Raw genomic sequence first — 72,089 nt, 5'->3', positions numbered from 1 at the left:
TTGGGTCCGAATAGGCTGTACAAGAAAATAAAAAAATGTCCCGTTGTTTCTTTGATGGAACCACAAGCAGGGCAACTATCGCTCGACCCACCTTCCCATTTAGCTGTCAAAAATCTGAGGGGGAGTGAACCTGCTCTCAGTTGGAAAAGAAGTTTTCTATCACCAGATCTAGTTATGATATCCCAGTAGGGTTCCAAAGAAGGATACAACTTAGCCTCTAAGAATCCTTCAGTCATAGATCCTGTACTAGAGCTACTCCAACCCCGGGCGGCTACCTTTTCCCAATAAATTTCTTTTAGAGCACTTTTAGTAGGGAATGTTGCTCCAGCTGGGTCTGTCCAAAGCGAACTCATTCCAAGCTCAATCAAAATTGCTTTCAGCGATTTGAGCCACCCGATTTTATGGAATATATCCGCTTTGATGATATCTAAAAACCCCTCAGCATAATGGGAAAGCTCAGGCGTGGTCCAGAGCCTTCTCCAGTACAGAATCGGTCGAAGCCTGGCCAAATCTGTAACCGCTTTTCTGCCCAGATCGTACCTAAGGGGCAGCAATGGAGAACTTTTAGGGACACCAGTTATTGCCCGGAAGAACTTATTTTCCGAAATTTGTAGGGCAGCCACCTTCTCGAATCCCCATAGCTCAGCACCGTATAGTGCGGAGCCAAGAGCCTTTGCTTCATATACCTGCAGGGCAGGCTTTACAGGTTTCGTCAGGGACTTTCTGTGCTCGGAACTAATAGCACCTGCTAGTTGCCTGTGCCTCAATGTAGCAACATCTATATGTTGGCACCATCTGCTCTTATTTGAGATGTGGATACCCAGATACGTAAAAGTGTTCACCACCTCTAGAGGACGACCATTCATGATAATTTTAGATTTAAAACTTCGGTGGGGATTAAAAATCATAAGTTTTGATTTGGTCACATTGACCTCAAGGCCGTGCTCCCCGCAGAATAAATCAAAGATAGACAGTGCACGCTGTAAGCCACTTGGAGTCTTTGATAGGATAAGCGTGTCGTCTGCGAACATTAAAATAGGTATTTTTATACCAGCTAGTGAAGGAGCATCCAACTTCGCAGATAACATGCGGGATACGACACCGTTAATGAACAGAGTGAAGAGTGTGGGAGCCATTGTACAGCCTTGCCAGACGCCCCGCTCAACTGGGAAATCCGCTGTCACCATGCCCTGCCCCCCCACTGGATTCTAGCAAAGGTTACTTCATGGAGCCGCATTATCAGTGTCAATAAATCATCTGGTATTCCCAGGTTCTTGAGAACAGACCACAGCTTCGACCGTGGTACTAGATCGAAGGCAGCCCATAAGTCGACAAAACCCGCATATAGGCTACCCCCGCCCAGCACCACGGTCCTCCAATGCAGCAAGTTAAAGCGGAAAACCTGGTCCACGGTACTTGTGGACCTACGGAATCCCGCTTGAAATGGTGAGAGAGCGTCATTATCCTCAGCCCAGTCAAGAAGCCTGTTCATAATCACACGCCCTACTATTTTTTTAATGGTATCGATAAGGCTTATCGGCCTGTAGTTGCCGGGCTGGGATCGGTCATCTTTCTTGAACACTGGTATAATTACTGCTCCCTGCCAGGATGTCGGTACCTCAGCACCCTTAGCAATATTGTTAATAAGAAGGTAAATGTACTTACAACAACGTTCTTTGTCGTTAATAAAGACGTCGGCAGGAACACCGTCTATGCCAGGGGCGCGCCCGCTAATCACGGAGCTCAAAGCCACCAGAATTTCTTGGAGACTGAAGGAATTATCTTTGTAGCGGGTTTGACGTATATCCTCTGGAGATGTAACCAGTTTTGCCTCGGCATACTGTGTTCTAAAGAATTTTACCCACTCTTCTTCCGGAACATTGTTATTTGGGGGTTCAGGTGTCCCCTCACCACCCCACTTAACAATGCTCCAAAACAGTCTAGAATCTTTCTTGTCACTCGCTCTTTTTAATTCGGACCAGTGATGCTCATCCCAGGCTTTCTTTGCGTTCGCTATACTAGCTTTATAATCCTTTCTAGCAGATTGGATAGCCATGGACTCCCTACCCTTTAAAGCGGTACCTAGGGCAATTCATGCATCCCTGCAATGGGCATTGTACCATTTTGCATTCTTAGGGGCTCTCTCACCCTTGCCCTTCACAGGCTTCAGGAAGTGTTTTTTAATTGCGCAAAAGAGAGTATCATGAATTTCAACCAGGCTACTCAACCCAGAACTAGTAGAATTAATATGTTCAATGGCTAATATCGCTTTATCGGCTTCAATGTTGATATTAGCAATGGCCTGTTGGTTGGTCGCTACGTTTACCCATCTCAACCTACGCATATCGTTTGCGGGGACAATTAAGGGTGGAACAAGGGCAGTAGGACTTCTGGGCCCGTTGGAAGGTGACCACCATTTATGCTCTGTACACAGAGGGTTGTGGTCACTCTCGGTCCTCCACACAACCTCCATGTCACAAACCAACGGCCATAGTTTCAAGCTACAGAGTACATAATCTATTCTGCTCTTATGCCGCCCATTGTCAAATGTCATAGACCCATTTTTGTCACATAATGTCCTTCCATTTAGTGCTCTTAAACCTTTTTCAAAACATAAGGCATTCATACTGATCACATCCTCGGTCCAGCGTGCAACTGGTTTCAACTCTAGTTTTGGGACTCTCCAATGCCAATCCTCTTCATCCCCAAGGAAATCGTCATCTGTGGCTAAGAGTTCAAATGTTTGATTAAAGTCACCTGCAATGACAATATTATTATCTTGAGAGTAAGTATCAAGGAGGGAACCTAAGGCCGCTAAAACCTCTGACCTCCCGTCCTTGCTACTCCTCACATAGACATTGTAGATGTCCAGTGATCCCAAACTGTCGGAATTCATTCTGATTAGTTGAATGTCTCTGTGGTTGGTCTCTATTACCTTAACATCTAATTTTAGGGACTGACGAACCCAAATGGTGAGACCACCCATTGGTCTCCCCTTTGGTCCTTTTAATGCAGGCACAGAGTAGTTTAAGTATCCCTGCGCAAAGGATGGTTCACATAACCAGGTCTCCCGAAATATACATAGATCAAAAGAGTTAACAAATCGAAGCCACTCTCCAGAGTCCAGTTTAGAGCACAGCCCTGCAATGTTCCATGAAAACAATTTCCCCACATTGTCCACGATACCATCCAGGTCCATAGCTGCCAAGGTTTCAGATTGCTATGTGTGACATTGTCATAATTTCAGTGTAATTATGAGTGACATTTCAATAACTATGAGTGACACTATCTCCGTCACCACTGACCAGTGTCACCCTACCATCACCGGCGCGGCCCACACATAGCTGCCAAGTTTTCATTACTGAGTAACATTTCTATGTTTTCAAGTCACCTATAAGTGATTTTCAAATCTCCTATGCAACACCTTCAATGATGATTTATAAGGAGCAGTGGTTTAAGAAAATGTATGGTACAAACGAAAATCTTTTTATTAGTAAGTGCAGTGTAGTACCTGAATTAAATACACTACTCACACCTGACTTGTGATTTGTGAAGTTGCCCTGCACTCTTTCCTACCATACCATACCTTCCTGGCTACCTCATATTATGCAAGCTGAGTGACTGACTGCTGCAACTTTTTTGCAACACGTTTCTGAACCTTGCACTGTGGCACGTGACAACTTGCAATAGCAAAATTTGTAATAAATCATGATTATCTATATTGATTTGGTCATCTTGTTTACTATGTACTAGTCTGGTACCATACAGTCCTTTTCTTAAGTGCGTCATTAAACCTGTGCCAGATAATTTATGTCTGTCGTGCTTCAAGTTTCATAACTCACACGCACGCACCTTTTTCTGATTGAATGCCGATCCTTCGCTCCTGGTTGCTGTCAATTGTCATTTCGAATATCAGATGGAGGACATTTGTGATTCACAAATCTGGGAACAAGAGTAGTTGTTCTAGGCTGTATGCTTTACGTCGTGAAAACCTCTTCTCTAGTCGTGAAAACCTCTTGTCAAGTCAAACACTTTCCAGGAAGGCTGATTAGTGCCGTCTCACTTACATTCGTCAACAAATCAGTGTCAGGAGCGCAGTCCAAGTGACACTAAAATTCACTGAACCAAATCCCTAACTCCGGTTATGAAACTCCCTGAATCAATCGCCACTATATAGTAAGTGAGAAAATCCTGTGTGTCCCACACTTTTTAGAGAAGGGCAATTAATTGCGACACATTTCCATAATGTATCACGTTTCAATTAAAAAAAGAACACGGAAAACTTACCGAGCCGATTTGTTAAATGCAGAAAAGCCAGAATGTAACACCAGTACGAATCGGCCAGGTACGTGACTGTGGCAACTCTCCTGAAACAGCTTCCAGGTTAAGGCTGCAAACCACCCCTGTGTCAATCAAAGTTAATTTGAGTAGTTTGCAATGCCGCCTGCTGTCCAGGATGCCTGTTGCTGTGAGTCCTGTCCGCTGCAACCGGAGTGCACAGTCAGTGTCAGTGAGTGTGACGCCGGTCGGTCAGCCATGACACAGGCGACACACACTGGACACTGCACGTAATGATCCCAGCCCGGGCTCGGCAATAATTAATTGGACGCTGCATGGGCCATAAAATCGCAATAGCAGCGCTGTTTGAGACGCCACGCCGGCCTTACTCACAAATTCCCCGCGGCGCCCGCCCATGGCTAAATTGTATATACCAATCTGGGCCCAGGCTGTCTCGGTAGTTGCTATTGGGCACTACCCGGCGAAAGAGCGGAGCCGCTGTGCCACAAAATTTAAGATACATTGCTGCCCGAGTCACGATGTGCAGCACTGCCACCGACTCCAGTACCTATATCATCCAGGCAGCTAGCTGCTGCTGTTCACTCGAGTCGGACACTCCTGGGCTGGGCCACCCCCACCCCCGCAGTTCTCCTGGTGGTGACGGCTGGCCAGAGATGACTTTCGTCGGCTCAGGTGGCTCCAGGAGGTCAAGGTGCTGCAGCCTGCAGTGTTTAGCGGGGCGCAGGCGGCCACCCGCCGCAATCATTCATGCGGCCCCCTGCTGCTGCCGCTGCAGTAATCGAGTGAGAGGGCAGCCCGGCCCTCCTACAGTGTACTGAGTGAGTCTGAGAGCTGAGAGCCGCGCGCCACGCTGGCGCCCGGCACCATTTGCCGCATCTTGTTTCCCGGGCACAGCCTGGCGCCACTGGTGGCACCCCTGGCAGCAGGTAGCAATTATGCGTGACAATACATTTCAGTGCGGTGATGCGGATCACGGCACTGAAATGCGCGAGCGTCACACCTGTTGCGTGACGCTTGGCAGGACTGCAGGTCCTTCAATAGAGGGTTGGTATAGTTATCCTCTGACAATTCTTGTTCAGTTACATTTAGCAAACCTTCGTGACAGTTAACATCAATGACATCTACCCTCTCAGGGGCATTCTCAAAGTTAGGGCTTGCTATAGATGCAATAACACACACTTCAGACTCAGTCTTCAAGGTGGAATCGGACGGTAGCTCGGTGTATTTATACGCCTTACTGTTTACTAGAGAAATTGTCACACCTGCTAATCTTCCTTGGGTCATGGAAGTGACATTTGTGAAGCCAATTCCCTCGCCTATAGGAATGTATGTTCTGTTTAGCTCAACCGGATCATTAAGCATAACACTGCCAGCCCTCTCAAGTCAATCACATTCATTCAAGTCTGACAGTGCCGCAAATCTATTTTCAAGGCTAATTCCCCATTCACTGGGTTGTACACCCCTACCCCACTTAGTTGTCACCGAGTTCCACTTTGTCCTTAATATACTTGGGTTCACTGTACCACCCCTACGGTAGAAAAAATCCAGAGTTAGCGGAATAATCTCAGTGCTCCTACGTTGTGGGGGAAATATGTTTCTTAAGACATCAGGGAGTACTTCTGGACTTAGAAAATGCAGAACTACGCAATCTCCTTTGAGTTTTTTCACACTATTCCCTATCCAGTCCACCCTTCTTGCCATAGTAATTTCCCCAGCTAACTGCTGTTTACACCTCGGAGATATCATCATGTTATTACTTAGCCAGTGGAATGCTTTGCTGATCAAGGAAGAAGTAGATTCCACTTGACCTGGTTTTAGGGGAGGTACATTGGCCAGGACCAGAACAAGAGCAGAGGCCTCTACAATGAGTTGAACCGGGCCTTTCTCTATACCCATCCCTGCTGATTTTGATGGAAAGTCTTCATTGACCGTTACCTGAGCATCATTGGCTACTGGGTGCTGAATAGGGGGTGGGTCTGATATCACTTTATCCCTACCCCCTGCCCCATCCCCAAGAATATTCGCAGTTGATTCAACTCTATTTAAGACTAGAGTTGGTATGTTACCCACCTCCTCTACTGACTTGTTTATCAGTCCCCCTAGCCTATTTACCTCAGCTGTTAGCTGGTCAATTTTGGCTACCAATGGTTTAATTATAAATTTAATCTTGGAATCGATCATACTCACTAGCTTTTTAATCAGTTCTTCCTCTAATATCTCCTTCCCACCTTGCTCCCCATTAGCCTCTAATGTAGCCATATTTTTAGGTGGAGAGGCTGTTCTTTTCCTGCTAGAGCGTAACCCACCTCGTTTACTCTGGCCCTTTCTACATGCTCTGACAGCTCTAGTTGCAGGCACAGACACAGGGGAGGGGGGATTATCTTCTATCGTGTTTGACTGGTCAGCTGGATCATTGACCAGATTAACAACAGTAGATATATTTAGATCAAGATTGACATCGGGGGGAAACTCAATATCTGGAGCATCACTGGAATGCACCTGTATCGGGACTTCTACCATAGTGGGTTCTATCAGAGAGCTCTGAGTGGGGACAATAGGTGGTGAACTCAAGCCCAGCGATATCCTTCTTGTGCTATTAATTTTACTAACAACCTGCCCCAGGTAATTGTCCATAGTATTAGATACAGAAAAAGACCTTTGTTTGGACATGTTGCACACAGTGAGATGGTAGTGAGCTAACACTGGTAACCCAGAGGCAGACAATAAATAGAGCTTGCCAGTGATATAGAAACACAAGAGTTCCAATATAATGTTGAGAAAGATAGGTCTTACTAGAGGGATACCAGAGATGGACCACGGCAACAACAAACAAGGGTCCTGGCCCAGCACAGTCGCGGACAGTAATAAACTATACTAATATACTACCCAAATAACTGAATAACATATCCACTACTCAAATTACTTCATATTTTTTACTATACTAATTTTCAACAGTAATCCTTTATGGGTTCCGGAGTGGCATGCTACTCGCCAGAAAAGCGCTTCAACTCTCATCAGGGGTAACAAGTGTTATATGAATGCAAATCTTTCTTCCCCTTTTATCCCTCCGCTATCCTTCTCACTCCAAGTAACTGACTAATATCCAACACTGAAATTACTTCATATTTCACCATATTAATTCACCACTAATCCTTTGTAGGCTTCCTGAACATCGTGCGTCAACAAGCGCTATATAAATACAAACATTTGTCCTCCTCTATCCTTCTGCTACCATTCCAAATCCAAATAACTGACTAACCTATCCACCACTAAAAATGTACTTGCATGTTTCACTATACTAATTCAACTCTAATCCTCTATGGGTCCCGGAGTAGCGTATTACTCGCCGAAAAAGCGCTTCAACGCCTCGTCAGGGGTAGTTAGCGCTATATAAATGCAATTACAATACAATACAATACATTATGCTTGTTATCTGAAATTCCTGAAACTTCATGATTACACAGCATGCCTCAGGATTATGGGAAAACCATGAACAATCAAAATGCCAGTGGCTTTTCGCAGCACTTCCGTTTTTGCATTATTTTTTTAGTACAAAATGCATCCACATATCGATTTTGTGCTAAAATATAGCACTGAATGCTGTTTCGCTGCATTTTCATTGCATTTCACAGACTCTTCACAGCATTTCCTGTAATTACGCAAACGCTAATTATGAAAATTTCACACATCCTCCTTGAACGACATCTTCCAGTTCTGTGAAGGACAAACCTGTTGAAAATGTATTCGGACTACTCTCCATTATTTACCCAAGCTTCCCTCTCTTTTTCATGTGTTACCTCTCTCCTTCACTTCCCCTAATTCCTGATGAGCTCACTGAACTGTTCCCCACCTTGATTTAAACTACAGATTACTAGTAACCACTTCCGTTGTTCATTTGATCTCCTTTGATCTCCTCATTTTCTTCCACCCTCTTCTACATCTCTTCAAGATTTTCTGCCAGGGGTGACTGGTAATCTTTGAAAGTGGTGGGGCAAGCGAAGTGCCCAACTGTTTTAAAAAAACCAAAATAAAACGCCCCATCCCACCAAAAGCCCATAATAATACACCCCTCCCTCCAAACGCCCATAATAAAACAACTCCTCCCTCCAAAAGTCCAAAATAAAACTACACTAACATTTAAAATAAATACAATTAAAAAAATATACTTACCCACTGCTGCATGTCTTCCTCGGTGTTTGGAAACTGCCAATCTAGACGCTGCCCTCATGCTATAATCAGCATGAGAGAAGTGCCAGGATTGGATAGAGGTAGTTGGCAGAATCCTCCTTCAGGCCTGTGCTTGCTCTCCACCCAGCTGTCTAAGACAGCTGTAGATGGAGAGCTTCAATGTGCCCATATAAGGCTGGCAGTTGCAAGACAGCCGGCCAAACTGTCATGCGCACTTTGGAGCATTCGGCAGAGGACACGCCCCGCTTGTCTCTTGGCCTGGGGGCACTGCAGCACGCACATAGGTAAAAAATAATATTGAAATTAAATCATGACATTGCCATTTCACTTTTGCACACAGAGCTTACAGCAGGCGGGGGTGGCATGGGGCGATGCTCCACTGCCCTCGAGGAGAAACTGCCGCTGTTTGTTTTCTGCTTCTTTTCTTCCTAATCTTTTCAATGTCATCTCCTTCTCTCCCTCAACCCTTGGCTCACTTTTCTTGTACCGTTTCTACTCTTAGTATACACCATCCCCCTGTGGCGTGATGCAAAATGATGCCCCATGATGCCCCCCCTGCAGAATAATGAGGGGCCTGAGTCTTACACATCTTACAGATATTCATTTGCCTTCGGCTACAAGGCGCACCCCTGAAGAGTTGGAATCCCCTTGAAGAGTTAAGTGCCACCTCTGCGCCAATGGGGCTGGGCTGTTCTTTGCCCTTTGACCTTAATGTATGTGCATACAGTTCCCCATGTTCTCCTGTTTCTTGTTACCTCATGTTTGACAAGCCTTCCACTTGCTATTTGCTAGTCCCCAGTGTTTTTCATTTTTCACTTTTCCTTATCTTTGTCTTGTCTTCCTTCTTCCCCCTCTCCTAGGAATCCTGGAGCTTTGCCTTCTAGTTCCTTTACGTGCCAGCAAATTTCCCAGAACTCTTCCTCATCTTTTTCTCGTTGCTCTGTTCAGAGCAGACTTTTAACATATTATTCTCAGAATGTTATCATGCCAGAGATTGTAAAGAAATTGTGTATAACAATGTTTTATGTTAAACTGAGTAAAATGGTTTCAAGATGGTTCTTTGTAAGTGCCTGCCAAGCGACCACGTTTTTATTAATGTACAGTATATCGACACCTCACCCGTCGAGTTCTGCTTTGTAAAAATGTGAAATATGCAAATAATAAATAATGAAGTCAAATGCTGCCTTTTCCATCAGAATTTAACAGTACTGACTGCCTTGCTGCTTGACGAAAAACACTTTATTTCCCCGCACTTATTTATGTAACAGACTCAATGTTAAAATGAATTATTGTGTGTTAGAGCTGATACCAATTGCAGAAGCAGTGCAGTGAGCAAACACATTTTGCTTCCTCCAAATATATGTGTCATATACATTTAAATCAATAAATTTTCCTTGGTACCAACTGTTTGTGAATTTAATGAAGGTTATTTTGTATTATGATATCAATGCAACATTGTCCATTGCATTTTAACAACACAACGTGTATGCCTGGGATCAGGTTGTGATTTTCAGAAATAGATTAGTATTGTCTGTTTTATTTAGCATACTTTCCTTGTGCTAGTCTGATAACTTGCAAAAAAGGAAAATGATAGCAAATCAGTTGAAATCTGGGACTCAAACACATACTGAATTATTAAGTGTTTATGCGTGGAGCTCAGCTTGTATTCAAGAATGTATAGTGAGTACAGCACATCATGTGTTCTACCCAGACCACCCAAAATGCTTTTATAAACTATCCAACCTTGAATTTAATTATATGCCATGCATATACAACCATATTTCGCACAAGACAAATATATCTTTTACATTTTAAATGTTGATTTTCATATTTTACTATTGAAAATGGAGCCCCCCCTAAAGTCTCCACTGCAAACAAACTTTGCCTCTCAACCTCTCAGTCTCCATAACCTACCACTTTCCCATCCACCACCTTCCCATTGTCACCTCCCCTACTCAAAGGGAAGTATACACAAAGAGAACAGGCAACACAACATTTGTGGCCTTCAGATAAGTTTGAGCTTCTTGAGCTGATTCAGACAAATACGCCTCCATGGTTCAACTTGGCTCCAACTGATTCTCATCATATTCAGGCACACTTTTAGCTTGTTTTGAAAACCCACCTACAGGCAAGGTATGAGAGATTTGACGTATTCGAAATATCCAAGAAATTATTGTAGATTCAAACTAGGAATCGAGTTGCAAGATCAAGACTCGTTAGTTCAAATCATTCTTTCAAGCATACCTATTGCACCTTTGCAGTGGCTCTTGTTGCTTTTCTCGTACCCGGAGTGTAAAACCTCCTGGTCCGCGTGCAGATGGACACTGGCATTAGGACCTGTCCAGGAAAGAGTGCCTAGTCCCACAGCAAACCTACCACTCCAGAATCAATGGAGTGGGCCATGCTGATTTCAGATGTCCTGTTGTACACATGGTGATTTAGGCGGTCTCTTTAACTCTGTCCCCAGATTACATGATTATATGCATTTACCAGTCTGCTAGTCATCTCCAATATGTAATTTCTGTAATAATGCTGTACAGGATCGTAACCACGTCTTGTTCATTTGTCCTGCATTGCGCCCATTGCGCCATAAATGGTTAAAACCAATTTGTTTACAATTAGGAATTGTAAATGTAAAAATGTTCTTCCATGCACTTTACTGCCCTCCAAATGAAATGTTTTGTTCCAGAATTTTTAAATTTTTTAAAGGGTTTTTAGATATTTATTAATGATGTACAGGGAGATGTTGATGATTGCTTTACTTGCAGATAAGTAGTGTTTTCTTCTCGTTTTGTGTTGTCATCTACTTATTATTCATATTGTATAATTGTGTGTGTATTTTTATGTGGCCCTCATTGAGAGCCAAAAACATAATAAACTTTGACTATGACTTTGACTTTGCTAGTCATTCAAGATTGGGCAGATCAGCTGTGCCTGCTTCTTTTTTTCCCATACATTCTTTCCAAAATTCCATAGGCACAATGTGGGAAGTATGGCAATGTCCTAAGACCTTTGTTGGATGCCAGAGGCCTGATTTGGGTTTCAGAGGAAATGATGATGCTTCTCGCCCAAATACAATCATTGTGCCTTTCTGGAAGGTCACATTGAAACTGAAGACACTGGATTGGGGCTAGAGCTTTACCAATGGATGGGCGGCATGTTCTGTCCAGTTAGTCGGTTCTGCAAATGTGATCCGAAACAGGATCCGTAAGAATATTAAAAGGGCAACTATTTTCAAAAGACTTTTTGGAGGTTTCTCCTCTTCTTCAGTTGGACTATCTTCATGGTCCAAGAATTCATGTTAGGACAGGACACTTATGAACTTTTCTCATAAAAAACAGTTTTATGCTCTTTCCTGAGAGGTTCTTAGGCAGGAAGTGGTGTTTTCTTGCATTCTGCTTTGACTGCACCATATAGTTGGATGGTCCGGTGACATCTGTTTGCCAAGAGTAGGCATGATGACGATGGTCCAACTCAATCAATCTTGCTGCTCATTCCAGTTTCAAATATGTGCATTGTTTTATTGTCTTTTTTAATCTGACAAGGGTGTCATACTGTATGCTGTAATACAACCTGCAAGGTCTTTCACTATTAATGCTCCCATAGGAAGAGTCAAAGTCCTATGAGTTAAATCACCAAATGCTCATAATTGTTTTATGATATTTTGAATATGACCAGACTTTGGGTGATCTTTGGCTCAGTAGAGTTGACAAGAAAAGTCGACATGGTCAACTTATCTCTGTTTTAAAGAGCACTTAAGCAGATCAGTCTATGGGCCTGAAGGCCATAGGTCATGCTTGCTGTTGCAATCCTTTTTTAGGTAAATTCAATATTATTTTTCTATAGACCAAATTCAATGTGATTGGATTCGAAAGATACATTTGATTTTCATGAGCCTTCCACTCTGAGGCTAGTAAAGTGTGATGATATATTATGATAGCTGCTCTTTGTGTTAGGGCCTTGTGAAGCATCCAGAATCTTACTGGCTAAATGCACATTTCACCAGAGGCAGATAGTTTACAGCAGCTGTTCAGAGTGCACATTCCGTCCATGAGAGCTGTATTGAGACATCGTGTTCATCGCACTCCGTTGCTAAGCACTACAGTCTAGACCCAGATGGTTGGACCTATGCCAAATTTGGCTGTCACTGTGCTCTAGAATTTTTTATGTCAGAGATATTTTTATTTAAGTAAAGCTCCCCCATTTTCTTTTTTTAAATAAGTCAGAAAGCACACTTTTGGACATCATTCAAAATGTTGTCAGTATGTGTGGAAGATTGATTGTAGGGAGAGGAGATGTGTAATTACAGTGTGCATGGAACTGCCAAACTAAACAAACTAGCCTTACTGTTGGGGCAAATATTGAACACCATGTACATCCCTTTACACTTTACCCACACGATAGCTAGGCAGAATGGTCAAAGGCAGACGCGGTCAGTAGGGGAGTACCTGCCGGGGCGGTGACGTGGGGAGAGGGTGGGGCAGGGTGGGGGTTAGTAATGTATGGATAATGGAGGTTTGCAGGTAAGTAAACATTTAAATAAATCAAACAAATTTTGTTGCATGCACTGCATCCCCAAATGCAATGCAGTGCGCGCAACGAAATTCGTTTGATTTATTTAAATGTTTTCTTATCTCCAAACCACCACTATCCATACATTACTAACCCCCACCCTGCCCCTCCCCCTCCCCACGTCACTGCCCCGGCAGGTACTCCCCTATCGACCGCGGCAGGTCAAAGGCCTACTTGGGGAGGAGGTGTGCAGTAGAAACGTAGTGCTCGATTAACCGTGTAGCATCAGAGTTTTCTAGCCCGTGCTTTAACTTAAAGAAGGAAAATAGCTTTATTTATTGGACATGGCTAAGTACTACACTTGAAATGCAGTGGGCAAACATAATTCAACAGTTATGACTGGGGAGTTAGAACTACTTTGAAACTACTCATAGGTTCTTTACGCCTGCATAACAAAGTCAAATATCAAAATCCATGGGTGTAGCAACTACAGACTGATTGGAATCTGTAAATGCAGGAAACAGAGGATGAAATTCTGAACATTCTTCTGCTATCCACTTAGGATTTGGAATGTCATCCAAAACCTTATTGGACATGAGCCATTCATCCCACACTTACACAATGAGCTGAAAACCCTACTTTTAAATGGAGAATGGACGGCTTATACTGGAAGTGGCTGGCTATATGATCGAACCAGCTGAGGATAATAAGTTGGTCCTCTATTACTAACTTTTCATAAATAATATTCAGGTCAAGCATAATACCTTTATAGTGAGTAGCTACAGACTGCAAGTGTGCTTTGGAATGGCTGTCACAGGATCAGTGTTGTAGTTCCTGTGACTATTGAAGTTATCGATGTAGAAATATTCAAAGTAGGTAGTAAGCATAGTGGCCAGTAAGTTAGCAAATGAATCACTGAAGGGGGCTTGACTACCTATCTGAGTGTAAGTGAGTTACAAAGGAAGTCATTTACAGTTAAAAAGTTAATCCTGGCCTCAAGACGTTCACATTTTGAGTGAGATTGGCTGTCGAGCAAATATCCAAGACAGTATTAGAATGTAAGTGCAGTTCTTTTCCAGACTTATTTAGTCTGTCAATATGCAGTATGTCATTCAATCTCTGGAATCTGACCTCAAAAAAACTAACCGGAGTGTTACCAGTTTAAACTCACTGATCAGTGAGATTTCTCACTCTACTGTCTGGAGGGTTTGGTGGCTCCAATCAAATTTCACTGTGTCCAAAACTTAATCTGCAGCAGCCACAACCTGAACCTTAAGCATGCATGCCACTTAATAGACATTGCTGGTAACCAGCTGCTAAGAAAGTTGTGAACGATTTAAATCCTCCAGGTTTTAAAGAAATCAACTGAAATAAAGAAATCAAAAGGGATTTGTGAGGCTTTAGTGTATGCATAAAATCTGTTGTGCACCAAAATACATGACCCATTATATTCCTTTTTTGAATACATTGTTTTTGGAAGTACATTTACCACAGATAGATCTTCAATTATCCCTACAATCTACATACCACTTGGACAGAACACCTCTGTGCTTAATAAAAGCCTTAACGTGCCTCTTCACCTGAAAAGATTAGCTGGGAAAGTCTTCCTTGTAGGAAATGTCAACTTGTGGGTTAAACACTCCAATTTTAAAATAGCCAGTCAATTACTGGAAATATTGCACGTTTGGGGTTCAACTAATAAGTGCATGGTCCGGCACTTATACCCAGACGCACTCTCCAGCCTTTCCTCTAGCCCAACAAACATATACAAAAATCAAAAACACTGTCAGGTCATGCCTTAATCGCCTTCCAGACATCTAATGTAAGTATTCAACCTCAACCTTGAGCTCAACCAACTCAAATCCTCCACAATTATTCAACTGATCAATGTTTACTTGAACAATTTTGACAAAAAGTACAAATCAATTGCATTACACCCCTTCAACTTGAGTGGCTCAGATGCTTTACTGCAAAACCACCACTCAAGCATTACGTCTGTATACTATTAGGGCCCTATCACATTGAAAAAGAAAACAAACATTATATTATGCTCATTAACAAGTGGAATGGCACTGAACTAGCAGGACTTAAAAAGACACATTGGTGCAGTAGTAGTCACGACCTCAATTCAAAGTTGGCAAAGGACAATGACAAATCTACAGAATGTACTACTATAGGGACACAAAGAGAGCTAAAAAGTCTTCCTCATGAAGGGGCATATTATCAAGAAACAGCATTAACACTATCGCCGCTTTAGCGGCAGAAAACTGACGCAAAAGCGGCGATAATGGGCTTGATAAGATGCCCTTGTAAATTCCCATAGAGCCCATGTTCTGGTGTGAACATGGGCTTGTATGGGAATTCTCTACGGCGTATTATCAAGCCCATTATCGCCACTTTAGCGGTGATAATGTTAACGCCATGCTTGATAATATGCCCTGAAATGCTTTGTGGAGGCACAAAACTAAACTGAGGACATTTTTTTAAATGTACAGAGAACTTACGGATCCGGTTTGGTTCATAAACTTTATTCGATTAGTTAAAAACAGCCATAAAAGTACATTTACATAAATAGTCCCAATAAAAGTTACATCTCAATAAAATGGATACATTTTATGTCCATTTGATTAAAACCATACAAAAGACAGTTTAAGATCAAGGGCTAGCTAATACAAAAGTAGCTTTTCCTTATATGAACAGCTTTCAGAAAAAAGGACCACACTGTAACACACAAAGGGTTCACATAGTGAAATCAAATATTTCATAGCAGCTTTATATGATCTGATATTACATCTAACAAATATAGGTTTTAGATAAAATCTCCTAAAATACTTGTAAAATTTACAAAACAATAGAAAGTGCATCATGCCTTGCTTACTTCGTCCATCACATGGGGTCTGATCAGAAGGACAAGACTTCGTAGTTGGGAAAGCCACTATGTGGTACACAATGCCACATCTCAGTCTTACCAAGACAAAACGTTGTTGCATACTTGTTAGGCCAGATAGATAGTTGTATCTAGCCTCCTCTGTCTCATATGACATGTATAAAATGACTGAGGATTTTGTATTATTAACAGCCAATCCTGTCCAGATCTATACTGAAAAAAATGATCCTTGATCATCCTCTTAGTTAATGAGAACACCTGTACAGGGTCTGACTATCTGGGCAAATTAAACAGCATTCTAAAGTAGAAGTTAATATGCGATAGCTATGGAATACTCTAGGCCTTATCCAAGGCTAAACAATCTAAAATAATAGATCTGATAAAAAATAATATCTTCTTTTGCCCATAGTGATAGCTATAGTAGCAGAGGACCAACCTCCTGATGAACAATCATTGCTGAAACAGAAGTAGGGAAGCAAAGTAACCGTTTTAAAAAAGTGTTTTCCTCAACTTGTAAGGAGGTATAATTGGCATAGCCCCAGGGACCGACCCCATTTCTGGCAATGGACACCCCCCTAGCCTTGTACATTTCCTGAAACAATTGGGATAGTATCAATACAAAAAGTTCTATGTTGTTTAGGCTTGGTCCCACAAACCGTGGTAAATGTTTTTTTTATTTATTAATCACCATTTTCTTAGATAACATATACTCCCCAAAAGCATTCATTAGTCTTATAAGTCAACTGGGGTCCTAGTTAACAAAACAGCTTCAACAGCATATAACAATACTGGAATAGGATACCCAGCAGCCCTGGGGGCATCAGCTTGCAAGTCCAACATATGGATATCCACCCCATTAATAAATATAGAGAATAGTAGGGGGGCTGACACACAACCTCGACGAATTCCTCGCCCCAATTTAAACGTAGGTGAGCACTCGTCCTGAGGCCCAAAGTGAACTTTACTATATACATTCTCATACAAACAAGAGAGAAACCTTATAATTGGCCTCTATGTACCTACAGTAATCAGAGTTGGCCATAGAAGATTATGGTCAACCAAATCAAAAGTGCTGTATAAATCAGCAAAAACAAAGATATAACGATCCCAACTTAGCTCTAGTATATTTCCTGATTAGCAGCTCCAAATTTCTACATTGTTCGAAAGTCCCCATTGCTTTCTAAAACCATATTGCGCTGGGGATAAGATATTTTTTTCTTGAGCCCATTCCTCCAACCTGAATAATAAAACTCTACTCAATACTTTCACTGACGAGTCCAGGAGAGAAATAGGATGATAACTTTTAGGATTTGCTTTGTCACCAATTTTATAAATGGGTACCATTACTGAAACTCCCCAGGAGGGTGGAATGTTGTTGACAGCAGCTGCATTAAACACTCTCATGAAGATAGACCCCCAGAGTAAAGTAGCAGATTTAAAAACATCTACCGGTACCCCATCAGGTCCAGGTGCCTGTCCCCTGACACTAGCCTGTAGAGATAAAGTAACCTCTTCATTAGTAATTTCCAATGGGTGAATCATTTCGCTAACTTCATTTTTGGCATCATTAACACTGTCTAAAAATTTCAGAGAAGTGTGCCACCCGAGCATCACAGGAAACAATGGAATAAAGCTCTGGAATATTTTCATTTTGTTTTTTTAAATTGTGTGTCCCAAAATAACTTGGTGTCCTTAGTTGCTGCCCCGTGAGCCAGTTTGTTCCACACACAACCTGGAGTATTTTCTTTCTAGCAGCTAGGGACTGTTTATATTGTTGAAGAAGAGATTTAGCAACCACAATTTCCTGTGGGGAGTGACTTAAAGCCTGCTTTAAGAGCTGTGAGGCCTTGGTACAGGTATGGTCAAACCATCCTCTGTAGTATTCCCGTATATTATTCAGGGGACACGTCAAATACGTTTTGATGGAACTAATAATATAATTACAATTATCCATCACCAAAGTTGAAGAAACCTCCGCCTGTAGGCAATAGTTTATTTTGGTAGAATGTTCCATTTCTATTTTTAATGTAACATACTAATGGGATCAATGCCAGCCCACTTAAATCGTACCCATTGAACCCAAAAGCATAAAAAGAAGCCCACTGTAACTCAGTGGTATTGTGATAACCTGCTATTTTCAGTGAATTGAAAATCATTAAAATCTAGGAAAGCATCCTGGCCACTCCAGAACCTTCCCTGTCATCCAGCCCTGGTGCCTCCCAAGCCACATAGTTATAGCCTCACCTCATGTAAAACTATGGAATCTGCAAATTTGACAACTTGGCATAGAATACCAAAACACATACGATAATAGCAGAACATTGCACTGCATCCAATATGGAGCACTTTCTTCCAACCCTTGCAAGTTTGTTCAAGGCCTTCCTCACAAAGGGTAAGGTTCAGATCAGTCTAAAATGTGGCATTGTACATTTCTCTTCAAGAAACCAAACAGGGATCAGTCAGATCTTATAGACCAATCTCAAATCTTTCATATTTAACCATAATTATCAGAAGAACATGAAAAGTCAACTAGAAAAACATTTGGAACAAAATGTAATCTCCATGATTACCATAGTTAGATCTAAAGGGAGACTGAAACCACTTTGGCAGAGGGTAGAGATGAACTGTCGACTACACTAGAAGATATGGAGAGGCAAGATGGTGTCCGCAACTGCGGACGTGTAGCTCACCACTCCTGCTGGACCTTGCAGGTTTTGCAGTTGAGTCGGAGAGAAGACTGTCCATGGCGTTTGTTATGGTCCGATATGGTGAAGCAGTAGCTGTTCTGTTGTGCTGGGGGAAAGAATCTTGTTTGATACATTGTGTCTGAGGCTCCGTGGTCTCGGGGATCAAAGCTCTGACGCCAGACGCCGTTCGGAGCAACTGCGCCTGCTCGGGTGTTGAAGTCGGCGAAAATACAAAAGAGGGAGGCTGTGTACCGGCGCAAAGCACTGCAGGGGAATAGCTGGCTCCATGTCTGTGTTTGTGTTGCGCGCACGTGGAACTTGACAATTAAAAGTAAAGCTCATACCTGAAAATGCCCCCGAAAGGCACGCGGGGGAAGCTGAAGGATATGGAGCAGCCGGAGAAGACTGCGGTGCGGACGGGACTCAGACCAGAGAGGACAGCCCGGGTGGATTCACTGACTCAGGCAAGAATGGCGGTGCTCCTACTACTAAACTTAAGGGTGTACAGACTGGGAAGAAGATTCCAGCGCTTTTCGCTTCTGCCAAGGATAAGCGAAAAGGGAAAAAGGGGGAGCTTGTATCTGAAAATGGGGCAGAGCTTGGTGTTTTGAATGGCGCAGAGCCGTCGAGTGTGAAGAATGTGAATTCAAGTGTTCCCTCAGATTTGACTCCCACGCCTAAAGAGGGTGCTCCCCCCGAAGTATAGAGCCGTCTTTTAACTCCACTAATAATGTAATATCTCCTTTGGAATCAATGGATGGTGCAGCAATCAATGCGGGTGGCATGGGAGAGATGGAAGATATGGATATGGACTCTGGTGCTGTGGGGGGGCCCTCTTTTATGTCAGCTGATAAAGGCTCAGGGCCCTGAGCAGTTGCAAATGCTGGATACTGAATCAGGAGATTTGTATTCCCTCTCTGAGCATTCCGTGTATTCATGTGAATATCTGGCTACACATTATTCCACAAAAATGAGTATGGCTGATGGTAGCGATCACAGCAGCCTGTTTTTGGAAGAATCAGGGGAAGGTGCTGAGGATCAGCCGCACACGGTACGGAAAAGGCTAGAGCTGAATGTAAACCCTGCCATGAACAACACTGTACAGGATCAGGAATTGGAACAATTAAATGTTGAAGGGGACGGGGACGAAGTCTCTTTAACTCTGATTTACCGATCGATTATGTCCCATCGTGACAAAATGAGAGAAGAAAGTCAAAGAGTGCAAAATCTCTGTCGCAAGCTGCAGAATTCCGTAAGACGTATAGCAAAATCTCATGGTGACTTTATTGCAAGATTTAATGAGGCTGAAAATCGGATATCCAACTTGGAGGATGAACTTGTTCAACAAAAGGGTATCACTGAGCAGCTGCAGTTTACCAGGGAGGATACTCAATGGAAAATGGCAGACTTAGAAAATAGAGCCCGTCCGAACAATTTAAGATTACTTCAGATCCCCGAGGGGAAGGAAGGGCAGGATACACAGAGATTCATTGTAAAGCTGTTTAAAAAAGCCTTTCCTGAGTTGACTAGGTGGGAATCGAACTAGCTCATAGATTTCTCTTTAATATCCGTTTCAGAGCTGGGCAAGGGGTCCCTAAGCCTACAGCCTTCCTAATCTCATTCAACAGCTTTCTGGCTCGAGAAGAGGTGTTTCAGTTAGCACGACCTGATAAAAAACGAATTGAGGGGGATGTTGAATTTTTTGCTAGACCGGATCTCTGTCAACATAGTGTTTAGCTCAGATGGCAGCTTCGGCAGCTGATTGCGCAATTTCAAGTCAAGGGAGCACAAGCTTATTTAATGTTTCCAGCAAAACTAAAAGTCATTTTTCAAGAGCGCACTTGCTTTTTTACTAACATAGTGTCAGCTAAAGAATTCTTGGGCTCTATCTAGTAAAGCTGATTTTCAGGGATTAGATATAGGCTAACCTGGGAAATGTCTGACTGTGTTTGTTTTTCTCTCTACCTTCTATGATTAGAGTGACGAATAACATATGTTTTCTCTCCTTTCATTCACTTATTTCACAATTTTAGTTGGTAAGAAAGGCCTGCAAGGGATGGCAGGAGGATATGGGAGCATGCATCTACAGGACCATAAGTCCTAAAGCCTCATTACAGGGAGTGGGAGGGGGAAGGGGGGGAAGTGGGGGGCACAGGGAAGAGCAGGGTTGGGCACGCAGGTGGGGTAAAAAGGGGGAAAAATCCACAGTAATGATTATCTTGAGGAATACAATAAAAATAAAAATTGTGATATGGTCACAAGGAAAACAAGCATTCATTGGTATGGTTTTAATCAGGTTTGGGCATTATTGGGTGGTGTTAACCTCTTCAGTGCTGCGCGAATTTCGCTGCAGTGCTGAAGGGTTTAAAAGCGTATTGGCTCATGACGGAAATGTTCCGTCATCAGCACCGGAGCACCGACGCTGATGACGGAACCGTTCCGTCATGAGCATGGAAGGGGTTATAACCACATTGTTGCAATGATTTCTAAAGGGATAAAATTGTGTTTGCTGAATGTCTCCGGCCTTAATGATTTGTCGAAAAGAAAGCAGGTACCTGTGGAATTGCGAGTTATACAGCCAGACGTGGTGTGTGTACAGGAAACACATATACCCTGGCCGCCCTAAACTGTATATTTTAAAAGAGCTTGGTTTTTCGCTCTCTACGGCATCTAAGCAACTTCATATGACCCGGGGTGTGGCTATTTGAGCTAAATCTAATATACAGTTTACGGGTCGCGCTTTGGACGATAATTTAGGGCGTTGGGCCATTTCTGAGTATGGAATTGGTGATAGTAAATTCACTGTTTGTACAATCTACGGCTCTAACTTAGACGAGGCAGAGATCTTGGAGGAGTTAAACTTAGAGATGGCCACCTGGGGACTACCGCTGGTCATATGTGGAGACATAAATATTAATTTGGATAATCAAGAATTGTTGGATGGGCTGCAAAGATATAAAGGTCGTAAACCACATGTATTTAGAGCTCTATATAACTTAGTGAATGATCATGGGTTAGCTGACGTCTGGAGCAAGTTGAATCCCAAGGACCCGGGGTACACATTTTATTCCTCTCCTCATAACAAATTAGTTTGTTTAGACTACTTTTTTGTTTCCATTTCTGCTCTAGCTGGGGCTTCAGCTCAAATATATCCCAGGATCTCTTCCGACCATTCTCCAATTGTTTTGGAATTGAGTATTCCCGGTCAGAAGATGGTATCTAAGAATTTTTCTTTTGATCGGAAATTATGTCTGAATGATGAGTTTAGAGAATATATGGGCAGATGGATAAATGATTGCTTTGAAAAAAATATGAAATCGAATCACATTGCAAATATTTGGGATACATTTAAGGCCTGTTTCCGAGGTGAAGTATTTAATTTTGGACTACACCAGCAAAAGAAAATTAGATTAAAGCTGCAGGGACTGTATGATGCTTTGAGAAAGGCAGAGGGTAATTTGGCAGCGGGGATTTCACAGCATAGTAACAATATCAGGGAACTAGAAAATTTGGTTGACAGTGCTCGGGCTAAGATCAACAGGATATGGAATGTCGAGAGTGCTAAGAAGTACTTAGTTTATAAAAAAGAAAATCATGAATATGGAGAGACTGTAGGTAGATGCCTGGCCTTACGATTGCGAATGAAAGAGTCTTCCCGGTCGATATTGTCTTTGAAGGATAAGAATGGGCGAGTATATCAGGACCCTCAGCAGATTTTATCTATTTTTCATCAATTTTACACTAACTTATACACACAACAAGATCATACCGGGGTTAATGACAGTGTATTCTTAGAGGATGGAATCTTACTCTCGAGAAGCAGAACAGTTGGATAGCCCTATATCAATGACAGAACTAGAAATGGCGGTTAATAATCTTGCCTTGGGAAAAGCGGCTGGTCCTGATAAGATTCCGACAGAGGTTTACAAACTCTTCTTTCATCATTTAAAGGAAGAAATGCTGAATACTTTTAGGGCAGCGCAGAAGGGTCATGCTCCTAGATCATGGGCTGAAGCATCCATAGGGGCTTTTTGAAAGAAGGGTAAAGACCCGGAATTGGTTGGATCATATCGCCCAATTTCCTTGTTGAATTGCGATAGCAACATTTATTCTAAGATATTGGCAAACCGCCTATCTAAGGTAATTAGCTCTCTAGTGTCTGCAAATCAACATGGGTTCATACCCTCTCGGGGGATTACTACTCATGTAAATAAAGTTATTGCTATGTTTGATGTGGCATGTAAGGAAAAGCGAGATTTAGGATTAATTTTATTGGAGGCAGAGAAAGCATTCGATCGGGTGGAGTGGGGGTATCTATGGCAACTGATGCATCGTATGGGCTTTCGACAGGGATTTTTAACTGCCCTTCAGGTATTATATACTGAACCGATCGGTAGAATTACTATTATGGGGCTATCATCAGAGGACGTGAAAATCACCAGAGGTACTAGGCAAGGGTGCCCCTGTTCCCTACTTTTATTTGCCTTATATATTAATCCTTTTATTGAACAGCTGAATAACAATCCTCGCATTAAACCCTTTTTTGTTAATGATATTCCATTTTCTGTTTTCGCTTATGCGGATGATATTGCAGTGACATCAGCCGATCCAATGCTCGCAATTCAAGAGATTGAACAATTAGCAATATTGTTTGGCCAGGTATCTGGATATAAACTTAACGTGACCAAAACTCAAATCCTTTGTTCAGAAAGTATCACAGCACAGGATATTAGAGTGTTAAAAGAGGTGACTTATCTTGGCATTAAAATAAGAACCTCGATGTCAGAAGTGGTTCAAGCTAACTGGAGTGCGTTGATACAAAGTGTTAATGACTCCATCGATAAGTGGGCTCGGCTACACTTTACTTTAATAGCTAGAAGCAATATTATTAAAATGCATGTCTTACCAAAGGCTCTATATATATTTAGATCAATTCCCTTGGAAGTGACATGCGCTCAGCTGCAACATCTTCAATCTGTTTGTGCAAAGTTTATCTGGGCCCCAGGTAAGCCAAGACGAGCCAGCAGGTTTATGACCCTTCCAATGGAGAGAGGTGGTTTGGCCATACCAGATTTTGCCCTATATTTTTATGTATGTTTTTTGTTAAAAATGCGGATTTTATTGACATGGGAAGGAGTGGTTAATGTAGCAGAGGCCCCTTCAATTTTCACTATTTTGCTTAGATCTGAAGCACAACAATGCTTATTTAAAGAAATTGATGGGAGATACTTTAAGAGTACAGGATTTAAAGTTTTGGAAAGTGCCTTTAGAGTATGGAAACAAATTCGCAAACTTTGTTCATTAAAGAAGGTATCTTATTACACACCTATGAATGCTGAAAAGATTCTTCCCCCTATTTTCTGGGACAATGTAGCCCTTGTATGGAAGAATAAAGGTATCACAAGACTAGGGGATTTATTGAATTTTCAGTTTTTCAAATTTCTTCAAATACGAGATTATTTAGTCCATAAGAAAGTTTAGTTTGTACCCAATCTTCTTGTGGAGGCAGTAAGACGGCAGGAAAAGACAGGGGTGCTGTATAAGTTAATATTATGTTATAGATCTGATGATCTAGGGAGACACAACGCTAAATGGTCTGAAATTTTAGGAGAGCAGAACATATCTATTGAAGATGCTATTGCCAGATTTAAGGTTGTGTTATTGTCAGCTAACTTGAAAGTGCAATTCTTTAAGACAGTGTTTGACCTGTATTATACCCCGGCTCGTATGCTTAAATGGGGGGGAGTTTATGATGGTAAATGCTTTCGCTGTCAAGTAGATGATGCGGACAGCTTACATGTCTTTTTCAGTTGTTGTAAATTATCTAGATTCATTACGGATATAGAAAAATGTATGTCTATAATTTGTGACAGTCCGATGCGGATTACACCCGCCATAATGTTATTAGGGATGGGGTTGGAAACTGATAAAGGTACTCCACTATATGAACATCGCTATTTGATTTTTGTTGCAATGACTGTATTTCGATTATGCATTGCTTCTAAATGGCTTCAAAATGACCCCCCCCAGCATTTGAAGAATGGCGGGCCAAATTGTATAATTTGTTTAATTTAGAAATGAGCTTATTTTCTGTTAATGGTGTAAAAAAAAACAGATTGGGTTGAGGATTTGGGGTGCTTTTGGTGACCATACATGATTTTGTGTCATTGTTTAAAAGATGTATTGTTGGAATATATTACTGTGGAACAATAAATAAAAAAAATTAAAAAAAGAAGATATGTGAGCTTCATTCACCCTACTTGACTTTCTAACAGCCACTACTACTCCGAACTACAGGATTCAAATCAAATGACTTAAAGAGTGGGCAGGAGTGATAGATATTCCATTAATGTGTTTACACGCCTTCCTCAAAAAATGTGAATTTGTCCGTATTATCTTTTATCTGTTAGGTGAGATGCATGTCCTCCTTGTCACTACGTTTAATCAGTATATACATGCTCCTTCTGGTAAAGCTACTGCATTAATACTAGGTCCATCTTCAGATGTATTTTAAGCATACATTCATTTACTGTCTGAAGAACAATTTGGGTAACCAATCACACATCAGCAAGTGCATTAGAAACATCTATCATTGGGTGAAAGTGACCGGTCTGTATAAAAGGGATCAAAGGCCAAAGTTCCTATACCGGAGTTACTACAATAGTCTTCCAAAGAAACTGCAAACTGGAAAGATTCCAGAATCAAGCAGCTAAACTTTCCATTTATCTTCTGACACGAAGCCATGCTAAAAGAGCATTAAGGGCTCTGCTTTGGCTCTGGCAGAGTCGAGTATCGATATTCTTTGCACCTTGTTTAAGATTTTCCCAGGCAAAAACACATCTACATACACCCCATTGTTCCATACTACAGTCCTGTCAGAACTCTCCATTCAGCCTCTCTAAATGTCGTTAAACAAAAGCGCTCAAAATGACAAAAGGATATAGGCTGATACCTTGGAGGACAAGGTAACAGACTATTGAAAGATCTGAACCCAAGCTTGGGGGCAAAACTCACGTTTTGGCAATTAAAGAAACTCTGAAAATGGATCTATTCAAAGTGAGCTCTGACTTGACATTTGAGGTTAAATAATCAGTAATTGAAAATACTAGATTAGTCACTCTTTGGTCTAACAGCGTTGTCAAGTGCAAGTAACAGCACCCTCTGCTAGCACATTAGCGACAGTCAGGGGATGACAATGCAGCACGTTTTGGTCTCGGACAAGGCAGCGCATGCGCTGTCTCGTTAGAGAGTTGCTGTATTCAGTATAGTGGGGAAAGCTCTGCCCACTTTCCAGCTATCATTTTGATTGGCCGCAGTTCTAAATGCTGCATTTTGATTGGTGTTTGGTAACTTAATCCCGCCTCCTCCGGCCATTACATCATTTTCCTCCTTCCGAGGCTATCAATTCCTTTACGTCCACAATAGTTTGGTTGCCCAGCCTTTCCCCATTCCCTCCCGTAGTCCGTAACTTCTTGGACCATCACCACCCACAACACCCCCTCCCGTCTAATACTTCTTTCACGCACGCACTTCTGTTGAAAATGCAATAGGTTCCTCGTAAATACAAGTCCTATTGCATCTTCAGTGCTTGGTTGTCTTGTGATTGGTCCATGGATTCGCACTCTTTTTTGCGATGCTATCATACGCATGCGGGTGGCGTATCCCACAGCGCCTGCACCCGCCCCTCAGCCACAGTCGCTGTATACCAGCGTGAGCCTGCTGCAGCTCTCCCTTGGCCGCGGCCAGCCTGCAGCACCAGCGGCCACGGCTCCATGTCGGAGGGTGTAATCAGGCAAAACAGCGTCAAGGGCCGAGATGTCAGCGGGCCCCGGACCGCCCCGCAGAGCCTGCATGGGCCCGGAGTCTCATCCCCGAAGTTTCACCGGCATCCCACCTCACTGTCCCCGGCTGGCATGATCATAGCGGCCCAGCGCCAGAACCTTCAGCTCCCGGCTAGCAGCCCTCTGTCCCCATCCACCCCTCCGGGCCTGGCTCCCGAGCGGAACTGCGGGCTGTGCTGCCAGGAGCTGAAGGTGCTGGCGCTGGGCTGCTGCGATCACGCCGTCGGACTTGTCTTGTCCCAGCTCACTATGATTCCAAACCCTATGCAAAAATATATGTTATTTTAGGTTGTTGCATAATATGACCGCTTGGAGCAAGTGCCTACCACAAAGAAACTGTCCCGGAATCGGATTTCACATCCATGTTGTTTTTCTTATTACACCGATTGCTTTGTTCCTCAGTTTACTTTAATTCAAGACAGTTTGGCCCAAACTCACATATAATTGTCAGTTTTTTGTGACTAAGGGCCATATGTATCAAGATACCCATTTGCGATTCTCAAATAGCGATTTTTAAGAAATCGCTATTTGAGAATCGCAAATGGGTATGTAGGTACAAAATCGAATTTTTGTAGCGATTTCTTAAAATTCCTTAATTGCGATTAGCAAATTGCGAATTGCAATTAAGGAATACTTTCCCATTCATTTCTATGGGCCAGGAGGCCCATAGGAATGAAGGGGAAATTATTCTCAATTTGCGATTCGCAATTTGCTAATCACAAATTGAGAATAATTTCAAGGGTGCAGGGGTGTCCAAAGGACACCCTGTTGCACCCCTGAAATATGCATGGGTGCACATGTGGCGCACATACATGCCCCAATGGCATGTATGTGCGTCACATGGCACTTTGAAAAATGAAAAACATTTGCATTTTTCAAGGAATTCGCAACTGGTAATTTGCGATTCCTTAAGGACATTTTGCAATTTTTCTTTGCTTCATACATTGCATTTAAGGAATCGCACAATTTGTGATTCCTTAAATGCAATTGCAAAATAAGGAATCGCAAATTTTGCGATTCCTTATTTTGCACCAGATTTTGCCTAATACATACCATGTAGCAAATTCGCATTCGCAAAGGCCGAAATTGGCCTTTGCAAATGCGAATTTGCTTGATACATATGGCCCCACGAACATGTACTTCAGGCGAGCGCCGATGTCTCTCTTGACACTTCACAATGGCATTATCGGTGGTCACAGTATTGAATCCCGATGGCCCACTCAGCCTTTCATCCTTTTGAGGTCAATGATATGGGCTCCTTGGGTAACAATAAACAACTGTGTTACCAGAAGGAGTGAAGAGTGCTTTACAAATCTGCACTTTATGTTACCCATACTGCTCAATACACACACACACACACACACACACACACGCACGCACGCACACACACACACACACACACACACGCACACACACACACACACACACACACACACACACACCAGGGGATACGATGGCAACATGAAAGGGCTTGTGCCGCGACAGGTAAAACAGAGCATGTACTGGAAAACCCCAGGGCCCATGAAGAAATCCATAGAGTACTCAAAAGGGAATTTGTGCCGATGTCTAGATTAGACTGTGTACTTGCCATGTCTGTATATTGAATTACCATGGCCAGGTGGAATAAGTACACCTAATAGGTATTTAGTCTACTAATTTATGGCACTAGAGGTTGAGACACAGGACACTAAGACCCATTGTAGGCACCTTCCTCCGTCTCTCTGCAGTATCTCCTCTCCACTTACCTGCTACTGACCTCTGCCCTCACCTTGTCCTGGCCCTACTCCCCACCCTGCTTACCCGTGAATTTTCCCTTGGCATGTGGGATCTATCTATTTTGCCTGATGCCCGATGGAGCTACCTGGTTTAGCTATAGGGGAGAATGGTCGGGGATTCCATCCTTGGACGTCACCTACCCAGTTGGTCTTCAGCCAGACTTCCTTTCATCTCTCCTGTCATCTCTTCCCCCATCCTCCCTCTATGTCTCTCCTTGTCCTTCTCCATGCTCGTTTTATGTTTCCTTTGAGACCTAGCTATTTGGCCAAAGCCCAGTGGAGCTACCTGATAGCTATAGAGGAGATGGGTTTTGGGACTCCCCCTCAACCTTCACCTACCCAGCCGGACTTTGGGCAGACCTTCCTTCATCTTTCTGCTGTATCTCCCCTTACCCCCTTCCCCTCTATACTCCACTTATCTCGTTCTCTATGATCTTGTAATTGTTTTTCTAGCAATGTTGTATATTGAAACGGATGTAATCTTGTAATTCTGTTGAACCTCATGTAAAGCGCTCTGATACCTCCGGGTCTAGCCTGCGCTATATAAAACTCTTTAAATAAATAAAATAAAAAAAACTTGTGGACACATCGAATTTAGAGAATATTGCCGATGCAGGAACAACATTGTGGAGACTGCGTCACCCAGTGCTTGCTTGACCCCCCTTGTATAACTAACGTGACTGGTTTTGCTGGATGGTTATGTCCATACTGGGAACAGGGCAAGAGAGTTGGCTATAGCGAACTACTCACTGTGCGGGTACACAGATATTGTTCTGCCGAATTTGCGTGTTGGATTTATATTAATATATTTATAATAGCAACTACACCACTAAGCTCATTAATATGCCGAGACCAATTGGCATTGCCAATGCTTGTTCCCTCTGCTAGCACATTAGCGACAGTCAGGAGATGACAATGCAGCACTTTTTAGGAACGATTCTAAAAATAAATAAATATATTAAGTCCCTAGATAACACAATGTCCTTTCCAAGCCTGCCACAACAAATATTGTGTACACTTTAGATGATGACCCTAAGTGGGAAGGAAATACCCAGATGTGAGTCCCGTGTACATTATGTCACTGGAACCAAGCTATGCCTGGCTGATGTCCCCTTACTAGGATGGAACGGGTCCTGGATTGCTTGTGTTCTGGTTCAGGGATGACCTGGCCTGGCAGTTCAAGCTGGACTGTTCCCATTGGAGCAGTGTCAAGACTGATTTGCATATGGCTGGACCCAAACTGAGGTGGTTTGGTGTGCAAAATAACTATGGATTGGGATGCGGCCCAGAGTAATTACCAGTGGCTGAGAATAATTCAAGCATTCTATCCATCACAATTTTGTATCCTGCAACTACCATGTGAACCACTCATGTCTAGGAAGATCAAACCACTGAAGGCCTCTGATGACGCAACGTCCTTGCCAAGCCTGCCACAACTACCATGCTAAGGACATCCAACCACTCCAACCCTCTACCGCTCCTCCTTGCCAATCAAACCCATCTACATTCCCTTTGAGACAGCTGTTGAGCCCAGAGGCCGACATGAACCTAACCTCCCACCTATTACGTACACCCAGGTGAAAATGTACATTGGGCATCATAAAGCAATGCTTAAATCTTCCACTTAAAACCTACAGTAACAAATTGTATTCTAATTTGAAGGCAAAATTGTTTGACTCTGAACCTTTATTCAGCATTGTTAATTAAACAACCGAAACAACTTGTCAAGGTTCGTAGAGATGGGCTGGTGTGCACTGCTTATTAAAATCAGCTGTAATCCAATATTTTAGGGCTGAAGAATAAAAAAACATGTCCGCCGGCAACTATAAAATCACTGTTCTCTGGCCATGCAAAAAAAAAATGCTGCGAAACCTCTAGCAGCATGGAATGGGGAAACGTGGGCCCCCACTTCCTCTCTGCCACTGCTCCCAAGGGCCAGAGAAGCCTGGGTCCTGCCAAGTTCACTTCCACCCAGCTGGGCCCCAGCCGGCAGGATAAGCCACAACAGAATTCACACAAATGTTGGACCAGAAAACTGACATCTTCTAGGAAAACCTGCTGAACTTCACATGCGAGAATCAATCGTGACTTTCAGAAAATGAGTCAGATTGCTACAGTGTTAATCGGTGTAGCTGGGGTCGAAGAGAAACTACGTTCCCACTGAGGCTGCTTTTTGGCGCCATGTCCTGTTGAGTAGAAGAAGCTGGGAGGGCGGATCCTTTGTGTTTGCTGTCTTCACTGAATAAAAGACGTGAAGAATTTTCTGGGCACACAACTTCAAACAAAACTTCATTTTATTAAATGCAGATTTGAATTCCATGACATTATTAAACAGCTTCATTGTTTAATAACAGATGCTGCAATTAACCATGAACTAAATAGAAAGTTACAGGACAGATTCATGTCTTGGAGTCATCCAGTCTTAAGACTGTCATGAATAAAGAATTGAACTGTGGGAATAGTAGTTCTAATTCATATCAATGGAACCATTTGGCATATTTACAAGCCCCTTTCGTCAAAGGAATGTCACCTTTTGCAACGTTCCTGTGGCAATAGGGGCTTCACCTTATTTACAAGGTGGCGTTAAGCCACTAACGTGGCTTAACGCTGTCTTGTAAATAAGGCCCCCTTTCACGCTAGACTTGGCGTGAACGGGGGGGGCAATATGTGTTGCGGTGGACATTTTGCTTCAACACCCATTGATGTTGATGCTGCCTCCTGTTTACAAGGGTGGCGTAAATAGGAGGCAGCTCTAAAATTAAGAGCAGGGAAAACCTGGTCTTAAAATGGCGAAACGCGGAAAAATGCTTTGATTCTCCTCGTTTTTGCTGTTTCTATGTCTGCGGCATTGTGCAGCACACATACAAACAGCAAATTGCCATGAATGATTGTTTGTAGGCAGGCAGGTGTCCCTTCCTGCACATAAACAATCATTTTATATTGTATTATATTTAACCCCTTCGCAGAGCGGGTAATTCCCCCGCTGTGCTGGGGGGTGGGGGGGGCACGCACAGCGCCGCGGTGCTCATGACGAGGTCAGCTCGTCATGAGACACAGTGCTTGTGTGCTCATGACGAGCTGAGCTCGTCATGACCACACCCGTTTCCGTGGAACGTTCAGCACAGCAGGGGAATTATCCCCGCGTGTGAGCGTTCCAAGCCTCATGACGAGCTCAGCACGTCATGAGCACACGAGCACCGTGCCTCATGACGAGCTGAGCTCGTTATGAGCATAGAAAGTGTTAATAAATGCTAATAAAAAATTTCAAAACATAAAGAAAAAAAACCCAATCATTTTAAAAATGACAATTTGCAACATCTATGTGTGCTGCACAATGCATCGCATATAGGAGTTGCATATCGCCATTCTGGATTGTTTATGTGTAGGAAGGGACACCTTACTGCACATAAATATTCATTCCCTAAATGCGGGCACTCTTGCACTAGTGCCAGTCCAGAGAGAAACGCAAGGGTGTGCCGTATTATTGTAAATATGGTGCAGCCCTGCGTTTCTAAAGTAACAGAGTGTGGCGTTAGCAAATTTGGAGCAAACCTTCGCTCCGCCACTTTCTTGAAAATATGCCCCCATGTTTTTAAGATGGAAAGTCCAAGACTAGAGCATTGACATGAAGTCGTCTGGTCATCCTGCTATAACAAATTTACTTTGTGCCTTTGTGGTACTAAGAGGCAAGATCATTGCATCCATTATCCATTGATTATGTTAATGCACCTTCTCAACTCGATATCGAGAAAAAAGTACCTCAATAAATTACAGGCTGCACGCAGTCCTGTGGTTCCTCTTGGTAACTGGGTTCAGAAAAGAAATTGGACAGGATCACACATATAACACTGTTTCGTAATTTTGCTCTGGTGGTGAGCGATTTTGCTCTGGTGTTCAGCAATTTTGCCCTAGTGCCAGATATTTTTTACAGTTACGTTTGCACAACCAAACAGGTCGAAGACAACATTTTCACAGATTTAGTTGTGAAAAAAAGACATTTTGTATTCGTATGCTGGTTCAACATTGGTGCGCAGTTGTCTGTCACACGTGCAAAAGTGCACAGTAGTGGTGAAAGTTACGTGATCTGGCACATTGAATCTGTTCCTCCTTCTGTCTTGCCCCGGCTGCAGGGCAGGTCCGACTTCTTCTTGGCATGCTGGTGTGCCAGTGATGCGAACAGGTATGTCACAGGTTTTGCGTCATCTGGGTCAAAAACGTCATAGACAGGCTCACAAAACATAAGCACCTGTTTCTAAGTTTAAAAAAAACGTCATAAAGGGAAAGAGAAAACACGACAACTTCAGCATCTTTGGACATCTTGTATTATTGGCCAAGTTAGCTGTCTTTTCAATAATAAATAGGGTAGTCTGTTTCTTTAAAATCTATGAATGCATTTTGGAACATGAGTACAGCCATGAAACAGCACGAACCCTGGGCATTAATGCCTCCTTCACCAGCCCCATTTTAACAGCCCTAAATGTGAATATGTGGATATTGTCTATAGGTACTTGCTGACCTTAAATATCTTCTTAACACATTGGTAGCAACGACTGTTGACGTATGACCTTCATTATTGCTTGAGGCCTGGCAGAATGCCTTTCCTTTTGCTTATGCCAACATGGTGACCACATTTCCGCTAACATTGCCCTCCCCAACTATCAGGGCAGGTTGGAACGTTGAATCACTTTATACTAAATACTTAAGTGATGGTCCTCATCCATGAAGGATAAAACCTTTTGGGCATCAATGTGTCATAATTCTTTGGCTCAATATTTTCCAGTTGTTTCATCACCCTTATCTTCTGTTCTTTGTACCTATTTTTTTCTTGGTTTGCTGGGGTCCTATTGTCATTTAGCTTCTTCCTTGCACTTCTGATTTCGGTTTCTGATGATTTTAAAAAAAATATATATTTTTTTTGCAGAGCAGAGCAAAGGACATGACAATATATAAATTAAACTTGGTCCTCAGGACAGAGAAAAAGCAAATACACAGATACACATTCTATACATTTATCGACTGAAACCCTTAAAACAAGAATAAACATACCCCAGTTAATCATTATTATTGGAAAGAGTCGGGCATAACCATATATTTGTAAACATCAAGAAATAATTGTACCTTCCCATTGCTATACGCCCCTAAAGTGACTTGTGTCTAATTATCATCAATTATAATAACAATGACAACTGGAATCTATTGATAATACATTGATAACTATTAAAATCATCTCACTATGCAAATACTTTTGGCATTATTACAGCGCAATCAGATTTCCCATAATATATAGGGGATTAAAGTGCAATGTGCTAAAGTGCTAAAGTGCTATTTTTTTAAAATATTTTTTTTATCAATGTATAAAAAACCTTTCAATGGCAAGGCCTAAAGTGCAATGTGCTAAAGTGCTAAAATTCCATCGATACATCCCGATTATCAAATCGTTTCCAGATTTTAGTAAACTTTTTTGTTGCCCCATCGCGTTTAGCATATGCTTCTTCGAAAATCCTTGTCCTTAACATTTTATTTAACCATCCCTTCCGATCTCCAATTTTGGAGAATTAGAGAATGAGCTACTATCGAGCAAATTATAATATATGCCTCTTCAGCTTTGGTCAAATCTAGCCTTACTTTAGAGAGCCCGAAGAGAGCCACTTCTGTCTCGGGATCGATCTTTTTTTAATAGCCTGGCTTATTGCTGAGAAGATATTATCCCAAAAAACTTCAAGCTTCGGACAAGTGAAAAATATATGAAGCCAGTTTCCCTCTCCATGAGACTAGCATCGAAAGCATCTATTTTCCACTTCAGCATGACGCTTGCTCAACTTTTTCAGGGTATAATAGGCCAGCCACCATGACAGAAAGGCCATTCTTTTGAAATTGGCTGCTATCAGAGCCTTACTTCCTGCCTGGGCCATAGCCTGCCATTCCTGGTAAGAAAAAGAGCAATTGGTCTCCTGAGATATTTTCTCCAAATATTCATTGACCAGGGGGAGTGCCTTGCGTTTTATCAACAGAGAGTACCAATTTCCTACCCCCTTTAATTTAACTTTATATAGGCCATTGACCTGGTCCATTGGGAGATCATTAGGCAGAAGATTGTCTTTTTTAATAAAGTTTACGATCTGCAAGTATTCCAGGAACCCAGTCTTGATTTGATTGCCAGTTCTACTTAGAACTTCATCCCACGTGATCACTGTATTCGCAATTAAGAAATGGCCCAGATCCTCAAAGCCACTGTCCGTCCATCTCTTCAGGCGACTGGAATGAATTTGCAGACCAAAAACCCTGCATTCCTCTAATTTAAGATAAACAAACCCAGAACAGTTCGCTTGTTTAAAAAAGGACTGGAGTCGATCGGAATAGTCAAAGATAGTCTTGTAATGGGACTTTTTGGTCAGGGCCGGACTGGGAACCAAAACCGGCCCTGGCAAAGTGCACGGCCAGCCCCCCTCCCCACTCGGGGGTGTTGGAGGTTCCGCCGAGCTCTTTGCTGGAGTCGGTTTTCGGACGATTTTGGTACAGGGCCGATTTTACAGCTATGCTGCAATAACGGCCCTGTAACAAAAACGGCCCCCCAAGGGCCAAAAACCGGCCCCCACCCGTGCGGCGCACCGGGGGATTGCCCGGTGCCCGCTACGGTCAGTCCGGCCCTATTTTTAGTTAGTTTAGCTGTTTTTAAAAAGATTGGAATTAGTGTGCTAGACTCACAGATCATTCTTTCAAAAAACATATGTCTATCTGCTTATTAGGTTCCAGTAGACAAGCTGTAAGATCTAATAAAGCTGCCTCATAATAGATTCAAATGTTTGGTAAGGCCAAACCCCCTTGGTGTATCTCAAGTTGTAATATGGGTAATTTAACTCTTGAGGCCTTTCTATTCCAAACAAATTCCCTAAACCTTTGGTCGATTTCTTTAAAATACTTAGGGCCCGATATAGGAAGCCAAATACCGGTCAGTAACGGCCGATTTCGTCCATTACCGACCGGTATTTGAAGATGGAGATATAGGGGCATGTTAAAATACAGAATCGGTAATTTTACCGATTCTGTAAAATACCGAATCGGTAAAATTACCGATTCTGTATTTTGACATGTAGGTAGCACTGCAATCAGTGCTACAGGGGTCTGAGAATTCGTTATTTACCACCAACTAGAAGTTGGTGGGAAATAATGAAACCCCTTTAAAAGCATTTATTTTGCTTTTTAAACAGTGCCATATTGCAGACATACATGCCCTAAGGGCATGTATGTCTGCAACATGTGCACCCATGCACAATTGAGGGGTGCAACAGGGTGTCAAAGTGACACCCTGCCACCCTTCAATGTTTCCCCCAATTACCGAATCGGTATTTACCGATTCGGTAATTGACATTCTTTCCTATGGGCCTACAGGCCCGATTCGGTAATTACCGAAACTTACCGATTCTGTAATGAAATCGGTAAATTTACCTAAATCCCGATTGCCAGTTCTTAAATAACGAATCGGTATGATTCGGTATTTAAGAATCGGTAATCTGGGATTACCTACATCGGGCCCTTAGAGTTAATTTTTATGGGTACATAAATAAACAAAAATATTAATAGGGGAAGAATTGACATTTTTAAAAGTGCAACATGGCCATTCAAGGTCAGTGGTAGCAGGGTCCATTTCTCTAGGAGGGTTTTAATCCTATTTCGCATAGCAAGGTCATTCAAACTAAGTAATTGTTCTATATGGTTAGAGACAAAAATACCCAAATATCTAATCGGTCTTCTTTCAATGCTTGGGTTCTCAAATTAATAGGTAAAGAATTACAATCCGTATTAAGAATTAAAATCTCCGTTTTGGCTTCATTTATTTTGTAACCTTCTATTGTTCGAATGTACCAAATTCTAAAAGAACTTCTTCCACAATCTGCTTATCTGGGCATAAGTACATGATTATGTCATCTGCTAAGAGTTACAGCTTAGCCATGCCTTCAATTGGGGCTCTAATCAGGGGATTTCCACGGATTCATACAGCTAGGGGTTCGATGAAAAAAGTCAAAAGTAGGGGTGACATCCGACACCCTTGTCTAGTTCCGCAGTTTATTTCTACAACCCCGATCGAATCTCCATTAACTATAGCCCGGGCTTGGGCACGTTGATAATTTTTTTTAGCATTCTAGATGATTCTTTTGCTAGGTTCTCTTCTTGCACTAACATCCTTTTTCAGTAGTCCTGGTCTATTTTTCTCCTGCAGTCCAGAGCTGTCCTGAACTAGGGTTGACACGATCTTTACAACTTTCTCATTCTTACCCTCCATGAGAGGGGCTTCTTCCTGGAGACACCGGCTTCTTTATGTGTGGTGTCAATGGCGTAGGAGCCCATAGCTTCTTTTGGAACGGTTGGCGGGAGACTGCAAACCTGAGTTTAAAGGGTTTTCTTCCACATTTTAGATGAACCTTTGAAGAAAGATTGTGTCCAGATTTATACTTTTTTCTTTTCTACATTTCTTGTTTAGGAACCTTCCATATTGTGGTTTTTGAACAAGAACAGAGAAAACCAAAAAGTCCTGTATGGAATTAATGAATTAATGTTATGTTTTGTGTATTTGTAGAGTGCACTATCATCGGCGAGGGTATCCTGTCGCTGGGCATGTGTGTGTGCCTAGTCTCGCCTAGGGCATGGGGTTAATCAAAAAGCTAGATCTTCAGTTTCTTGAGGAACTCAAGAAAAGAGGAGGCAGCTCTGAAGTGTATTGGGAGGTTGTTCCAGGCTTTAGGAGTGATGTGCGAGTAGGCCTTGCCTCAAGATCTGTTTCTGTGAAAGCCATACCAGTTATTTGCAATTACTCTTGTCCACATGCCAGTCCATAGGTTTTTAGTGTCTGTGTCATGATGGAGAGCAACCATATGCAGGTCTACCTAAGTCTTGCTCCAATACGTACAATGCCAACCTGTGACCAGGTAACACTTTAGAGGCACCAATATCTTCTGAGGTCATAAACACTCTTTCAATTCCAAGATTTTTTCATGTCATATTTAACTTTCTTCCTCACAAATAAGAATGATGTTGGGGAAGAATTTAAAGTAGAACATAATGGAATGTGCTATGCACATGCAAAACTCTGAGCTATAATTACCTCACCCATTTAATTCTGTGAACTGTTTATATCTGTCATTCATATTTGCATATTGTGGATACTCTTTAAGATGATACTAGCAACTCTTTTACATTAAGTACAGGTAATGTTCATTGTTATTTTGTAATGTTGCTTTTATCACAACGTTGAAATAATGATACTCGCACTGTAAAACATGTGTAAGCTTCGATAACGTCTAATGGTGTCTTGTGACTAAGAAAATAAAACAAGACTCATGAAAGCTGCTTTGAATTGGAAGTTGGATTGCTTATGAGCTATTGCTACCTCCAAGTTGTGTTTTTCTTTACCTTGTAGAACTGGTAGAGTTAATGGCGCACTGGGGAAAGCACTAAACGCCAAACCAAAAATATTCTGTCTACTGAACATTTCTTAATCAGATAAATAAAAAACTCAAAATCAGATAATTCACAACTAACAAATCCACTGTGTTTTTGAGAATGTAAAGCAAATTCATCTGAGCATGAAAAGAAAAAAGAAACTAACCAGGAATGCCAATAATATGTTTCAACACTGAACTAACAATACAAAATAAACTCATTTTAACACTATAAATTAACATGCACCTAAGCATTACAGGGATATTAAATACCTTTTACAGATATTCTCCTTATACACTCCTTTCTCTTCTATAGCTATGAATGGTGATGGTAGGACTGATCTCTGATACCTGTCTTGGTGCATGTGAGTGAAAGCCTTACCAGGACCATTACATGTCTCATATTATCCTTCCATAATGGATTGCAGGATTAACATATTGCTTTTAACACCAGTTCCTACTTGCCCCAGGACTTGGCCTTGCTATCTATGGTGATGACCTGATTGATCTGAGATAGGCAAGGTGGAGACTTAGAGAACATCTGGGATTTGGCTCCTAAGGTGTATTTAAACCCTCGAAGCAACATTCAAGCCCTCCTGTTTATTTTTTAAATCCACAATTGGATCTGCTGTAGGTTCTCATACACGCATCATGGGATGTCCACAGTTCAGAAAAACTACCAACTTATTTTGATGTTAGGCTTGACCAAGCATCTGTGGAACTTCTGGGTAGAATCTGACCAGGCATCACAATCTGGTAAACCAGTCGGATATTGTGAGAAAGTGGATTGTTAGTTGGGGTGGATGGGGGTCTACCACAAGTAATAGTGTCATTATCTACTTAAGTCCAGTAAAGATTCTTGTAATTTCAACAAGAGTTCAACCCCTAATAGCACTGGAACAGAGAAGGCAAGAAAATGTGTAAAGCATTTAGAAGTTCCAAAACAGATAAAATCCCGATATAAAAATAGAGAATAATTTAATGAACAAAATTACAACAAAAATGCAAAAAGAGAAACTGTAGATATTAATTTTTAAAGGGGATACACCTCCACAAGCTTGAGGTAAGTATTGGTGACCTGTTTATGTTGTGTCATCACTCAGATAAAGAGAATCAATTAAGTGTGCTCTATTTGGTCAGGGCCCAGAGGAATTAGGTCCAACTGTAATGTAAGTTCTGGGGTACAAGGACCTCCACAATATTCTTGTGCCCTAGAATCACAAATGAAGAGCTTCAAAAACTGCAGCTCGACCCAGGTCACCAATACTTACCTCAAGACATGTTAAAGACCGACCACAAATTATATACAACTGGTTCGAAACATCAATGTCTACGTGATCAAAAACTTGATTTTCTGTATTACAAATAGCACAATATTGAGTAAACTGTTGGCCTTTGGACATTTAAGGCCTGATTTAGATCTTGGCGGATGAGTTACTCCATCACAATGGTGACAGATATCCCGCCCGCCAAAATAAAAATCCCTTAGGATATAATGGGATTTACATTTTATGCGGATGGGATATCCGTCATTGTTGTGACGTAGTGTGATGTATTCCTATAGGTTCTGTATCGATTCCCCTATTCCCGGCCCTGTTCTGGTTAATACTTAACTAGCAGCCGACCCACGGTGCAAAAATCCGTTATCTGATTAAGCCACACCACGGCACAGAAACGTGTTATCTGATTAGGTAATAACGCATGCCATCTAATTAGACAAGCACTATTCCTCCAGCCCCTGATAAGGCATACGGAGTTCTCAAAACAAATCAAACCTATGACAACCTGGGAAAATCCCTGCGGCCATTGTTTTGATTTCACCGAGAACTTCAGCAAAAGAATGTGCGAACAAGCCCGTTCGTATGACATCCTTATTGACGTATCCATGTCCATCCTTACGTCAATCTCGACACCTTACAGGTATAAATATTACCGACATTGCCTTAAGCAAACACACGCGGTGGTGACGAGATCGGAGCAGCGAGACGCGCTGAGGAGCCCAGCAGAGAGCGAAGCCCACACGCGCTGCCCCGCCTTCCTGACGCGCTGAGAATGAGACGCTCTTTTCTCCTGCCGAGAAATCCAGCTCCGGCGCTTCCAAGCAGCCCTCGCAGGCAGCTGGAATATCAAGACCAGAGACGAGAGATACCAGCCCTCAACCATTCTAGATCTCAGGTACAGAACTGAACAACCCCTTGCAGAGAATTCTTGAGTCAGTCACTTGGCAAAACAAACTTAACTTAAACTGCTACTTATCTACTCCCGCCCACGTATTAGGCTTAGGTCAGGTACACTGGGGTAGGCGTGGTTAGAAGCACCAGTTGAGTACGATTAGTCAAATGTATATATGTATGTATCTATTTTATCAATTTTAAATATCATATGGCTTAGAAACCATATCAATGCTTCTGCAGTATTATTTTATACTTCTGCTTTTATTGTATGCACTTTACTTAACCATAAGTATCGCAATAATATCGATTCATTTCTCTTGTACGAGAAAAGAGACTGATCAATAAATACCATCTTTTATTGAACACGCCCGTCTCTTCCTTTTCTCTACAAACTGGTGAAACTAAGAATGCACGTACTGACTGAGTAAAATAAGTTGTCTTTTGTTTTCACACGACTCTAGAGATACACTCTTGATTGGGGGAGAGCAAAGTTGTCATGTTCTATGGTTGTCAGAAACTAAATCCCTTCTTGTCTATCCAGGGAAGTTAAAACTCCTCCTTGTCTATTCGAGAAAGTTTCTAGTGAACTCTGAGCTAGCTGGCAAAACCAAAAACTTTAAGTCTAATATCGTCAGTAGAAGACCTAGTTAACCTCTGCCCTAGATCTATACTATTGAAGATATTATTCCAATGCGCAGAGCCTATTGGGATAATAGGAACTACACTACATGGCGCCCAAACGTTTGGATAGGCGATAAAACTAACGCAAGACATTAGAGTAACTCAGTCGTGCTTTTTCACACAGAACCCCTTTTTTTCCCATAATACTCCAAAGACGTCTGGAGTGGGTGAAAGGTCATATCCGCCAAACCTCGCAGGAGGAGACTCCTATGTATGGTTCTTGGTTTATTCAACGTTGAAGGATACACTGTTCCAAAATATTGTGCATCTAATCTTTGTTTCCATAAGAAACCTGATCTGCAAACAAACGGAATAACCTTCTGGACAGTAAAATGTCAGACAGTGAAGGAGAAAGAGAGGCAGCTAGAATAGCAGCTGAACTCGTAGCAGCTGATAATACTCTGCTACAAAATGACCCAAATGCAAAACTCATCCCGGTCAACATAAGAAAATCTATAACTTTAAAACTTATAGAAAATGGACTGACATCGAGAGGTGGTACAGTCATATTCGTAATTGAGGCACACGAATATTGGCAGACAGAGGTATTCTATTCATGGATAAACTTTCCAGCAGCAAACGCTGTAACAAAAGAGTTCCACTATTATACGATAGAGGAACCACCGGATACCTACACTCCTTTCGAGGAGGTAGAAGTACCACTCAAATTCCAAGAGCACCTGCTCTTGTTTGATGGCGCCCTAAAACATAATAATCTCATCACCAGGCTCGGTCCACTAGGTAGACCAGGAGCAACGTGGCCGGTCCTAGCCGGATATACACCACATCCAGACATTGAAGAAATGTCTGCAGCAGAGCTTCTAATACAGCTAAAACAACTAATCAAAATACATAGACAATTAGTCCAATATGTAATGCGGACTTCAACAATCCAACCAGCAAGTAAAATTCCACAGCTGACCCCTCATCAGGGTAACACAAATAAAATTACACCACAGAACATAAAGACCTGTCTAGGTAAAGTACCCGCAAAACGGGAACAAATACCTTTCTGGCTAGCACAAAAAATCACTTAAATAGAGGCGGTGTTTCCAGACACCACCCCTGTAGATAAACACAGGATTCTGACTATCTGTCTTCCAATGGGAATTGCACCACACGTGGAGGACTGTGACACTTGGGGTACAGTCTTTGCTTCCATATACACGAAAACACATGGTGTACCATCCATGTCAGTAATACCAGATGTGCTAAAACAAATTCAAGATGAATATGGTCCAGAACCCGCTTTAACTCTTGGTATGAAATTACTGAAAGACTTCAAGCAGGTCTCGGCTATATTATTAGCCAACATAAAGGGAGAAGCAGCAAACGTGGCGATCCGCCAAAGGTTAAAAGAGACAGACATAGCGGACCAACCAACTGAAATTGCCAGAATCATAGAGAAATCCTATGAAGAACTAGGAAGGGATAGTCTGGGTGGAATACCGGTAAAACCTCAACTGATTGAAAGTCCTGAAAAGGTATTTATTAAAAATAATTTAAACACTCAAAAAAAGAGCTGGGATGGAAACAAACAATCCAATCCTAAAGAAAAAAGATTCCAGTCCAGAGGAAGGTCTCCTCGGCGGAGAGAACGATCTCCGAACCAAGGACGCAGGTCTCCCCAAAGTGAGCCCTCTGGGAAAAAATACAACCTTAGAAATAGGGATAATATAAAGAAACCTGATAGATATCAAGATAATGATACACGTCCCTCTCAATCTTTTCAGACTTCCTCGCAGAAATCGGAAAGAAGAGGACGATCAGAACACAGGGAAGAGCACGTCAAGTCCAAAGACAAGGAACCTGCTCATCCAAATAAAAAGTTACAATTTCCAAAAAAGAAGGTAGCCAGTATTAAAGTAGTCAAAGATGCCGAGAATACTGAGGACACAGCTGAAAAACGGAGAATGGGCTCAGACAATGCTAGACAGCGCAGCAGAAGTGAGCATAGCTCGCAAAGTCCTTATGAATCATCTGGAGACAGTGGACATGAATGAATATATTCAAGTGGAAACTGCCGACACCAGAGTTAGCAAACCTCACAAAATATATGAAATAACATTACATATAGAGGGGGATAAGACTAGAAAAATAAGGGGTCTTTTTTGGGATAATCTCTCCCAGGGCTATGACATCCTTCTAGCTGAACAAGACTGGCCACCCGAGTTTGTCAGAGAATGCCCTCATGGCGAAGAAATAATTATGCCTGCCTTCTCAAATCATATTCCAATTCATAAAAAATATACACTTGCTAGAAAGTGGGCAGTAGCTCAAGCTCCTGCTTTATATAAAAATCATGTAGGATGGGATGAGGGCTCTCCTCCTCACAAAATCTAGTTAAAATCACAACCTACTGCACAGAGGCAGTACCCAATTAAGCAAGAAGCTAAAAAACAGGTAAAAGAGATCCTAGATCAACTTGAATACCAGGGGGTGATTGAAACTTGCACCTCACAAATGAACAATCCTTTGTTTCCTGTCTCCAAACCAGACAACTCATATCGTCTAGTTTTGGATTACAGACACCTTAACTCATGTTGCAAAACCTTTGCAGTGCAAAACTCGCATAGTGCTGCACTAATGAATAACATAGTGCGCAAAAAATACAAAACAACATTAGACATCTCTAATGGATTCTTTTGTCAAAATATAGCACCAGAGAGCAGATATTTGACTGCGTTCTCGGTAAATGGCTCGCAAAAAAGTTTCTGCCGTTTACCCCAGGGGCACAAGAATAGCCCAGGATTATTCTCAAAGAGAGTAACAGAATTACTACAAACATACGATGACGGGGCATTATCATATGTCGACGACATTTACCTAACAGATGATGACTTGGATACTCACTTGAAGAGAGTGAACACCATAATACTTGGGTTCGCAGCAGAGGGTTACAAATTCAACTTTAAAAAATCAAGAATTGCCCATCTAACAGTCCTGTTTTTAGGATATGAATTATCAAGTGAAGGCAAAAGCCTGGCTGACAATTTCCTAGAGAAATGTGCTGTACTCCAAGCTCCTAGAACACTAAAAAACTTACAATCAATTCTAGGCTTCCTAAATTTCGGAAGAACATACATTGCAAATTATGCAGAAAGGGTCAAACCCCTTTATGATCTAATAAAACCAGATTTTAAAAGAATCAATTGGACTCAAAAACACACAAAGAAATTTTGAGATCTTTACAAACAGACATGCTAATTAAAACAAAATTAGAAACACGTGATAACTCACGTAATCTTGTGATTCGAGTCATCCCAGGAAGATGCGGATTCACATACCTGACCTCCAATGAGGGAGAAAAGGTACCAATTGCATACAAATCACACTTTTACACAGAAACTGAAAAGAAGTTCAGTATTAAAGAAAACATTGTTCATGCAGTTCAAACGGCTATAGCAAGAGAAAAAGACAACACCGACGGTAGACATATCACAGTCAGAACAGCGGAGTGAGCCTTTGAGGCATTAACAACCCCATGTAATTTACCAACAACAGCGTTGAATCCAGAATGGATACAATGGGTGAATTCAATTACAACGGACAGAGTAAAATACTACTTTGATCCAGAATTAAAGGAATTAAAATATCTAGAATATGAAATGACATACTCTCTGCCAATCGACATTCTGCCTTTACGGCAATACGCCTGTGTAATACATACAGACGGGCATGCTCAACCCTCAGTTTGGGGAGAGCTGGCTTACAAGGCAACATGCGAAATTGTAAAGGAAGTGTGGCGCGGAGGTAAATTAAGACCTCTACTTACAAAAACACACTCAGTGGAAAATAATTCAGAACAACAAACTGAAATTATAGCGTTAAAAATGGCGCTAGATAATGCCGATCGCGAATTCCCGACACTTATAGTGTGCGATTCGTATTACTGCGTCAAATCATACAATAACGATTTACAGAAATGGATTCAAAACGGTTACAAAGATGACACAGGTGCAACAATAAAGCAAAAAGTGCTTTGGGAACAAGTAGCTCTTTTACAGAAAGAACTACCAAAAACTCACGTGATACATTCAGTGAGTCATCAGCGTGATGGCGTTCACGTTGCAGGGAATTCATTGGCTGAAAAAGCCACAACGGCAGCAACTAAATCGGCTTCCGTAGTCAAGAAAAAGCGTACAGTAAAACACATTGACGGTGAAACTATGCTGGCGGTGAAAACGTCATCAAAAGGCGACTGCTCAGCACTACCGATCAATTATCCACTCAATTATACATACATAATCGATGCAAACTCCGTTCCTTTTGCTCGAATCCCTGGAGTGGGGGATAGAGTGATTCCAAACACGGACAGGAGGGGCTTGTTAATAGCTGACGCACATATGGGTGAGGGTCTCAGACACCTTAAACAAAAAGATTCCCTGGAAGAATTACAATCAGTGTACTGGTGGCCAGGCATGAGCCTGCATCATCAGATTTATGTAAAAAACTGCCCAGACTGCAATAGAGATCGCAGTGGCGAGCGAGGAGGACTATTACCATGGCACTTCGCTCCAGAAACACAACAAGAATAAAAGTACCCATCACAAAAAAAGCGTTATATTAACACATAAAGACTAATTTATACTCATGATGTAGGACCCAAGCGCTCGGCTGACGTCTGGACTGTTATAAAAAGATTGGCGAGTCTATAATGGCATATACGCTAGGAGCATGCTACGTTTTGACTAATGTATTCCCCTTAGCCTTCAAGCTTATGGGGAAGCAAGGCCAGATGAGCATAGCATAGCGGGACTCTTCTCACTTCCTTCCTGAGGGATACGGGATGGTGTAAAGAAAAAACCAAGGGCATAAAGCAATCTATAACAGCGAAGGTATTAGGTTCGGGTGCTGGGTGGGTCAAACATCTAATAAGTGTCCAACGTAGTCTAAATAACCTGCCAAGAAATTCTCTGAGGGGATTCAGTCCGTACGAACTATTGTTTGGAACTAGAATGATGGTCTTAGATCTTGACAGTCAGACTTCAGTGGTTAAAGAAAAAAGCTTTGATATCAAAGATCGTTTGGCTATTTTACAGGACTTAAACGAAACAAGGAAAGACCTGAGCAACATAAAGTTGAAACAACAGCCAACGACCACTGAAGAAAAACCACCTGTCCCAGCAAGACCTGTCTGGATTCCAAAAGTCGGGGATCTAGTCAGAGAAAAGATCGCGGTAAAGAAGGAATTTGGGCCTTCTTACAGAAAAGCAGTTCCTGTCTTGTCTATCAACGGGACAAGATCAGTAGTACTACCGCCCCTTGCTGGTAAAAAGGAGAATAGGGTTGTATCAATCGACCTGATAAAACCACAATCATGTGGCCGATAACAAACAGTAGGCCAAGTGGACTCCCGATAAGTAGTAGAACACCAAGGTTTGCTACAAACACAGAGGTTCAATCTAAGAGGCTACTCACATTTGAAATGCCAAAAGAACAACAACAAAGTCTATGCAACAATGCTATGGAACTTAAACCTCTAAAAACCCAAATAAAAACATTTAGCAGAGACACACCAATCTACAATGAAGTAATAAATGACTATGCTGCTGCAACAAAACACACTGATAAAGCAAATATCAATCCTGAAGCAATTGGAACAATAGACAGAACGGCATCCGGTTACTTCATCAACTTCAGCGATTCATCTGAAAACCTGAGTGAATCAAAGGAACAAAAATCAACAAAAACCCTTAAAAATAAAGCTAAGGAACTTTTTCAACATCTGAAAGAAACCTATCTGATTTCTCCATGGATTGAATTCTGGGTGGCCTTAGGTGCACTTATCCTCATACTTTGGCTCATCATGGTACTATGTTTGGGACACTTCATTGAGGGAAAATATGCTAAAATGGACACAGCAAGCCAGAAAATCAACTTGGTCCTCAAACCACACACGTCTTCACACATCGAGAAAAGGGAACTTTCTTCAGTCAACTTCACAGCCAATCCTATACCCGGTGGGGTAGCATAGGACAATACTGATTATGAAATCTATGGTCCGGTTGAAATCCTGAAATATCCACATCAAATCAAGATCTCATTGAGTGACTTTGTAAAACCAAGCTCAGTTGCTGATGATTTGGACGTTGAAAGCATTAATAATATGATGTCTGACCTAGTGATGTCTGCTAAATTTACAAAACATGATTATTTGCAGGGTTCGTCTAATTATGATAAAATGTTCTGCTATAATCACTATAGTAATCATTATCTGCATAAATCTGCACAACCTAGAAATGTTTTGAATTATAATCAATGGGAACACTGTGCAACCCCTCCAAAAGGTAGCTCAAGAACTTTTTATGACAAATATTCATATTTTTCAGGGTTCAACACAAGTAATGCAGAAACATTTTATTTCAAATTATCAAATAAGACAGGTACAAAGACCATGCTTACAAACACTAAATTGATATATTCAGACTCGTTTTTTGAACAAATGAGTACATTTGGTTTTGATTACTGGGACAAAAATGTTGAAGTAAAAAGTGTTTGGGGTACAAAGGAATGGCAAGTACAAGGTATAGAATCATTGTTTAGAGCCTGCATGATCCCAGAACAAATGATATTTTTGAATGACACTATTCAACAAACTACCTGTCTTGGCCTAGCCAAAATCAAAGATTTGAACAAACCGTCTATTCCAAAGCCAACGATAAACAGTAATAGCTCGACAGATGAGGAGATAGACGTAAACCATATATTAAGCCAAAACAGAACACATCCAGATTGGAAAAAGTGGTTGATCTGGCCCACAGATACTAATAACTGTCAAGACAGATTCCTGAACAAAATCCAGGGGTTCAAATTGACCAGGCCAGACCCTAGATATTTCCAAAGACAACACCCAGGGATAATTACCACGTACAGTTGGGCAAACTCTGCCTTCAATGGCAACAAACATCCACACTGGCAGAAATTAAGCAACACCTAACTTTACTTACTGATGGTGCTGACTTGCGTGATTTCATTATGGGACCACGCAAACAGCGTCAAAAACGCTTCATAGCAGCCTCTGTATATGCAGCTTATAACGAAGCCTGGAAAATAACTCAAATTGAAACATCAGAGAAAATACGGGAAATTGACCGTATTAATTTGGAAAAATCACTTTCTGTGGTGGACAATGGGTTAATGACTCTGTCCTCCAGAATATACTCTTTGGACAGCATTGTGTCTTCAGCAATCGACATAATATCGCAAGACTTACTGTTATTACAACACGGTCAGTCCCAATTGCGTTCTATTGTACAACTTGGCTGGACGTTACAAAATCTGCGTTCAGGCTATGTGCCTTGGCATTTAATCAACACAACGTCACTGTTCAATATCTTTAACCTTACTGATAAACAAATCAGTATGGCACAGAAGGGTGCTGATTATACAATCCTGAGCATTGAGAAACTCGAGAGATTACCATTGACAATGTCAGAACGACCTGTCAGTGAGTGGATAATACATGGAATAATTAATATTCCAATATCTACTTTCAGGTTTCAATACTGCCAAAAATATATACAGGCTGGTATGTACGAAAAATTGGGTAAAGGGTACATTAAGTCAACATGGAACTTGCCCTATTCACACGCGTGTGTCAGTAATAAAGGCCGGAAAGTGTTTCTTAGTGGCAATAATTGTGCAATGTCACTAAGCGGTACACTTCTGTGTAATGGTATTAGTTTACACGGAGCCTGTGAAGGGTCCTCAAATAACCTTTCATGTCACCAGCTAGGCACACCTGCGACACAAATAGAACCATTCTTTAGGAGACTATCGAACGGGAGTTACATTATAATCGTAGACCGCAGATGTTGTAGCTTGGTGCCCGGAATAGCTTATCTCATAACTACGACTGCGAAGGTCATGTGCTGTGAACGAGTATTGTTCCCCAGCGCAATGCCAGACAGGGGGGCAAGGTTATGGCCGAATTTGAAAATTTCTTCCATTAGAGTTGATACTTTAAGCAGAATGAAAACTGTGCTCCTTCAGACGCCAACCAGGCTCACGTCATCAAAAAAAACGTATGATCTCCAAGTTGCAAGGACAACGGCAGAGATTCATTCATTGTTATCAACTAATTCCCCCATACATTTCGCAGAAATCCTGAACGAAATCTTAAATATTTCTGATACCAGTGGAGTCTCAAATGTATTTAAGACAGTGTTTTCAGGGGCTCTAACACCATTTAAAGCCATTCTGGGTATTTTTCCAGACTTTGTCCATTCCGTCTTTGGTGGACTTCCTCTCCTTTTGGGACTAGTGGCAGGAATCCTATTTTTGATCCTGTTATTTCGCTATGGCAAACCGTGTCACAGACAAAACACCTGCGACAAGGGAAGAAACAATCCTAGCCATTAGATACCGGGACCAGATATCTAAAATCCTTGGACTGTCCCGGCTTAGAGACCTGAACATAACTTGGTTTCTTTCATTTAGACCTATGTGGCAAAGCTGTGTTTTACCTGTATTAAGGTGCTTGCTATGCGGAGAAGAATGCGTGTTGGACACCTGTCTGACGCTACAATCGGATGCGCCAATGGATGCAGAAACTTTGTTGGGTCCGGTCACGGCTCATGCATTGTGCTGTCCCCAGCGGCTACCAACCCTGATGACGGCATTCGTGGAGACTTCACCACTACGATTAAGGGGTAGTGAGGTTCAAGATGAAAGCAGCATCGATCAGGTACGACCTTCTGTCAGCTATGCTGATCCAAACATCAATGAAGGCAATCATGCTCACGAATGCATGGTAACATCTTTTTCCGAGTTAATGGAACTTTCACAGGAAGCTGTTGACAGCTTTTTCGAGAGTCTAAATGATATGATGTTCTCACCAGAGCAGAAATAATGACTTTTGAACAAGCTAGCACAAGGCGATCCCAACACCCTGAATTTGGCCTTCAATTTTGATAATAAAGTATTATGAAAAAAGATTTTCTCCAGTTTACGGACAGCGGAACATAATTTTTCAGCGGCCCCAAAAAATATTTTACAATTTTTCGGGACACTTATCTTCTGCTTAAAGTAGAAACTATTCTTAGAGAACTATATTTCTATTTTAGGAACTTTAGAGTCATTAGCTGCCCTCTGGCCTGTTCATAAATATTTTATTTTGTGATGAAATGGTCTCGCATTTTTTTCTTCTGTGTTAAGAGCCATTTCATGTGTTAATTTTCATATTTTATTAATAGTGATGTATGAATATGCGTGATTTATTTAGCATTAATATACTGCTTAAGTGCATATAATGTATATATATATCTTTTCGTATATTTCATGTTTCAAAATGCATATGGATGTATTTTGGGGTGGTACGGTATACACATGCTCTACTAGTATATTTACTATGCCTAGATCTTGTAATTATGGACATAGTCAGCGTGGAGTGGGTGTGATGTATTCCTATAGGTTCTGTATCGATTCCCCTATTCCCGGCCCTGTTCTGGTTAATACTTAACTAGCAGCCGACCCACGGTGCAAAAAACCGTTATCTGATTAAGCCACACCACGGCACAGAAACGTGTTATCTGATTAGGTAATAACGCATGCCATCTAATTAGACAAGCACTATTCCTCCAGCCCCTGATAAGGCATACGGAGTTCTCAAAACAAATCAAACCTATGACAACCTGGGAAAATCCCTGCGGCCATTGTTTTGATTTCACCAAGAACTTCAGCAAAAGAATGTGCGAACAAGCCCGTTCGTATGACATCCTTATTGACGTATCCATGTCCATCCTTACGTCAATCTCGACACCTTACAGGTATAAATATTACCGACATTGCCTTAAGCAAACACACGCGGTGGTGACGAGATCGGAGCAGCGAGACGCGCAGAGGAGCCCAGCAGAGAGCGAAGCCCACACGCGCTGCCCGCCTTCCTGACACGCTGAGAACGAGACGCTGTTTTCTCCTGCCGAGAAATCCAGCTCCGGCGCTTCCAAGCAGCCCTCGCAGGCAGCTGGAATATCAAGACCAGAGACGAGAGATACCAGCCCTCAACCATTCTAGATCTCAGGTACAGAACTGAACAACCCCTTGCAGAGAATTCTTGAGTCAGTCACTTGGCAAAACAAACTTAACTTAAACTGCTACTTATCTACTCCCGCCCACGTATTAGGCTTAGGTCAGGTACACTGGGGTAGGCGTGGTTAGAAGCACCAGTTGAGTACGATTAGTCAAATGTATATATGTATGTATCTATTTTATCAATTTTAAATATCATATGGCTTAGAAACCATATCAATGCTTCTGCAGTATTATTTTATACTTCTGCTTTTATTGTATGCACTTTACTTAACCATAAGTATCGCAATAATATCGATTCATTTCTCTTGTACGAGAAAAGAGACTGATCAATAAATACCATCTTTTATTGAACACGCCCGTCTCTTCCTTTTCTCTACAAACTGGTGAAACTAAGAATGCACGTACTGACTGAGTATAATAAGTTGTCTTTTGTTTTCACACGACTCTAGAGATACACTCTTGATTGGGGGAGAGCAAAGTTGTCATGTTCTATGGTTGTCAGAAACTAAATCCCTTCTTGTCTATCCAGGGAAGTTAAAACTCCTCCTTGTCTATTCGAGAAAGTTTCTAGTGAACTCTGAGCTAGCTGGCAAAACCAAAAACTTTAAGTCTAATATCGTCAGTAGAAGACCTAGTTAACCTCTGCCCTAGATCTATACTATTGAAGATATTATTCCAATGCGCAGAGCCTATTGGGATAATAGGAACTACACTACAGTAGTAACCAGTTTGCCAAGATCTATGTAAGGCCCTTAGAGCCAGATGTATGAGCAAAGTAAATTGTGACTCGCAATTTGCGCTCGATTGCGACTCGCAATTTACTATGTACTACATTGTCAGCGACACTGATTGCGATTGCAAATGGGGTCGCAAAATGCGAGGCTCATTAATATTAATGAGGGACTCGCATTTTATTTATTGATATCATTTATAGAGCGCCCGAATCACCTCAACTGGGGTTTATCCGCTCTGTGACTTCTGTTGCTTACCAGGAAGGGAACGCTAAAGCAGTGTGGTTTTTAGCAGCTTTCTGAAGACTAGATAATTAGAGCTAAGGCGTAGTTCGGTGGGCAGTTGGTTCCAGTAGAGTGGAACCAGATAGGAGAAAGCTTTACCCCCCATCCAAGTTTTTTGTATGCAGGGAATTCGGGGAAGAACCTTGTCTCCAAAACGGAGGGTCCTGGTTGGTATGTATCTGACCAGCTTATCTGTCAGATATCCCCTGGGATAGCCATCCATTGGGAATGGCTGGCTCTCCCAGGGATGGTGGCCTGCTGGGCTCAGCAGACCACCATGTCTGGGACTGCTTTTAAATTAAGCAGTTTTTCTTTAATCAGCCCGTTTTCCTTAAAGGAAAACGGGATGCATTTAAAAATAATAAAAATGAAACGTTTTTGTTTCATTTTTTAAGGGCATGCAGTGGTCCCTGGCATCACTGCCTGCCCTTAAAAAATATTTTCACATGCATTTGCAAGGGGTAAGGGGTCCCCTTGGGACCCATTCCCATTTGCAAATACATTACCACCAACTTGAAGTAGGTGATCATTTGCGAGTGTTTTGTGACCACAATTGCGGTGGCAAAACATTTCTACATGCTTTATGAGTCGCTATTAGGAAGGGAACGCCCCTTCCTTGCGAGTAGCTAATTGATTAGCGAGTCGCAAAATAGGTTTTGTACATGGGCCCACGGCTTTTAGCGTGTGCAAACAGGTCTAAAACCCATTTGTTCACTCTAAAAACCGTCGTACATCTGGTCACGTGTGCATTCTTTATCAACAAGCTTTTGTAGTTTTCTTGATATTTAATATATTTCTGTATTATACCACGTCACCTTCACAAGAACTGCACCGCCATAGCTCACCCACAGTAATACACTTATGTGATATGTAATATGTTCTGTTTACAAAAATGTAAAAAACTTTCCTTTCTTTCAGTTTTTCTCTTTAATTTAGCACTAAGGAGGTTACTTTTAGCCTCTTTTCCAGTAGTATTCATTGGATTGAATTTGTCCCTGACAAAGTCCTTCAGCTAGGCAAGGCATCATGCTGTATTGGACATTAGACCTACAACATCACATAGGCTATGGAAGAGGTTAGCGGGTTGGGAACAACTAGGTATTCAAATGTTGGGGGATTTATATATGAATGGAAAACTGATGCCCTTTCAGGCGCTACAAGACATGTATGGCCTCCTCAAGGGTGGCTTTCTGATTCATGCAGCTGTCACCACAGCGATTCGGAAGCACTGGAGTGGTGGACGAACTGAACCTGTGACCACACTGGCCTGCCAATATGTTGTGATGGCTGCGGGGACCGTTTAAGCGGTCACGTGCCTCCAATCTCGGATGCTGCGTGAAGGATTGCGCCCACTGGAGAACCTCAAAGCAAAATGGGAGGCGGGGATAGGCCGTTCGATCCCGGATACAGCTTGGGAACACATTATTAAAAGGGCCTGGAAGGGGAGCAGAAATGCTCGGTTCCAACAGGTACAGTTTTTTATTCTGCATCGAGCTTACCTGACCCCGGGTAAGATCCGGAAATACTTCCAGGTCCAAGATGCAGCATGTCCCAGATGTTTGGAGGAAGATGTCGAACTAGAACATATGCTATGGCTCTGCCCGAGTATTGGGAATTATTGGGCAGACATAGGGGACCTTTTGAATGCAATCACGGATAGACAGCTAGACTACGACATGCCTACTTGTTTGCTGCATTGGTTCCCTCACACGGCTAAAACTAAAATAACTAGCAAATTTATTGATTTAGCGCTTTGTTAGCCAAACGAGAAATAACTTGGCATTGGAAATCACGGGAGGGGCCTTCTAGCAAGCGCTGGCGCACAGAATTCTGTAAATGGGCAAACTGTGAGAGTGTTGTCAGGCTCCGAAAAGCAACACAGGTTGGCAATGATAAGGCTTTGGAGATGGCAAGAGCATGGGAGGCCCTGGCTCAAGCATTGAGGGACTACCAGCTGGATGAAGGGGATGAATGAACGATAGTCGTGCATGTGATCATCAAACAAGGAACAATGATATGCAAGCTTTCTGTACAGTTGATACTATAATGGATTCTTGAATACGCCCACACCGCCGAATATGTAGGGGGGAGGTTGTTATGGGGTGAGTTGGGCATTAATACGGGGACATATTTGACAGATTTGGATGATGTGATATTTGTTTTGCATTGTATGATGGCTATAAAAAATCCAATAAAATATGTTTTAAGGAAGAGGTCCTGGTAAAGCCATTGCAGTAGGTGGAAAAACTAAGGGGCCGATTATGATCGCGGACGGACTTGAGTCCGTCCGCGACCACTGAGGAGGAGGGACCGTCCGCAGGGGCAGCGGCGGTCCCTCAGAGCAGATTAGGATGTGACCGCCAGGGTGGCGGTCACATCCTCTATCCTTAACATTGCGGCGGGTGCTGCTTGAAGCAGCACCCGCCGCAATGTTAAAAATGAAACAAAAACAAAAGTCCATATGCCTTTCCACGGCGGAAATGCCGCCGTGGAAAGGCATAGAAAAGCAGACATCCTAATATGCCTGGTGGTGTCTGATAGACACCGCCAGACATGTTGGAGCTTTTCCGCCGCGGTCGGAAGGCGAATAGCAAATTCCAAAACACTTTAGATACAAGACACTTGTATCAGTATCTAACATTTCAGTTTTAAAAACACTTTTTGGTAATGCTCCTGAAATAAAAAAAAAACATATTTTCACATTAATTAGACATATGATTTAACATTTTGAAAGTGCTTTAGAGTATTATGCAATGCCTGACCTAAATTTGAGAAATAGTTTTTGAGCTTTACATAACCCCCTTCCTGAAAGTGAAAATCTCGTAATTTAGAAGGAGAAACTCCTGCTGAAATTTATGTCAGTCCAAGATGACAAAAGCAAAATCTTGGGGAATTATGTAATATCTAATATAATGTTTCATGAAGGATTTTGATAACTGTGAAGCACTTGAGAACTAAGAATTTCCAGATAAAATGTCTGTGATGCATTACATTTGAGCACGTTTCTTGAGAAACAACCAACCTTACATTTACAAAACTGTTCTGTGAGAATTGGGATTGAGGTCATGCAACAAAAGAGATTGGGACACATCTCCTGGCAAAAATGTAACAATCAATATATTAAACGTAATATGTTAAATACCATGCCTGCCTTCTAACAGAATGGTGATGGATTAAACCCAGATCAGTTGACTGGGAGTGAGTGTTTGATTTGCTCAAACGCTCAGTCCATCATCCCCTTTTGTATCGCTTTGTTTGCCTCCTAACAGAGCGTGCATAGGTGTGCAAAGTTATAAAGGTAGTTTTCTCAAAATTTTGTAAAAGTTTCCCAAAATTTCAGAAGGTTTGCAGACACCATGAAGGCTGCAAAGTTAAAAATGTGCTAAAATAGATTTTCATCGGCCCCATGGTATAATATCAAGCTAAAAAACTTTTTAAAAATCTGCAGAGCCAAAGAAAGACTTTGGAGAAAGGAATACTCAGAGTCAGATAAAAACAATACGGAGAAGCATTAGAAAAATACAAGGAAGCCATAAATGAGGCAAAATCCACTTACTTTACCGAGAAAATTATGGCTTCCAAAAATACCTCTTGAGAACTTTTCAAGATAGTTTCTAAACTAGCCAATTTTGGAAACACCAAACATTTTAAATCAACAAGTCAGTTCTGCGACAAACTTGCCGAATTCTTCCACGATAAAGTGGTAAAAGTATATGACGAATTCTCTACTGATACAAACAAGACTAGACTAGCTAAATGCAAGATGGACATATCAAACATACAAGTTTTCCTAAAAAAGTTCAGGCCTCTCACAAAGAATAGAGTAGATAAAATCATCATGGCAATTAATTCAGGCTCTCCTTTGGACCCTTGCCCGGCCATGGTCTTTCACATGGCCCCTGAAGTTATTGCTAACACCCTGACACCCCTTGTGAACAACATCCTAGATCAAGGACAGTTCCCGACGTATTGGAAGAATTCTCTGATAAAACCTATTCTGAAAAAGCCAACCTTAGACCCCTCGGAAATGGCTAACTACCGGCCTATTACTTCTCTACAATTCCCCTCAAAAGTTCTTGAAAGAGCACTAAATGAAGAACTGCTGTCTTTTATAGAGTCAAACGACATATTTAATCAAGCACAACAATGTTTCAGGCCACGACACAGCACCGAGTCTGCATTGATTGCAGCCACTGAAAGCCTACGTGCTCAATTAGATCAAGGTGGGAAGGCAATATTAATATTACTTGATTTATCCGATGCATTCGATACAGTTGACCACCGTATACTTCTTCAGCGGTTGGCAGAAATAGGTATCATTGACAAGGCTGCAGACATTCTTCGGTCCTATCTAACTAACAGACAACAAACAGTGACGTTAGATGAGCATAAATCTCCCTCCTTCTTTATACCATGTGAGGTACCTCAGGGTTTGGCACTCTCACCTACCCTGTTTAACATATATGTAGTCCCACTGGCTAAGCTTATCCATTCCTTTGGCTTTACAGCCATTTGCTATGCTCACGACACGCAAATTGTTGTCTCATTGACTGCCAAATCAGAGGTCGTGGCAGTACGTTTTAACCTATGCATGAGCCATATCATTAACTGGATGCAAAACAACTGTCTAAAATTGAACACCGGGAAGACGGAGGTAGTTATGTTTGGTAAGGACTCTTCACTCTGAAACTCCGATTGGTGGCCGGGTACAGCGGGCTTTGCCCCCAACCATTAAGAAGGTAAAAAACCTTGGAGTTCTAATTGATGATCATCTTTCCCTATCAGACCAGTTCAACAGCATTACTTCTTCCTGTTTCTATACCTTGAAAATTCTCAGGAAAATCCTTCCCTTTATTCCTATGCCCCTCAGGAAAATTGTAGTTACAGCCCTGATTTTGTCAAAAATCGATTACTGTAACTCACTGTACCTTGGAGCCAAAAAGAGTGTGACATATAAACTGCAGATTCTGCAGAATGCTGCCGCACGACTACTACTGAACCTACCTAAATTCAGTTCCATAAGTCGAGTAATTCGAGAACAGCTGCACTGGCTCCTTACTATGGCTAGGATCCAATTCAAGTCTATGTGCATTCTACATAAGACATTGCACAGAAAGGGACCCGTACAGATTAGCCAATACGTTGAGCTCTATGCCCCACAGAGATGTCTCCGCTCTGCCTCGGCGTCCTTGCTTATAGTTCCAAGGATAAAGACGCTAAAGTGGGGCGGTTGAAGCTTCCCACATTTAGCTCCAAAGCTATGGAATTCCATGCCCTTGCATCTTAGAACCCAAAACAATCTACTTCAGTTTAGGAAGGATCTAAAAACCTGGCTGTTTACCTGTACATACCCGAATGGATGTCTCCCTATTTGTATCTTATGGCAGTAAGCGCTAAGACGCCACGGCATACACGCGCTCTATAAAAACCCATATTTCATTTCATTTCATTTCAAAAAGGAAAATTCCAGGAACGAAAAACTTGACACCAAAATAGGTACCCTAACTTTTCTGCCCAAAAACGTTTGAATAATTTTTGCATGCAGGAGAAATTTTGCAAAGTGGGTAAAACTTTGCAATCTTACCGAAGTGTGAAGTTTATGAACACACTGTGCAACTTTCTGAAGTATAAAGTTTGCACACTTTACAAAACCTAATGGGCGAAGTTTGAATTTCAAACACCTGTAGTCTATAATATCTTGCATTCGTCCTGCACATCCATAAACTAGCCTCTCTGATCTTTGGACTTTGGGGTGGCGACCCCCTCTCCTTCTGCACAAACATAAAAACAAATTATTGGTCTATGTTTTGAGAGGCCTACTGCTTACTTTGAGCTGGTGGTTTCCGGTGCTTAGTACCAGCACTTAATTCTCAATACTGGCACTTATGACAGTCTGCCATATGGTGGCACAGTTTGTCTAATAAAGAAGTGAGCACAACAACTGTTGTTTACCAATTCAGTAGAAATCAATAATTATAATTAGGGCGACGCATTTTTCATTGTGGGTCTCTTAGCCAGCCAGCAACTCTGCTTAAAACACCCTGGCGGAAGCCTAAGCCCAGGGTGCTGTTTCTTCCAGTACTCACGGCCATTGTAATCCCCGTCATTTTTGCGGACTATTCACCCTGGTGGGACTCGAAGTCCCAGTGTGCAACGTGGACTCTTCCCGCCGCGTCACAGCTGCCACAGGTGAGGGGGAGGTGGCTCCATTGCTACAACGCGCTGCCTCACCTCCTGCGGCGTAGGATGCGCGCAGGCCTAGGGCGAGCCCGTCCTATGCCCATCATCGACAGGAAGAGGCAGGGCAGGGCCATTCCCTTGGCTGTTATGACTTGTGTTTTGGCAGTATCAGCGGGTAAGACTTTCACATTCCTTTGTGCCCGCCCCTCACCTAGCCTCCCCTACCGAGGAACTATTGCCCACAGAAGTCACCCGAACTGCGAACTGTGGAGACCAAAGACTGCACTGACATTCTAATTAATTAGCTGAAGGTCTGGTTATGTCAATGAGGGGGAGGACCCGGGGTAGCTAATATCGTGTTCTAGTTCATGACCTTTTTTTTTTTTTTTCAAGTGGTCAAACTGATCACAGGTGCTACTCGCTAGACGTGTCGCTGAGAATTAGGGGGAGTGAGTTGGAGCGTTAGATTGGCAAGAGGCATCAAAATGGGGAGGAGGGCAGGACCAGCTAGAGCCAAAACAACATGTGTATCCTCTCTGCCTCCAACATCAATAGACAAAATGCTACAGAGGGCTATAGGGGTGGTGGTTTCTGAAATTGAGCAAACGGAAAGGCGGTTATCACTCACCCCTGATCCATTTATTCCATCATCTGATCAGATTATGTTGTCAAATACGCCCCCAACCCAGTTAGAGGTTCAGCCCCTGCCGCCATCCTTGGATGTTCCTCACAAGAAAGCAGTGCGCAAGAGTAGAAATATCACAAGTATCCCCAAGAACGAAAGTGCAAACAAACATCTGAGGCTGGTCCTAAAAAGAAGAAACTTTGTGAGGGCAATATAGTCATCACAGAGGGGGTGAAGAGCGAGAACAGACCCCAGGTAGACCGTCAACAAATAGCGCAGATATGACCTATCCGGTGTGGGCCCTGAATCTGATGACAGATTTTTAGAATAACCTGAGGGCTACCATTATAGAGGAATTGGTCCCCCCTTATGAGTTGAATAGACAAACTGGAGAAAGCTTTGGCAGCAGGGGAAGCTAGACTAACTGACTGACAAAAGGATTCCAGCAGCAAGTCTAGAAGAGGGATCAACATTGGCTGCCAGGTGGACAGTGCGGGCCCAACACCCCCACCAGAGTTGGAGATGCATGCTCATGAGGGTCCCACTACTAGACACAAGACAGAGGATCGGAGTGTCCTTACGCACCAGAGAGGCAGGAGTGCTAGCCTTGAGGCCAGAGCTGGAAACAGAACGTCCCCTTCCAGGCAGCGAGACAAACCTAGCCCCCAAGCCCAAGTCACCAACAGAAAAGTGAGTAGGCAACCAGTACAAGAACACAGTGAGGGGAGACATCCCGGTCCAAGCTCAACTCTGCCTAAAATAAATCTTCCTCCTGTCTGCTCCCTGTATGTAGCTATTCTGATAGGTGTCCCGCCAATTGAACCCAATTTAAAAGAAACTCAACTCGAGCTGAGAAATAAATGTCTGTTCTGGCTTGCCAGATATAAGCACTTTGATTATGCCCAAGCAGGGAGATATCATAATGGTTCGAAGGGTAGGATGGGTGGGAAACCGTTGAAAAAGTGAATCGGATGAGTGTGCAGTTATTAATGTTCAATCTATTTAAAAACACCCTTAACTACCACTATGCTCCAACGGGCAACAGCAAACATCCTATAGAAGCTGTGTACCTCCATTAATTCCAGTAATGGTTCGAGGGACCTTCCATGAGGAAAACGGGGCTGCCCATAACAGGCTCCCCCCATTTAATATCCCGGTGAACAACAGATACTACATTCTTGAGGAGGTAGATTGACTGGGGGAGCGGCCAGCTAAGGGTGGGGACCCAGAAACGGCAGGTTACGACCCCGCGGGTACAGTGCCAAAATGTATTACTAGGGGTAGTAGTTCAAGTCCCCACCTAGTGGATCAACTCAGTAGGAGCTAGGACCCTGATTCTGTACCTCCAGCTTCACCGGGTGATGCAAGAAGAGAAGGTGAACCGAGGAGCGTACTAGATGGGCATTGTGGACTGACCCAGGTGACTTTCCACCACACAGTGCCAGTGTTCCATCGGTTGTGAGTAGGGAAAAGAGGGCAAGGCAGCGGGATGAGGATACTATCATGGAACCTGGCAGGTATTAAAAACCTGGGTGAGGGAAGACTTCCAGCGGGTGGGTTTTGCCTCATTTAACAACTAGGCAACGATGGGGGGGAGACCCTCTGGTGGCCTATCTATATGGGTAGGCACCCACATTGGCTGTAGAGCAGAACAGATGACAGCACCCACAAATGATATACAATGTGTTCTGCTCACCTTCCCTACAAAGACGAAAATTGCCCTAATTAATGAGTATTCTCGTCCTGTAAACAACAGCCAAGAATCTGCTACCATTGCCGATCTGGGATATTTTATTCCAACTCTGGATACAGGGATATGGCTGATCGTAGGGGGTTATTATAATTGACATTTTTAACCCCTCACTGATCCAACACACTCCGTTCCCACTGAAGAAGATCTTTACTGGTCTATTACCGACCCCCTGACCACCCCTTTTAAAATATGGTCACCATTGGTAATGCAGCTCAACTCACTTACTCTTGCTGTATCGCTAAGGGCATGCAATGGACGGACTAAATCTGACCATCAGGGACAGTACACATTTAACAGAGTAGGACAAGCCTCCCTAATTGATTATATCATAGTGGAAACAAGACTGTGGGAAAAGGTCCTTGACTTCTATATTATGCAGAGGCAGGATAGCGACCATAACGCCCTGATTCTGACATTAAAACCACGGGACTTTGGCATTTCTAAACCTCTTTGCTCCCCGACAAATGCAATAAATCCAATAACAATAACAAACAACAGAAGAAATGTCAGATGGGGCCACATACAACAGTCTCCCATCATGCTGGCCAAAGTCTATCAGTTAGCAATCCCAATGTTAACTAAAATGTGGGAGGTATCACAGGTTGATGGTCCCATCGTGGATTCAGACATGGTAGGGTAAATACACGCAGAGCTATCCACAAAACTGGTGGATGAATTCTTCCCAGTTGTGTGTAGGAGGGAAAGTAACCGCAATAAATGTTCTTGGTTCAATGACAACTGTCGCAAGGCCAAGCAGGACCTTCTGAATGCGGTGAAGATGGATGATAGGCCCCAAATTAAACTTTTAAGGGCCAGATATAAACAGACTATCCAGCAGGAAAAAAAGCTGGGAACTAGAGAGATGGGAAAATCTCAGGATCGCCCTCAATGATAAAGACCTGAAAACCTGTTGGGCAATAGTGAGCATGGGCAACAGGTAAGGGAGATCGGCCATCGAGCCCAACATAGCATCTGAAGCCTGGGAGACAAACTTTGGGTCATTGTACTCCATTAGAGATGATGGGCCTGTTAACACCCTTACCCCCAGGATGGTATTGGAGTTCCACCAGGTGGGGGATATGGAGATTACAATGGCCGATGTGGGAAACGCTTTTAACAAGTTGCAGCGTAACAAAGTGCCAGGTCAAGACAAACTACCGGGGGACCTCTTCCGGGAAGAACCCAAAATATGGATCCCATATTTGTGTGCCCTATTTAATGCCGTCTTGTAGGGCTGAGATCCCCCCGGTACCTGGTGCAGGCGGAGATAGTTCCCATTTTTTAAAAAGGCTGTCCCCTTTCTCCCTCAAACTACAGGATGATCAGCTTATTTGATATCACCCAAAAACTCTTCAGATGGGTGCTTCTGGACAGTCTCCAGGGTTGGCTGAAAAAAGAACAAATATTAAGCCCCTATCAGGCTGGCTTCAGAACAAATATGTCAACCGTAGACCAGATTTTCAGACTATAACTACTTTTTGGGAAAACGGTGACTATAGAGGGTGGCAGCCTCTATCTTATATTTGTTGATCTGAAGTCGGCTTTTGATCTTGTACCCCGGGAGAAACTCTGGAAGGTGTTGAGTGACCTTGGGATTCCTCCCTACCTTCTTAATGTTATTGAGAGGCTCCACTCGGAACATTTTGCCCAAGTACGATGTAGAAAATATGGGGAACTTACTTCCTGTTTTTCTGTCCAAAAGGGGGTACGGCAGGGATGTGTTCTGGCTCCTACCTTATTCTGTCTTTTTATTAACGGTCTTATTGACCATCTTAGAAAAATAAAGGACAATGATGCGCCCAAGTTAGCCTCAAAGAAGGTCCATGCGCTGCTGTTTGCCGACAATACCCTCCTACTTTAAAAAACACCAATGGGTATCCAGCGCATTCTGGATGGCTTTGCCAAATTTTGCAAGTTGCAAGGGCTGGAGATCAATTTAAGAAAGACTAAATATATGGTCTTCAACCCTCCCAACAGAAATCGTTCAAATCCTTCACTACATGGAACTCCCTTGGAAAGAGTGAAGATATTTGATTATCTGGGAGTTACCCTGTCAGAGCACTTTGAATGGGGACCTCAGTTGGACAAAGCAAGACTCAGGCTGACCCAGACAATGGGTGGCATAATGAAACTGAATAGAAGTTCATTTTTTAAACCAGCTGCCTCTGGTGGATAACTACACAGCACAAGCAAGGGGTGCTACACTATACGGAGTGGAGCTATGGGGGCATTGCTCTACCACCAACTTGACGAAGGTGGAGAATAACTTTATGCGGCAGCTTGTAGGCTTACCCCGTAGTACTCCCCTTAGACCCCTCCATATGGACCTGGGTATTAGGCCCCTTGATGAAGAGATCGCCCTGAGACCCCCAACATTCTGGCGGAGGTTATGGGTGACCCCGGAGTTGTCCATCTACAGGGGTGAGCTAACGGAAATCCTGACCATCTATGCTACTAAGAAAATTCCTTGGCTCTGCCACATAAGGGATCTCGCCTTTAAGCTAGGCAAGCCGGACCTCTGGAGAACACCCGATACATCATGTGCCTTGATTTCTAGGTCGGAATTAGTTAAATGCTATAGATCAATTAAATTAATGTCCATACAATGAAGTGCCACACATGGTTGTTTGACAGCAGAATTTCTGCTACAAAACGATGTATATAGCAAGGAACACTTTCTGGATTTTATTCAATCCCCATTGGCCAGAAACTGTATGTACAATTCAGACTAGGGACTCTTCCACTACTAGTGAATACCAGCAAATGGGTGAAAGACCAAACGGGTTTATGTCCTGCATGTAACTATAAGGTAGAGTCAGAAATACATGTTCTACTTCTCTGCCCTGTCTACCGGCTGTCGCGTGAGCGTTGTCTAATCCAACTATGGAAGAATCTTGGCTTCGTGCACTGTGTAGAGGCCTAGAAAGTTTTAAAGTATGACACTCATCCACCCATAGTCTTAGCTGTATCACGATTTTTAAACTGTATGTGGCACACTCGGAGGGCCATTTTTAGTAGACCCCGTGGGGAAGAATGTATGCATTGAATTTGCACATGCAGATTAACTGTGTATCCGTGTTTTGGGTCTAGGTTTTATTCTTATTTTTTCTAAAAATTTGAAGACACAGCCTATCGCTAGATGGCTGCTTTTACTGTGCTTTTAGTGGGGTTAAGACAGTATTACGTATATTTTTATATCCCTGCTGTGCCTCATATTTCCTGTGTGTTCAGTGGATGGTCTCTGTACAAAAAGATTAAATAGAACCAACTCTAATTTTTTAATCACAAGTGTTTACTATCTGTTTTATTGATGCCTTGCACTTTTATGGCCCCAGTGGCCGAAATAAAGTTATTCAAAGAAAGAATAATTAATAATACGTGCGTCCTAAGTCATTCTTGAAGCTGTCCGTGTCGTTAATAGTCTGAAATGTCACACTGCAGGTGTGTGTGGACTAGTAGTTATGTTGGTACTGCCATTGACAGCGCTGGCAGGGGCAATTGGTGGCGCAAGCAACAGTGGCCATCTGAAGAGGGGCCCTGGCACCTATTTATCTTACAAATTAAGCCCTGGGGAGGCCAGAATTTATCAACAAGCAAAACCTCTACTTCAATCCCTTTAAAACGTTTCAGAATTCAGAAAATAAGAAGTGCTATGTATAAAATCATTGAAATCATGTCAAAGATACATTAGATATGGCAGGTCCATGTGTTAAGTCATGGATACACTGATGCCCATGCAAACAATGGTGGAAATGCAGTAATGCTTGTGATAGTATTGAACGGTATCATCAGTCAACACTATATAAACACTTCCTAAAATCAGAAAAGCTAGAGTTAGTGGAATGATATGACAAGGTGGATAAAGAAATGGGGAGAAGCAGTAAGCAAAGCCAATATGTCTGCCATTTGCTGTCAGCCTTTTGGCTTTCTCAGTGCTTGTTTTGCTTTGTCATGGTTTCGTAAAACATTACTTTTGGTTCGTCACAAACACAGATAATAAAAAACATCTGATTTAGAGCCACTACAGCCCATACCAGGACCACTTCAAAGAAACATGCATTTACTGAAAAAAATCCTTCTGTATTCTACTCATCTGATGGGAAATTACCTCACAACTCATTTTGCAAAGGAAATAAGGATACATGTATTGAGTATTGTGCTTTGGGTGTCTACATTTCATATACACTGGCAGTAGTTCCTTTTTAGATTCAGGCCTTGCAGGAGTAGTTCAGTGGTATGTCTGCACAGCCCTGCAGGGCCGGACTGGGAACTACAACCGGCCCTGGCAAAGTGCTCGACCGGCCACCCTCCCCACTCGGGGGGTTGGAGGTGCCGCAGAGCTCTTTGCCGGGGCCGGTTTTCGGCCGATTTTGGTACAGGGCCGAATTTGCAGCTATGCTGCAAAAATGGCCCTGTAACAAAAACGGCCCCCAGGGGCCCAAAACCGGCCCCCACCCGTGCGGCACACCGGGGGATTGTCCGGTGCCGGCTATGGCCAGTCTGGGCCTGCAGCCCTGTGTTAAGGGGACAGAAGGATATTGAATGTGCTTTGCGGTGGGTATTCCCACTCAACACCCATGGGTTTTTTACACATTCCCAGATTTACAACATAGTGTAATCTGAAAATGCATCAAAACCATGCATCTGCACAGTGCAGGCGCATCCGTTGTTTTGTGTGTAGGAAGGTGTTCCTGCACAAACACAACACAATTTCATCGGAGGTAGCCTTGCACTATGGTGGAAGGGTACCTGCGATGGCGCATCGCAGCCATTTGTGCACCAGCGCTGTGAAAGAGGCCAGGAATACACTGTATCTCATAGATATGGAGCATTCCTGCCCTTTCCTTTTGACACAGGGCTGCGTAGCAAGAAGCTATGCAGCACTGCCCTGCGTAAAAATATTGTAAATGAGGCCCTTAGTTTTATTGAGTAAAGAACTTTGTTACGCTCATTTTGAAATGTGTAACTTGTGTGTGCTCTCTCTTACCTCTCATGCAACAATTAAAGATTCATCGACCAAGAAGAGAAAAGTATTAGCAGAAATGTATCGTTCTCATTTATATACCTACGTGGCAGCCGCAGTGCGTCCATTGAGGCAAGGGGCCTTGCCCCACAAGCCCATGGACCGCGGCTGCAAGTATAATTAATTGTCACTGTGTATTTTTTTGTTTTTTGTTCAATAAGTTTTTTATTGGTCGTTTCAGCATTAACATACAATGAGTAGATCCAGTAGCATAATTATGGTCAGAAATTCACGGTTTAAAAGTACTGTACGCTACTTTACATCAATAGGAAATGTCAATTCAAAAGTACAATAACCGATATCTTGCCGAAAGCAGCAGAACATGTATCTTATACTCAACAACATTTAGTAACAGACATTGTGTTCCAATAGCATTATACTCATTCAGAAAGAAAAAAATAAAAATAAAATGTACCATGATAAATAATACAATGATGGGAGACTGCAAACAAAATGTGGATGGGTCGTAAACGGTGTGGGACCATTTTAAGGTGGCTTATGTGTCGTGAAGTAGTTGTCAAGAGTCGACCACAGTTTTCTCGTGGCCGGGCGCCACGGTGTCTGTTGAAGTGCAATATTATCTGCACCACGTAAGCTGATTATCCAATTCAGCCACCCTGCGAAGTTGGCCTTGTTGGTATCTTTCCAGTTACTAAGGACTGTCTTGACCGCCGCAGTAAGAAGGAGATCAAGTAATGCCTTATCGTCTGCTTCAAGGGAAGGGTCCTGGGTGAATCCGAAAACTAAGTAAGGGAGCTCCTTAGCTGGTGTAATGTGGAATAGTTTTGATATAACCTCGAATATCCTCTCCCAAAAATGAGCTACACAGTCGCATTCTAGGATAATGTGAGATAAGTCACCCTCCGCACGTTTGCAGTTCCAGCAAAAGGCGTCTGGGGTGATGTTGTGTGCAAATAATCGCGCCGGGGTCCAGAAGGCCTTATGTAGGAGCCAGTATTTTGTCTGAGAAAGTGTAGGGCTGATTTTGTGTCTCATGCAAGATACCCATGTGTTGGTCCAATCTACTTCTGTGATCGGCCTGGACGCAAGATTATTCAAGAATTGTGTGATTGGGGCAGTGAGGCTAGATTGTTGGGGACGACTGAGTCTATAGAGGAAGGAAACCTGGTGTCCTAGTCTGTTTACTCTGTAAAGGTATGATGGGAGGGAGGGTGGTGTCAGGGAGAGTTTGGCTTTGGACAGTGCTGTTTTTACGTTTAGGAAGTTATAAAATTCAATTGGTTCAAGATCGTATTTGGTTTGCAAGTCGCTGAATGGAATAGAGTATGACCCCGTAAATAGTTGATATGGGAACAGTATGCCTTTTTTGATCCATGACGCATTGTGCAGAGGTTTACCCTTGTACAAAATGTTACGGTTGTCCCATAAGGATTCCCATTGTGAACCCCGAATGCTGTTTTCTAGGATTCTGTCAAACTTCAGAAGAGCAGATTTGGTGTTATGAAATATTGATTTAGAGTGGGAAAGTTTGTTTAGATTATATGAGAGAGCCGCGCTAGGGGCAATACCATCTAGAATTTCTTTCTCGATTTCTAGCCACACTGGAGTATAGTCAGGTGAAGGTGCGAGCCAGTGGGCTCCCTGTTTGGCTAGAAAGGCGGTTTCATATCTTTTGAAATCTGGCAAATTGACCCCACCAGCGGTTTTGTCTAAGCGGAGCTTTTTTATGCTGATTCTAGCTCTTTTCCCCTTCCAAAGGAAATTTGAGATAGTCATGTCTAATTTGTGGTAGAAGTCTGGCGTAAGGGTTAGAGGGAGCATAGATAAGAGGTAATTAACTAGAGGTGAAATCATCATCTTGATGGTCTCCACTCTGCCCCACCAAGTAATGAAGCGAGGGGACCAACCCTCCAGTTGGGTCTTGATTTTGTTTAAAGTTATCTTTTCATTCCGTTGGAGGGTCTCCATAAGGGAGTCACCGAATTCAATACCTAGGTATTTCACAAACTCTGTTTGCCAGCAGAGCCCTGAGTTTCCCAGCACTTCTTTGGGAGTTAAAATGTTGAGTGGCTTGACCTCTGACTTATCGCGATTGAGTTTGTATCCTGAATGGGTGGAGTAAGTGTCAATGGTAGACATTAGTGCAGGGATAGAGGTGTCTGGTGATTCTGTTACAATCAGGATATCGTCCGCATAGGCGGCCAGTTTGACGCACTTATCCCCGAATTTCACACCTTTGATGATTTCATTATTTTTTATATTAGCTATTAGGGGTTCGATTGCTAAGAGGAAGAGTGAAGGGGAGAGGGGGCAACCCTGCCTCGTCCCTTGTTCCAGAGAAAAGGGGTCCGACAATGAACCATTTATAGCAATGCGTGCGGATGGTGAAAGATATAGGGCCATCACCAAATCAGTGAATGTTTCCCCAAGGTTAAAGACGGACATACAGCTCTTTAGGAAAAGCCAGGATACTCTGTCGAACGCCTTCTCTGCATCGAGAGTAATAGCTACGGCGGGGCCTGCGAGTAGTCTGGCTTTTTCAATGACGTGACAGAGGATCCTTGTATTATCGTTAGACATGCGCTGTTTCATGAAGCCCACTTGTGATGTACTAATTAGCTTCGGTAGTTGTGAATTTAGTCGTGTGGTGAGAATCTTTGCGTATATTTTGCAATCTAAGTTAATTAGGGAGATTGGCCTGTAATTTTTGGTCAGCAGTGGGTCTTTGCCTTCTTTAGGGATGACTATAATGGTAGCTTCACTCATCGATTTGGTTATACCTTTCGTTACGCTAAAGGATTGAAATAGTTTTAGAAGAGTCGGGCTCAGGGAGTTCGTGAGTTCTTTGTAGAAGCTGGCCGAGAATCCGTCAGGGCCCGGTGCCTTGTTACATTTAAGGGTTTTAATGGATGCTGATACCTCTTGTAGGGTGAGTGGAGAATTCAGTGTGGCTTTGTCAGCATCGTTGAGTTTAGGGAGGCCTAACGAGTTTAGGTACCTGTTACACTCTTCCGAGTTAAAGTCTAAATTATTTTTGTACAGGTCTTGATAAAATGATTTAAAGGTATGGAGAATTAGGTCCTGTTTCGTTTGGATGACATTGCTACTATCTTTAACTGAGGCGATGTTGAATTGCTTTTTTTATGTTTTAGATATGACGCCAAAATCTTTCCAGCTCTGTTGCCCTCACAAGTTCTTAGAGCTTTGAACTTATTGACCCAGACCCCCGCCCTTCTACTGAGTATCGAGTTGTATTCATATTTTAGCTTAGTGAGGTCATTTAAAATTAGAGAATTTTGGAGATCTGCTATATGAGCAGTTTCTAGGTTTTTAATGTTATCTTCCAGAGTGGTTAAATCCTTGTTTCATTTTTTGTTAGCTTGTGCTCGAATGCCTATGATTACTCCCCTCAGAGTGGCCTTAAGTGCCTCCCATACAGTCGCAATGTCCGATTCAGGGGTGTCATTTAGTTTGAGGTATTCTAGGATGGCAGCCTCGATTTTTTGTTTGTTTTCCGGCTCAGAAAATATTTCGTCATTGAATCTCCATCTTTTAGGGGGGAGAATGGATCTGGAACCCACTAGCTTGATCTGAACGCTTGAATGGTCGAAATCAACTTGGGGGCAATACTGGTTTCCTCGATGAGGTGTGTGAAGGGGCTATTAATGAGGATATAATCTATCCTTGAGTAGGAGTTATGAGGAGGCGAGTAAAAGGTGTAATCTCGGCCGTCAGGGTGTTGGAGTCTCCACGAGTCGTGTAAGTTGAATCTGGAGCATAGGCGGTGTAAACTAGTATGCGATCGTGTTGGGTGGTAGGAGCAATTCGAGTGACGGTCAGTGATAGGGTCTAGGGGCAGGTTAAAGTCACCTCCCATAATAAGTAATTCTTCCTGGGGTACGCATTCTAGGGTCGGGCTAATGAATCCCAGAACTCTGGATCGTCATTATTGGGGCCATATATGTTCATGACATGGATATTGTCATGTTCCACAGCGCCAAACGATCACGGGCAGCCTAAAAGAACAAAGACTACAGTTCCCGGCATGCCTCGCCTACGTCGCGTACAACGCGAGTTGCGCGCGCATGCCAGGAAATAAAGGAGTGAAGCCGACGGCGGTGAAACGCCGATAATTCCATTTTGGCGGGGACGTTTCTGAAGCCCAGGATCGTAAGCGGTAGGATTCGACTTGTTGTCCCAAGTCCGACGAGACCGTGAGTAGTCTGGTAATTGGCGGTGTGAGGCGTTGGTTCCATCGATCCCAACAGCACACCTGCCAGCTGTATTCGGAGTGGATACTTCACTCGGCTGAGTGTTGCACGAAGGTTCTTAGACCTTCGCCTTCAGTCCTAGACGTTGTTTGGTATTGCGTTTGGTCTGAGGAACAGAGACCTTTTGTTGGTGCAGTGCCAAGCATAACATCACGCTGTATATATCTGTATATAATTATTCCAGTTGCGATGGGACTCACTTGAAGCTTATCACTGAGCCTCGCTATGTCTAATCTATGAAGAAGTAATCCCTCAGATCCTTCAGGTGTGATAACTTACTTATGAGAAACGGTAATGTAGTGTGATTTCAACACTGTATTCAACACCTAAGGAACATTCTCTCTGTTCTTCTCTGGGAGGTCCCCGTGGAGAGCAGTATTCATTATTCTTTCATTATCTCATTTCTATAGGAGACAGGAGGGGTATTGGAGAAAGGGAATTGTGGATTACCCATAAAATAGGAATAATGTACTATTTATGGTATGTGTATGGCACCTTTTGATCTACAACAGAAACAACCGTTCCCATTTACCATAAGGCATTGAATGGTGTTCATTTTGTCTTTTCAGCTGGGTACAGTTCCTCATACCACCTCCAACCACTGTCTCCCTTTGGATTTGATCTTTGTGTATTTTCCTTTACAGGTATTGTTTAGCCACAGTGGGGTGTTTTTGGTTAAGGGACATTTATTGTAGAAAACTACTGCTTAGAGTGAGGGAGGTAGGGTGTTCTAAACTCTTGTTCTTTGTTGTTACAGATCTCCCTCCCTGCTGTCCTCTTCCTTTCCCGCGCCCTGCTGTACTATCTCGGTTGTTCGTTTCAATGCATATTGGACTCTGAGGTAGTTCGGTAGGGACGGGTATTGGACTCTCAACACAGCCCCGAGGAAGTTTGAAGCCGAGCCTGATAGATATGATCTTCGTTTCTCTGAAGGTGTGCCATGATGAAGCGGCCATCATCATCGTGAGAGTGCGAAACTACAGAGATGTTGGATTTCTTAGCTATTAGTGTGAGGACTCCTCTCTTTTTGCTAACTGCCGGAGAGCAAAGAATGTGAGAGATCCAATGTTGGTTTATGAATTCAGCGTCATCCTTTGACAATTTAGTCTCCTGCAGGAGGAGGATGTCGCCCTTGGTTTTTGACAGATACTCCAGAACTTTTCTCCTTTTGACCGGGTGGTTGAGGCCTTTAACGTTGAAGGAAACAATATTAAGGCCCTCCGCAATAGAGGTATTGCGAGTCATTGGTTACTAGGTTGTCGCTCTTGTTCAGGTGGTATAACGGTGAAGAATAAGCTAGATAATATTAAGTGAGTGTTGAGTATGAATGATTGAGCCGTTTCGCTGGGTAGGCTCTGTCTCGCATGAGCTGCTACTACAGTGGTATCTGTTGAGCTAACGTGTCTTGAGTTCGTGTTGATTGTGTTACTGTGGTCTATGTCAGGGATTAGGCTGACAGAATGGTTAGTTAGACCGCCATGAGTGCCCTGTGGGGGCCCCTTTGAAATATCGGGAAGTAGTACCTCTGCAGACATATAGGTGAGAGAAAGCATTAACCATAAACACATAAAGCATGCTGAAACAATCCAGATTTGTTTTCCCCTTTTCCCCCCTTCCCTCCCCCCCCTTCTCCCTACATTACTCCCTCTCCATCCCTCCCCCCTCCCACATTGCCGTCCACCTTAAACGCAGGAAGGGTTTAGAATGGTAGATGTAACAGGGAACTATAATCAACTCTGTAATGTACTTTGCTAAGCATCGCCCAGGATCAGCTAGATATAGTAAGCTGTATATAGTAAGTTGTGAGACAGTGATCCTGGGGAAGATCAAGAAATTTAACTATGCAGTGCAGCATATAAACATATTAATTAAAAGTAGTAACTAAAAGGTTGCTAACCATGCCTGTTCAGTCGTGCATACTGTATAGACTTTGCATGTGTAAGACATACGTAATCGGAAACAAGATAACATGAGGGGATTTTCTGTAGATACAGACATAATCTCTGAAAAACCCTAAAAACCTGGTCAGGTAATGATAGAGACTATGTCACAGATCAGTTGCTCCTTTATCGATTAAAGAACACAAAACGTGTCATGAGCTATGTTACGTGATAGGAAGATTAATGGACGTGTCAGGTGACCATGGGTGACCATGGATACGTACACTGAGTGGTCTTACCTGACGGAGTCAAACAACTCAGATCAGAACATCAACAAAACTGAGTCGGAAGAGGCAGCAAGATGTTGGACTGCTAACAGATGGATACTAGGTTGACTTTCTAACTACGGGAATAGAACATGATCCATAATCACTAATCACTAAAGACATCAAAATTGAGGCTTAAGGATATTAAGATAGAGTCACCCTTGACCAGGATCCGAGTTCATATTTTCTAGCGAGTTTGTCTTCCGTTTGTTTGATGTGCTATTTGATAAGTCCATGCTATGTGATGTGGAGTCTCCGATGAATTGTGCCAATGCATTTGGGTTCGTGAAGAATTTCGGTTTGCCTTGTATGGTGATTTTGAATTTCGCCGGACCAGCAAAGGAGTACTGAATTCCTTTCGAACTAAGTTTTTCTCTCAGGGCCAGGAAGCCCTTCCGGACTTCGAGTGTATCTTTCGAGTAGTCCTGGGTGAAAGTTATATTATGGCCCTCCCAAGTGATTTTGTGATTGCGTCTTGCGAACTGAAGTATGGCTTCCGTATGTTGGTATCTCAGCGGCTTGCATATCAGTGGACGCG

The sequence above is a fragment of the Lissotriton helveticus genome, chromosome 1_1 (assembly GCF_964261635.1).
Source record: "Lissotriton helveticus chromosome 1_1, aLisHel1.1, whole genome shotgun sequence".
NCBI classification, from domain to species: Eukaryota; Metazoa; Chordata; class Amphibia; order Caudata; family Salamandridae; genus Lissotriton; species Lissotriton helveticus.
The sequence above is the reverse complement of the archived record's forward strand: the minus strand, read 5'-3'. Positions refer to the sequence as shown.